Below are 52,620 nucleotides of genomic sequence, written 5' to 3'. Positions count from 1 at the left end.
TGTCCCTCGAGGTACTTGAGTAGACGGGCCATGTCCTTTCCCTGTGGGCATTGATACCTTATGTAGAAATTTGGACACTTCTTTGCAAACATAGCACACTTCAGAATGCGCATGGTCAGCGTTCTGGCATTTATAAACAAATGCTCCCAACCAATCTCCCTACCTCCAATGACAATCTTGGCATCAACACCGCAATGCAAGCGCAAGTGCCTGTAATGCAACCATTGCCCTTGCAAAACAACTGGCTTCTCCTTGATCCCAAAAAATAGCATTCAATGACAACGTCTCCGAGGCGATTCTCCTCTAGTAAGAAACTCGGGACATCATCCCCTGATACTCGAAACGTGCATGCAGAGCAAAGATTTGCATTGCACCCAACACGATATGCCAGACCTGCGAGCGTGCATAACTTTTTTTTGCAGACCACATGCAAAGCAGTGCCCCTGGGAGGCTTTATCCAGGCGGGGTTCAGATCGTCCAACATCACACTTGTCAGTTGGGTCAGGTTTTGCAGGTCGAGATGTTTTGCACACATGGGCTCGGAGCCACATGTATGGCATTCACTTTCCCACTCGTGCGCCAGTGCAAGAGTGCGCAGATTGCGCATCGTCTGCAGCGCAGGCATCATTTGAGCAAAGGCTTTCACATTACTTATCGTTGAAGGTGCAGCAAGTTCTGCAGTTTCGACGGCAGCAATCCCAGGAAATACACATCAAAGCTTAGAAAAAGGTAGGTTGCAAACTTGGCTGAGGAGCTTGACTAAAAACACACTGGAGCATACATCAGAATGCGAGGAGCTGTTGGAGATGCATATGTCCAGGCTTGAAAGCTTGCTGAAAACGCTTGGGTCCTCAAACACGATTCCCATAAAGTTTTCCATGGCGGCTTCGCTGAGACATGTCATGCGCAGTACCCGCAAATGCTGCATCCTCTTGACGAAGCACTCAACGCCTGCAGTGCGCCTCACTGAATTTATTGACCAAATCAAGCATATATGCGGCTGCGATTGGTAGAGCGTTGCTAATTTCATTCTCACCACTGCACCCAGTTCTCTGGTTAATGGGTCTTTGGTAAGAGTGCATCACCTCTGGCGCAAATCCCATTCCCAGTCGGAAAGCACATGGTAGACAGCTGCAGATTCCAGGTGGTTTCGCAGATCCCTGATACTTGGGTCCACTCTTTCTCGTTCAGATGCCGAGCAACATTCTGCCACACTTCGTCTGGAATGTACAGGCCAGATTGCACCTGCATACACCAGGCACAGACCGTTCCGGACTTCCGTTCTCGGTATAATGGACAGTAATTCAGCTAGAGCGTCCTGGGAGTACCTGAAGGTGATGCCCGTAATGGCACTGCAAAAGGACATAAGCATTGACCATATTAGGTGAATAATAATTTTATTAGGTTGTCCCTGTGACGAAGAGGTGGATTTCGTGCCATGGAGTTGTTGCTGTTTTCGAATGACGAGGATGATGCATCGATGCTCGAAGAAGCCGTCAGTACCGAAGAATCACGAAGTTTTTCTTGCCCTCAATTCTCAAAGACGAATTTCAGAAGTCCTTGTCGACAAAACTAAAAGGTCTGACTGACGACCGACCTCGTCCTGGGCGGCCCTCGCCTTGTTTATGGACGTGATGCAGATTTGCTTTGGCCTTCGTTCAATCTTAGGATTCCTCTAAGTAAAACACCACCAATGGCCACACAAATGCCCATGGGTGCGGATCAACCAAGGACTGCGTTGTAAGGCGACCTGACCATCAGGGGTCACGTGACTGCACATGCGCAACTTCAAAGGGATGCGGATTCAGGGACTAGTGTGAACCTGATGCGCTGAATTTCTTAATTAATTTATAAATTGCAAAGAATTGTGAGGTTACAACAAAGAACCACAGTGGAGCCCTCATCATCATCGCCACAGAGCGTAGCGCACTGAGAAGTGTCATGGGATTTCATCTTTAAGCATGCATGCAGGACCAAGCTTGATCTCAAGACAGAACCCACTGCTCGTTCCCTGCTCATTCTCGCACAATCACATAAGCAATTGAAGCCGGCTGTCAGTGCTCCTGCGGGGAGTCCCAGACGCGGCTGCCAAAGTACTGCAGCGCAGGAACGCCCCTGACCTCCAGGTCAAACAGGGGCGCCTCAATTATGTCCAGCTCACTGCACATGCACACAGGCACAGCTTGACTCATATATTTCAGTAAGCTAATCGTTTGCAGTTCTCGGATACAAATTTGCTGATGCTGCTCAGCCCCAACAAACCATGAGTTGTCTTCTTTCTGAAAGCACTGAAAGCAAGACCTAGCAGCCTTGTATTGACGGTGCTCAGCTTCAGGCACAAGTGCATCTGTGAAAAAGGAAGTCTCAAGCCTGCTCTTGCCAAAGACATGCACCCGCGTAACAAATACGCAATGGTGGCAGACATTTTTTATATTTTAAGAATGACTCACCCCAGGCCCGGATCTTCGCGCAGTTTCTGCAGCGCCCTCTGCTGCTCGCGCCTCCGCGTTGCCATGAACTGCTCCGTCGCGTTCTCATTCAGCACCTGCACACAGTCGACCCTCTCAGTCATGCCAACGTGACAAGGACCCTGCAACAAAAAATATTTGTGCAAATTGAAGCAAGCATCACACGCTAAGCTCTCCAAGACTTGCGGCAGCCTGTGACATGCAATCAGGTGTATTAGGCAGCTTTTTGCCTGCCTGCCAGGAATGTCATCAAGTCAATTGAGAAGTGCGCAAAATGACGAGTAGATGCTATTGATAAGCTTGTCTGGCCAGTTGGGCCTCTCACTGAAGCAGGAGAGCACCTGGTTGATGAGGATAGATTTGACTGGGACGGACTCTGAGCGCAGGGCTTTGGCGAGGCGGCCGCTCTCCGCAACGGCCATGACTGTCGGAATAGTCACGATGACAAACTCAGTTGTCTCCGGGTTGCGGAACAGAGCGCGCGCGTCCTCCATGCGCGCCTGAACAGGCGCACGCTTCTACTCATCTGCTGGGCTGCATTAATCATGTTATTGATTGATGTCTCGGCCAAGGAAGATGCACCGGTGCGGCCTAATGGCTGGATAGGACTTGCATGAGCCATACGCAACAGATCCCTTCTCCTGGTATGCTTGCTAGATCCTGGGAAGGCCAACTCAGAACCAAAAGGCTCCCAATGCAATGTAGTTGGCACCTTCGCAGCACAATTGAAGATACAGGGGCTGCCGGGACAAAGTGTGAAAGCCATGCTTCAGGCAGGCAACTCAAGTACAAAATGGGCTTGTAAAAAGGGGAGCAACAGTGAGCTGTGAGGGCAGTCAAGAAGGAGGCATTGCCTGGAGGCGCTCCATTTTTTCCACGGCGCTGTCCTGCTGCTTCTTGGCGCCAAAAAGGCCCTTGACCGAGTCGGCCATGTTCACCAGCTTCTGCCGAAGCCGCACTATCTTGCCTGCAATCAGGTGTACCCTTGTCATGCATGCAACTCACCTCTCTCAGAAAGCGCAGCACATCATGTGAATGCAAATTGATGTCGTGTGAACGATGTTGCAAGAGCACACGAGGGTTGGCAATAAGAAACACACATCTCCTTTACCAAGCACAGCAATCCATGCAGCTTCCTACCCGCAGCTCACAAAAGTCACCTTATAAGAGCAGGAACCTCTATTGCTGATATTCTTCTGTTGAAATCACCCACTCATCACACCCCCCAGTGAGCAGCTTCTAAGGATTACATGACTGGGGACATGCAAAGAATCCCGCGCACCGAGAGATGCGTCGAGGAAGTCTGGGAGGGTGAGCAGGCGGAGGGTGTGCCCCGTGGGGGCGGTGTCGAAGATGATGCGGCTGAAATGAGCGTAGTCGGGGCTCTTGGTGAATGCAACCACCTTGCTGATGGCCACCGCCTCATCCACCCCCGGAGGCAGCGTGTCCAGCAGCTCGCCTGCAGGGAAAATGATAATTTGTGAAAAGCAAGTACTTGCATTGAAACTGGCATGTTAATTTATACATGTAACCCCACGAAATGCGGAACGAATCTCTGACACTAGTTTGATTAGCCTCTGCTTCATGGGGTGCGTGCAACCACATCACAGAGAGCAATGGCGAAGCCAACTTATGGTGCTCGAAAAATCCACTCCAAGCCACGGAAGTACAGCATGATACTTTTGGACAGGATGATTTTCATCCAGTAATGCATTTGAGCTTTCTGCCCTACCTGCGCTACCTCACCAGTAGTCTGCAACGTGTCAGGCAATTAGGCGACAAAAGACGGAGCAATATCTGAAGAAAAGGAGGCAGGGGCGCACTGAGTCGCAGGTCCCTGAGCTGGTCTGCGACGGCGCCCAGGCCCAGGCCGCTCAGGAAGTCATCCACCTGTCAAGCCATCAAGGGTTGACAAACCATCAGGAGAGAGGGCGTACGCAGCTATCATTGTGTTTGTTTTCAAGCGCTTGGCAGCTGTGGAATGTAAGTGAAGTGAATAGCGCTTACAGCAAGACTCTGGTCTCAAGGAGGTGCCATCTTGTCTGATGTGGTAAATACCACGTAGAATCTTCAGCCCTGCTCTTAGTTGAAGCCTTCTCTTCAATGTTTGTATTGGAATGTCTGGAGTTACCTGCTTTGCGCCATCGCCCTCTTTGCCGATGGCGCGGATTTCCTCGGCAGCAGCCGCCACGTCGATCTCCATGCCCCACAGCGGGAGGTCCGTCCCCTCCACCACCACCGGTCGCCCCCCGCTCACATCCTGCCACATGCGCACAAGATTGTTTTAAATTGAAGGCATGCCTAGTTCTCATCTGGCATGAAACAACACAGTCACGGGGCCTAAGAATGGCCAGATTGCATTGTCTCAACAGGCGACATTCTGAATACTTGTCATCCTGGTTTCGGCATGTAAGGGAGCTTACAGACAGTGAGTGAACGGGGCTCCACTGAGTTCGGTGAGGATGGAAGGCCACTCTTGCGCACGCTTTGCCAGACAAGTGCTTTTGCAAGCAGGAAAGCATAGCCCCACAACCTCTCTCTTAGAGCCATTCTCTATGCATTCAAATCCTGCATGCATTGTTCAGGGTGCGCGAGAGATGGTCGCACCTGGTCGAGGGAGTCAGAGAGGGAGTGGGCGGGGTCAGTGGAGACTACTAGAGTGGGGTGGCCGGCGGCTGCCAGCTGGACTGCCAGGCTGGCGGCGCTGCTCGTCTTGCCCACGCCACCCTTGCCGCCCAGCATAAAGTACTTGCGCCCCTCCCCTGCATCCAGATTGGAAAAATTTGTTGAAAACCACCCGGTAAGTGCGATACACAAAGATAATTTACTCACGATCCTTTCCTGAATTCCAGACCATCGGAGATAAGAGTGAAAGTACGCCGTGATTGCGACACACGCAATTGTTGTGGGTCTGTCCACAGGGAGCCACACCGCAACGGGCTCTTGACAAGTGAAATAAAATTCAAACAGGCTTGCAGCAGACCCTTGAAGACCAGCAGTGGTCTTTTAAGGGTCTACTGCAAACCCACTGCCGGTCTTCGAGACGTACAGTACACACCTGTTTACTCAGACCGTGCATGTGGGCGATAATTCTTCAGACCAGAGCTTGAGAACACTGGCATTTTAAAGCCAAATATGGGCAAATACCTTGCATGCAGGCGTCAACGCGTATGGTGTAATACAGCAGAAAATAGACAGCAATGCAATGTTGGCGGTAGGGTCTCAACGCAATTTATAATCTTCCAGGCAATGCCGAACACAAGAAAGAGCCGATTCCCAATCCAGAATATAACGCAACAAGCCACATTTCTGGTAAATGCGACAGAATGCCGCCAGCAGACTGCGACTAAGCTCACCTTGAGCGTAGTCATCGATGGCGTCGCGCCACACCATGCCGCCAAAGTAGGTGAGGGCGGGCAGGCCCCGCACTTCATAATCCACCAGCGGCGCCCTGAGCTGGCGCAGGTCGCTGAGCTGGCTGTCATTAGTAATCATGTCCAGCGATTTGGCCTGGTCCTTCAGCCGCAGCCGCACAAACGCATCCCCCATGCCCTCCGACACAATCTGCACAAGGGTAATTGATTCAGTACTAGCATTCCATTGAACAAACACACAGTCAAGAAAAACATCTGTACTCCTTCCCCAAGCTTAGATTGCAGGGAGAGACTGAAGCAAGGGAATGAAGGAAACAGCTCAAGAGGAAAACTTGACATTCTCCACAGATCTTCTTTTGTGGTAAAGAACACGAATTTTTTTAGGAAGGCTTCGCATTAATGGACGATTCACAGCGTTTCTCATGCATTCAAGAATAGGGTTCAGCACAAAGTAATTTGGCAGAAGAGACCATATGATAGCTTACCACAGGATACCACCATAGTTATGACGAATAAAATGCTCATGTGCAATGTAAATCGCATGTGTGGCTGACCTGATTGACAACGATCTTGGAGCAGGGAATGCGCTCCTTCCGCAGCGCTTTTATCAGTCGCGCTGACTCATTAATCCCCAGCATGGTTGGGATGGTGGCGATGACAAACTCTGTCTGGCCCTCGTTCCTGAACAGGTCCCTCACCAGGATCACGCTGTCCTGCACAGAGACCCAGGCTTAAAAGTCAGATTAAGGGCCTCGCACCTGCATGCTGCAGGCCTGTGTACCTGCAAGTCACAGCAACTCGCCAGTTGCATGCTTATGTTTTGGTGATGCCAAATCAGGCAGCTTGCTCCTCCAATTTTTATGCGTGGACAGTGTATCTCCGGCCATTCTATTTGCAACCAGAGGCGTCTGTCCACTGCAAAGCTCCAAAGCTGCAAAGCCCCCTGGCTACCTCCAGGCAGATGCCCAGAAAATAAAGAAGACTAGATTTAAAAAATGTAGGATTGACAACTCACTCGGAGCGCCTCGAGCTTCTGGATGGCCACGTCCTGGTTGGTCACCCCAAAGATGCCGCGCACGGCGTCACCCGCGGCCGTCAGCTTCTTGCGCAGGCGGATCAGCTTCCCGAGCGCCGCCTCCACAAAATCCGGCACCGTGAGCAGCCGCAGCGTGTGCCCGGTCGGCGCCGTGTCAAAGACAATGCGGCTGAAGCGCGCATACTCCTCGCCTCTCACGAACTCCACCACCTAGCCAGGCGGAATGGCAAGCGATGTTTGATCAGTAGCTTGCTAAAAAAAGATTCGCAAATTTGCGATCTTGTCAAGCGCTGCAGGATGTGTGGGCTTTTGTTGGAAGGCCTTGCAATGCCTTGCAATATCTGTGATGGATTTGAGGATCACTGTGCATGTTGTGCCTGCGTGCTGCAGGCTTTGAGCCTGTGAAGGGCCCAGACAAGAGATGCACAAGCACAAGCGGACAGTTCCAGTAGCAGCTGCAAACACATCCAGATGCACTTGCACGAGGGTAACTATCCAGCCGTGTGAAAGCTCTAGCTGCATGCCATTACATTTTGGACAGCGCAGTTATTCTGACATCAGTCCTGATGCATAGGTGGAAATATGACCGAAAATTTGTACACCTTGGCGATGGCGACTGCTTCGTCCAGTCCAGGTGGCGGGGTGTCCAGCAGCTCGCCCAGTTTGAGGTCGGCCAGCTGCTCAGACAGCATCCCCAACCCCATGCCGCTCATGAAATCCTTCGTGCCCTGCAAATGCGATCCCCACCTCAACAAGGCAAAGACCCACGCTGCTGATTGCTACTATTGCAACTGTGGCAAAAACTACAGCATTACTATTACACGATGTTTTGGGCAAGAGACAAGGTGCATATGCACACAAGCTGCAGGTAAAGGTTGCCAAAATCACACCCCTTGACGAACTCATCAGATCCAAGCAAGACCCAATCAACCCTGGGCACGGTGCTTGCTATTTTGACCGGCCTCCCCTAAGTTGATACAGAGAAAAAGTCTCTTTGCAGGCTGTGCCGTGTCTGCGTGCATGCTCCAAACCTGACGGAAATGCTAAATTGAAAAATTGGGTCCTACCTTCCCATCGTCCCTGGCGTTGAAGGCCTTGAAGTCCTCCTTGGCTCGGTCTGGGTCTATTTCCAGCCCCCATAACGGCAGCGCTGTTCCCTCCACAGGCACTGGCTTGCCGCCGCTCACATCCTGCAAACCACAGAGCAGTGGTTCTCCATATCATCAGGTCAAGTCAGGGCAAGCTCTATGCATGGCTCTTTTCAGCAGCATTGGAGCCCCTGGTAAAAGCCATGTCAATTGCTGCTTTGGGCATACACATGATAAGACGAAGTTAGAAGGTCATTCTGCGCCTGACAACAGCCAGGGGCCAATGGCGGCCTTGTTCTGCCCAAATTTTCCCAGGCACAGAGATATCTGCCCATGTCCTCTCAGCTTGTGAGCACCCAAAGAAGCAGCATGGCCAGCAAAACACATTCCATTGGCCGTCGAGCACAGGCTAAGAAGGGCAGGGGATATCAGACCTGCGCAAGGGAGTCTGACAGGGAGTGTGCAGGGTCTGTCGACACGACGAGTGTGTTGTGGCCGTCAGCTGCAAACTGTACTGCCAGCGAGGCGGCCAGGCTGGTCTTGCCCACGCCGCCCTTGCCGCTGACCATTACATATTTGCGCTCCCTCCCTGCTGACATCTCCTGGAAGGGCGTCGATGTGGAGGCCTCCTGCGCTGAGGCCACCCTGGCCGCCTGCAGAGAGGAAAGGAGTTCATTCTGTCTGTAGCAGCTCTGGTTAGGCCCTCGGTGCTGTCCTTCTGCATTGTGGTCGTCCCATTGCATTTGAGAGCCACAAGCTCACATCGGCTGAGCAGAAATATTCCACTACTGAAGAAAAGTTCCTGGAAGTCGGCAGGCTCAGCGCATGACAGCATTCAAGCTTTGTGGCAGGTGCTCAGTGCAATCACAGGCCATTGGATGCCTTGGCAGGGCATTCCAGGTACACAAAGGTGATGCAGTGATCAAGGTGGCGAAGAGGCATACCATCGCCTGTGGGTCCTGCTGTCCCCATGAAGGTGAGGATGTTGCACTGCAGCTCGGTTTCTGAGCCCTGAGACGGTTTTGACATTTACCACCCTGCAGATGACGTCGCATTCGTGACCAATTGCTTTATGTATTGTTGAAGTTTCACTGTCAGCGGGACTCTCGCTGAGTTTTCAGTGCAGAAATACACTTGTAACCAGCACATGACGAATTCAATTAATAAGGGCAACAAAGATCTTCACCCGAGAAGCATTTGGTGTAGCAATGTCTAGCAAGGGCAGCCTCTGCAGGCGTCTTGGTGTTGATCGTGGGAAGCGATCGGCTTTTCGAAGTAAGCTGCTGCATGATCCCAGCGCATGGGAATAATCCAGCAGCTGAGCTCCGCCATAAGATCTCATATGTGACATATCACAAAGATCCATCTTCTCAATGCTTTCTTTGTCACAGGAGGCGTTTACTTACAATCTATTCAGACTAGTGGCACCAGCATTTGTCGTGGTACTCTACTCGACAGTGAATTTAGACGTGACAAAAATGCAACAAATAAAGATGAGAATTGAATCAATGGAAGAGTGCACGGATGGAAATGCACGCTGTCTGCCTGAGATGACGAGGATAATGATGACATCATCAGCACGTGTCACTTTCCCAGATTCTTGTTCAACCGTAACCAACATGCCCGCATTCTCATCCATGGGAAGAAAAGCTTATGCTAAACAGGTAGAAAAGCTTAGTCCTACTCATTGTATTTCAAGCGGACATGCCACACCCAGCGCATGCACATCACACATATCATATCATAGCATCACGCATCGTGATGATATCAGATGAAAAGAATCCTATTCATTTTCGAATATCTGTACATGCACCAGTCCTACAGCTGGTAGCTGGTCACAGGCTGGACCACAAAACGGCTGACGCTGTCCAGAAACCAGGTCAGGGGCAGTTGCTGCACCGCGCTCCCTCCACCTGCTGAGCCTTCCTGCAGCCGGTCCTTGTCCCACAGAACGACTGACTTGCATGCTGCGTCGCCAGAAGAGGCGCTCGGTAGCTTCCGGGCAGGCGGCCTTGTCAGCAGCTTCGCCCCGGCCGCGCGCAGCAGGGCTGTGACTTCCTCCTTGTTGGAGAAGGTGCCAGACAGGAACACCTGCGCCACGATCCCAGACTGTAAACCACAAGACAACCCATCCCATGCAAAGAGGGAAGCATTTGCATGCTATCACATCCCTCGCATTTTGGCATTGGCCTACAGCATGGCCAGTTGGTGGCAAAGCTTGACGATTTCAAATACCACCTTGGTTTAACTTCTGTGGAAAGCATTGAAATCTTATCAGGGTGCCGGTGGACATGTGATTTAACTGCTGCAAGGCAGATCAGGGGCCCTGTTCATGTTATTGGTAGGTGCTAACAGAGACTTAAATTGCATCGCACAGCAGCTTGAGGGAAAGGGGATCACCTCCCATCCGCGCAGTAGCTTCTCGCTCTTCTGCATGCGGCCCAGGATGGGGCCCTCCAGGTTGCCGTTGGAGTCACCCTTCACTTCATGTGAGTCCTCGGGCACGGGGTTGCCGGCTGCCGTGCAGGCCGCCACCCAGGAGTCGCCCACAATCCAGGTGCCGTGCAGGATGCCCATCATGTACTTGAGAGTGCGCCTGCTCGCATGCACAGCATCCTGTGAGCCTCATTAGGTCAAAGGAGTTTAACCGGGCTCTGGCATGCAGAGTCATGGTCTACAATTGTCTGATTTGCATGCCGATGATTGGAGCAGATAAATTTGGCAGTACAGCTATGGCACTCACCTCACAACGATTCCTACAGTCTGTCAAATGCGTAGCTACTCAGGAAAAAGCACGTGTAAACGTGTGACATGGGGTGCAGCATGTCCAGAGACGCACTTGGCGGTCTCCTTTTCGTCCAGGTGGCAGATGACGTGGGTGACGCCGGGCTGCCAGGTGGCGGCCACGCGCGCGCCGGAGGCGGCCGCGAAGTTGTGCAGCGCCTTTCGCTGCGGCCCCTCCAACCCCGACGGCAGCAGCACCCAGCTCTGCCGGCCGCCCCGCCACCGCGCCGACTCCTGTGCCGGCGCCGCTTTCCCGCCGCCTGCCGAGCCTGCTGTCAGACGATGGTTACTGAAAACGGCATGCAATCTATGATTAATTGTCTCTTGCACTGCTGTTTACGTACGAATCTACGCAAACAAAATTTCCTTCTGAAGGCCCATGCTTGTTAAAGACCTTGAAATGAGACCGGCGCTTGTTATTGTTCTTTGCACTGCCGCGTAGCGACAAGTAAACCCCTTGGGAGTAATATTTGAGGAAGCACCCTTTACCAGCCTCATTTCCATGCTGCCAGACCGCAGGCAGATGCTTCAGTGCAGGATTCAGATCTGTGAGATCTCTAGGTGGCATAAGCTTTGAGCAATTGTTGAAGCCCACGTTCAGCCTCCCAGAACTGTCATGCGTTATCTTCCCAGAGCTTACCTGGCCGCTGCCTGCCTACACTGACTGACCGCTGCTGCCCGCTGCCCGGCCTGGCGGGCTCTCTGGGTGCCAGCTCAGCATCGCCCTCAGCAGAACCTCCCGCGCCAGCCTCAGAAGCTGTGCCAGAAGCAGCGGCCAGCCGGGAGGCGCCAGGTTTGGCGCGCGCAGAGGAAACGCTGTCACTGCGTGGCCCTGGTGACTTGCTGCGCAGCCTGCTGACTGAGCCGCCAGCTGGCAGGGACCTGCATCAGCAATTTTCTTTGGCGCATGCTCTTGTTTGGTGTCAGTATTATTATTCCCGCTGCTGTTCCTGCCGGGAGGTAGAGTGCGTCTGCAGACAAGCTGCAGGTAGGTTGCCAATTGTCCTTACCTTGCTGGACATGCCGGAGTCAAGCATAATTCAACGAGCCCGGGGCACAGTGCTGAGAGTCTAATCTATCCCCCGCCGGCCAGGACTTGTTTTGGGGGACCGAACATTGCACATGATGTGAGAGAAGCTCGCACCTGCGAGGCGGCGCAGTCTTGTGGTGGGATCTGCGGCTGGGCTTCTGTGGCGGCGCCGATGCAGGAGTGCGCGCAGCAGCCGCTCTTCTGGGCTCTGGTTGCAATTGACCATCTCCAGCAGAGCAAGCTTCTGGCGAGCATAACGCCTCATATCAGCAGCCAGTAGAACTGTACATAGATCTTCTGATCATGTGGTGAACGTCATGCCAGAATCTACATGATCAATATGACAGAAAGCAGAGGCAGCATGCAGGATTGGTGCCAAAGAGTGATGTTCTCACCAGGAAGAGCGCTGCCATTGCTGCTGTCTCGTGCAGTGGGGGCCGGCCTGGCTTCGTCGCACATTTCACAGCATGGAGCAGCACTGGCGTTTTCAAAGGTGCACGCAGGGCAGGGCCACGGCTGCAGCCTGGAGGGTATCCTCCTGCGCTCGGCCGTGCCTGGCAGTGCAGAGCAGTCCTCCCTCCCAGATGACCTCGCCTCTGCTGCCATCCGTGGTCTTCCCTCGGTTGACGTGGGATTTTCTGCGTGGCGTGCTGCACTGTTCTGGCCCTTTGCCTGCCTGCTGTGTGCCGTCCTGGTCTGCTGAGGCGTCTCTGCAGCAGCTGCGCGCTGTGCGGTAGCCGCTCTGCTGCGACAGGGCTTTTCCTCAGGCCGTGATTCTTCTGCTGTGGCTTCCCCTGAGCACTTAGCAGCGCCCCGCAGCTTCCTGGAAGCCGGCAGCTTGCTGACACCGGCTTCCTTCAACGCCGCCGCTGCTGGGTGCCAACCTGCGGCCCTGTGCGAGGCTGCCTTGCCGGACTGCAGAGCTTTTGCTTCAACATCCGCTCCATGGGACGCTGTTTCCATGCTAATGTCAGCGTCCTCAGCAGCTGGCGCGGCGACAGGTGGCGCAGCGTCCTGTGGGAGGGAATTCGCTGCGATCTGCTGCCACGTGTCATCGCTGACAACACCGCTGACGTCAGCGCCGGCGGTGGCCGCCAGCTGCGGGTCGGAGGCCCGCCTCTTGCACCGCTCCGGAGCGGCCGTGCCACCACCGCGCGCTGATTCGGGAGTCTTCCGCTTCTGCCGTGTGAAGGTGTGCATTAGCTTGCCGCCCTCCGGGGTGGCCTCCTTCCTTCTTGCATCCTCCACTCCCCCCTCGGAAGCGCCGGTGCTGCGCAGGCCTCGTGCTAATAAATCTTGAGGGTCTGTAGCACCGGGCTTGGCGCGCAGAGCGTGAACGTGCGCAGCAGCTGCGGTGGAAGGTATCTCAGCCGTGACCCGCTCGGTGGGTTCGGCTGTTTGCGCGCGCATGCGGGAGCTTCTTGGCTGATACAGCTCCTCCGGCTCAGGGCACTGTGTCTCCGCCACAATCATGTCGAGGCTGTCGATGGGCTCCAGCTGCCCTGCATGTCAGCCAAGCAACACGATAATGTCACTTTGCTCAGGCTCTCTGCAAGCTTGGGATGGCAAGGTATGCCTCAGGCAAAACCGGAAGCCGCAAGGTCTGACACAGAACAATGAGCAGATCATGTGTGAAAGTCTAGACTTGTATTAATGGAAGAGGATGGGCCCACCTTGAGGGCGATCCACAGCATCATTTCCAGGCGTTTGGTCCTTTTGGTTGTCATCCTCGTCAGCTGCATCATCTGCTGCTGCGTCCTCCTCGTCCAGCATGGCTGCAGGCAGTTGGGTGCAGAACAACTGCTCTCCTGTGCAGCACAGACATCCAGGTTTTGAGTGCTTGAACAGCTTTGCAGGAGCAGAATACTGCAGGACATGATATTTACAAAAGCCAGCGATCAAGTACCAACCTGTGCAAGCCTCCAACTGCCGATACAGCTGCGCCAGTCTATCCATCCGCTCATCCCTGTGGAACAGACAAAAATAATGGGTGCATTAGGGGCCGAAACATTAAGAAGATCCGCTCTCGCTCATGCACGATCTTCAGAAACTGGCCATCAGTGAGTCGCTGAGCAGCATGTTGAAACGATGAAGACAGGCATATGTGGATCAACTCACGGGATAATGTCTCTGCGGCGAGCTGTTTTGTTGCAGATGGGGCACTGTGATCGGGTACACAACGTTTCTCGGATACAGCTCCTGCTCCAGCCAAGTAATAGTCAGATTGTGATAAATGAAAATTCTCAAGGCAACCTTCGTTATTCTGTGCAGGCAGCACTATCAATTATTGCGAAATATTGTCTGTTGCTGAGCGATAATTGACGTTCGGCAGGATCAGGCACGTACTGGCAGAAGTAGTGGCAGCACTGCAAGCGCGCAGTGGGAGGCTTCAACAAACTCAGGCTGCACCAGAATCATCATCAGATCAGATAATGGTCGTATGCATGAACTCTTGAACAATCAGACGCAAAGAAGGCTGTAGACTTGTGAAGCCACGTGTGTCAATGCCATAGGATGTTGTTTTCAGCAGGGATTAGCGGCGCACCAGACTGGGCACGTGAGTTCTTTTCCCAACGGAAACAAAATCTCTTTCGTGAGTCCAAGACTCATTGCGGCACACAAAACGCAGCCTTGCCTGAGACACCACCAGGTCAGACTTCCTAAAAGAAGCTGGTCACCAGCTGCTGGTGTGAAGCAACTCCAAATCATGTGATCTTAAAAGGAGGCAAATAACCCTCATCGCAGATTCAACAGTTATTAGCCTATGAAATCAAACGGGTGCCAATGCAATCCTGCAATTGAATTGTATTCCCAAGAGAAAGCTCTCTGGCTGTGTTTGGACAGTTCGAACGTGAAACGGTCCCCCCGGGAAATCGGGCCCGATCGGGCCCCCCAGCCAATTCTCTGGTGGGGCTTTGTGGAGCCTGGATAAAGTTGTTGTTTCACGGAGGAGCCGCAGTGTGCGATCTGAGGGTGTCCAGGCTGAAGTGATTGGGATATTACTGGCATCATGAGCAAAAGTCGTTGAGACAAAGTCTCAGAAGTCAAGCATTGATCTATTCATTAACTAGGCGATCCAAACAGAAGCTAGGCTGTTTACTCTGCGCCACTGATCGCCCGATCGCTGGCATATATTCAGGGTAATTTATACAAAGGGGTTTCAGTTTTGCGATCAGGGGGCAACATGGAAGCAAAGTTGTCCATTCAGCCTCATGGGTCTAGTGGGAGTACTATCTGTCGTCCTTTCAGAGCAAAACTTGTACGCCATAGCTGCTTTGCCAAACGGGAAAAGTATTCTACTATAATCAGCGCTTCATCTTCCGGAAAGTGCGGACCAGCGGCAACCCACAAAGCCTTGGCAACAACGCTGGTGGCCACCTGTCTGGTGAGTTGTGCTTGTTGCTGCTTGCATAGCCTTATTCTCCCCCTTTCTGTGAGGTACCCTCACACTTGCTTGCATATGTCTTGGCAACCTTCTTGAGTCCGCATTTATGTTGATTTGGCTGCATTGACAGCTGCATTCCTGCTGCCTGAGGCTCTCTTTTCGTCGAGGGTGCCATTTGCGTTTTAGCCATGCCAGCGTTTCTACATAAATAACTTTAAAGGAGCATTTTCAGCTTGTGACTTGGCTTGCGCAATACTGGCCCTGCATGTCTTGGCTGCTGCGCGCAGGCATGGAATGCTGGGCATGCCTGGGCAGTGACCAGCGTGACAGGGGAGCAGTCGCAGCGCTACCGCGAGGAGCTGGAGCAGCTCATCAAGGCGCGAATGAAGCCTGGCGAGCGCGCTCTGCCATCCCTCACATCCTCCCCCAAGGTATTGCATCCCCATTCCTGCATGCAACCCCACCCAATCCTTCTGTGCCGTGTAGCAAGGATTTAGTAGAGTTTTGGGAGAATCTACTCTTCAACCTTCATGTACACGAACGCTGGAAAGATTTACTTCTGCTTACTTTTGTTTGATCCTCCGGTTCCACAGGTTACTAGGTCTTTTACAGCCCACACAGTGAGTCACATTTACAGAGTGATTACTGTGATACCAGTGAGTGCCACACCATACCCCGCATGCACGCGCAGGTGCAGGAGCTGCGGTCAAAGCTGGTGCAGGCTGAGTCAGCTGCGGTGGGAGGGAACGCACGCAGCGAGGCGGAGGCGGCAGAGATCGCGCAGCTGCGGCGGCAGCTGGAGGAGTCGGTGCGCAGCGAGGAACGCCTGCGCAGACAGCTCCTCGAGGTACATCGCCGTGCCCTGTGCTACTGCCGTGTCTCTTAGCAGGTCTACCAGCTCTTATGATGGGCAAATTTGCATTACCAAAGTGTGATGTGAGCATCACACCTGTCATTCGGAGCCTACTGAAAGTCCGCCTCAGAAGTTCCATACCAGAATTTGTTATTCCCCAGAGCAGGTTTGCTAATCTAATTCCAGGACAGATGCCCGACTTGTTTGTTACCAAAATATATTTGTGTAATACCACTTGCGTGGCTGATGCAGGAAAGCGCGCGGCAGGCCCCAGAGACAGCAACACCGCCGCCAAAGGCAGCCGCAGCAGTGCCCTCGGCCGCGCCAGCGCCCAGCACAACACAAGGCAGCACCGCACCAGTCAACCATGCAGCTCCAATGACTAAGAAGGCCGAGCCTGCCGCGGCAGGACTGTCGACTAAAGGCGCATCGCCCGCTCCCAAAGAGGAGGCATCCGGCTTCTCGCTGCTGGTGCGATCTTAAGGAAACATGAGCAATGCAAGCCAAAACAGGGGCAAGGGGGAGGAGGGACCATATTGGCATGAAATTCGAAGGGAGGCCGGTGTTCAGGTCTCTCGCATGCCAGCAGATTTGGAGTTTGGCCGGCTAGACACACCGCAGCTCAAGTTGCTAGTGTCTATTGTGGCTCCGGAACACTGGAGAAAACTTTCCCTGGCCGTTCCTCCAGTCATACAATACGGGACATTAAATATACTACACGTTTACGTCATGGCAGCACAGTGTGCACCGATGATTACGCTGAGATGTACCATTTAATCTTGTGCGCAGAATGGGGTGGGGATAGTAGCTGCGGGGGGACTGGGAGGACTGCTGTACCTGCAGAAAGGTGAGCAGGGGCGGCTGGAGGCCGAGCAGGAGGCGCAGCGAGCCCAGCAGCGCGCAGAAGTGGACGGCCTCAGCTCCCAGGTACATCCCTATTTTCCCTTGAAGTGGTTTATGTATTTTACTCTTTGAGCTACAAAATCTAGCTCTTAAGCTGCCGCGCATCTTCCTTGGTGCTGAGCGACTTTCCAACCACAGGCGGCTCTCTGCCACTGCCTTTTTTTAGGCGCAGCTGGAAAGTGCATGATGTGGTTTGAGAGGCAGCTTAGAAGTGCAACAAATTGTGAAGCAGCTGTTGATTGGTTGGAGCTGGTTCACAGGTGAGCCAGGCGAGGGAGGCCGTGTCGCGTGAGCAGCGGCTGAAGGAGCAGCTGCGGGAGCAATTGGCCGCTGCCGCCATCGACTCCAAGCGCCAGGTGGGACATCACACATCTCTCAAACTTGCAGATGATGGAGTACTTGCCAATTTTAACAACCCTTAACATTGCCTATGACATCCCACGTGTTACCATCTTTTAGTCAATCCTTGCAGCGGTGCTCTGTGAAGTCCATGTGACAATAGCGACAATTGTAATGCCTTCAACTCGCCTGCAAGGTGCACTCACCGATACGAATGAAGTGAGTGCGGAAATGTTACCCCAAGCAGACCTAGTCAGGGGTTGAGGGGCTCTTCAACCCATGCAGAAGTGACCTCCATTCTCTTATGACGCTCTGGGTATCCATTCACTGCAGAGGTGGAGGTGTTAGCAGTTGTAATGGCATCGAGACGAACACAACCTGCAAACAAATGATGTGACGCTGTTGATCGCCCCGAGCAGGTCCAGCTGGAGGCTGAGGCGCGTACAGCGGTGGAGGCGGAGAGGGCGCTGGTGCAGAGGGCGCTAGAGGCCGAGCGGCGAACGGCCGAGGCCGCGCGCGCCGAGGCGGCGGCTGCGGCGGAGGCGGCCGCAGCCGAGCGCGCCGCCAAATTTGCGGCAGACTCCGAGGCGCGCGAGCTGGCCCGGGAACTCGCCGAGCTGGAGACCGCTCTCGAGCGCCAGCGGTGCGCTTCACACCAATCGGTTGATTTTGTGTGTGTAGGGTGCAACATTGGAGACATTCTGTTGTAGAGTGGGTGAACATTCTGTTGTTGTGTGATTCAAAATGTAACCATACAACAAGAGGTGCTTGCTCAGCCTGCAACAGATTGCACTCGCCATGACGATGTTCAGTGAATCTCAAGAACTTTCAGATAATCGGCCTAACATGTCCAGAGCTTGCGATGGCGTTCTGCTCCTTTCGTCACCTGAGGGAGGCCACTTGCTGCCCTGTGGTTTGAGATGCAACTGTGCAATATCGAGTTGCTTGCTCAGCTGGCAACAGAGCGTGATCACCTGTGGGTTTTGAAATTTAATTCTATGTTGCGTGCACTGTATTTATGCCTCCCCTCTTATGGGTTTGATGACCGGCTTTTGTTGTCCACTCAGAGCAAGCCTTCTGCTGCTGTGTGGTTCACAATGCAACCACGCAGCACGAGTTGCTTGCTCAGCGTGCAACAGACAACGGCCATCAGCGCCATCTTAAGACAAGGTCCTGCGGATATGGTCACACTGTGATACCCACTCTGTACTACCCAGTCGGATTACTGCTCGTGCTATCCTGCTGCGACATTGCTTTCAAAAAGGTACAAAAAGGCTCGCATAGTGGGCGGTGTATGAATAGTGTGTGCTGGGGAATTGCGCACAGGGAATTTGCGGCACGCGTGGGGGCTGACGCGCACAAGGCGCAGGCAGACCTGCAGGCGGCGCAGCAGCAGAAGGGCAAGATGGTCATCACCAACACCAAGCTCTCCCAGGCAAGTTCTTGAAGTGCACAGTCAACATTACTGCTGGCTTACGAGACGCACAAATACAAACAGCAGATACACTCAAATCCAGCCCTCGAGCACAGCACCGCCTATGCTGGTTGTGCCCACTATGTTGTCAGCAGGCTGGGCAATGCTGGTCTCAGGAACATGCTGACAATTCACAATACTTGCACAGGTGTTGCTCAACATACCCGATTTTTTCAGACTGGAGGTCATGGAATGGATAGTAATGATAACGGTGACTGATTTACTGTCTGCGCAGGCATTGGAGAAGGAGGAGGCTGAGCGCAAGGCAGCACTGGCTGAGGTGGCCCGGCTGGAGGCGCAGGTGGCCGCCGCCAGCAAGGAGAGCGCCGACGCCTCCAGGACCCTGGAATCGGTGGGCACTCATTGTGAATTATAAAACTTCATAGCAGAATTCTACTAAGCTCCTTTTGAGCGACGAAAAGTCTGTGCATACTCAGTGCAGGACGTCACTGCAGAAAGTTGCATCTTGAGACGTAGGCCTCAGGATGCTGGATGATGCTGAAAGGAATGGCACATTCATTGACTTCCACCCTTTGGGAAGTTCTCTGAGGTTGTTTTGTCCTCCTCAGTCTCACGTTTCTCATTCCAGCAAGCACACAAGAACGATGCGGCTTGCCGGGAGTGCACCGACTTGCATGCAGAATGCCTGGTATATAGGCCTGATACTCAAGCCCTCTAAATGAAGCAAATTGATTGCAGGTGGGCAAGCAGAACCTGGACATGCGACGTGCGATGACGATAATGAAGGAGCAGGCGGCCGAGATGGCGCTCAAGGCGCAGGCGGCCGCAACGGCGGCGGCTGCCGTGCGCGCTGAAGCCGACGAGAAGCTGTCGGCGGCCAACGACGCGCTGGCGAACGAGCGCGCCAAGATCGTGGCGCTGCAGGTTTTCAGCAAGTTCCACATCGGCTAGGGCTGCCGCGAGTTGGTGTGTCTTGGCTGTAGGTCGATGTCAACACATGCTGGCACATGTAGGGGCAGGTGTCAGGGTGGCAGATCTTCTGCGTCGACGTGAGTGTGAGTTCCCCAAGATGGATCACGGCCTGACCTTCAGCTGCTTTGCAAAGCAGCTTTGTCCTTTTATTAGTGTTGGAATGCAGAGGCTGCACCCAAAGGAGGTGGCTGCTCGCTGAGATCTTTGAGGTTGGTCCTAGAGATCTGGGGCCCTAATGTCACCAACTTTTGCTGATGTAAGCGATTGTACCGCAGGGCGAGCTGGCGACGACGAGCGCTGAGCTGGCGCGCGCGTCCGGCGAGGCGGAGAAGCTGCGCGGGCAGCTGACCGCCAGCGTGGCGGAGACGCAGCAGCTGCGCTCAAACCTGGCCAAGCTGTCCGAGGAGACCGCCGTCGTCGAACGCAAGCTGGCAGCCGAGGTGCATACTCCCTTAATATACAGAAGGATCTAGAGACTGCGATGCGTAGCGCAATTGACTTCAGCATCGACTGTCCTGCTTCTGGCAGGCGCTGTCATTTGCGAACGGCGGCTTTGTCTGTCCACTTGTACTCTTAAAACCCTTAGGCTACTGACATTCTGAAAGACATCAATCCACGTCACCTGCCATGCATGGCCGGCAAAAGGTGCCTTTGAGCAAGGTGCCGTGATGTCTGCAGCTGTTCAGTGCTGAGAAGATTTGATCCTGAGTTATGGTGATCAGAAGCTACAACTTGGGCTGCAGGTGTCAAACAACAAGGTGTCCCAGGCTGAGAATGCCAGCCTCCGCAGCGAGCTGGGAGGACTACGCAGCCAGCTCAGCGAAGCATCCAAGCAGCTCGAGGCCGAGCGCAAATCCAGTGCGAGCCTGCACCTCCGTTGCTTCACCTGTGCTGCCATAAGCATTGCTCCTTCTTGGTCCAATCTGTGCTGTAGGATATGCAGTAACTAGGGTGTTTTGACTTTAGACATGCAGGCAGGCTGGAACTGTATACTGCATCTTCTTCCTTCGTGGTTAGAGGAGTTCCTATGATTTGAGGGGTAACTAGACGTCTGTTGAAAAATGATATTACCCTGATAGCGTGTGTTTGAAGATATTGTGAATGGCGAAGTGAGGTGTTGGTTGCGCGAGCAGGCGGTGAGCTGGAGGCGCAGGTTGCGCAGCTGAAGCGCGAGTATTCCCTCGTGGGCGACCAGCTGGAAAGCGAGCAGACGCGCATCATGCAGGCACGGCCCCTAACACAGCCCCTAACTTCCCTGCTCTCCCCAGCTGACTTCATCTTATATTTATAGAAGACCTCCGAAAGGGAGATTAAATGCGCATTTTTTAACAATCACAGGACTGAGGCACAGCAGCGTATCACGCTTCAGCCTCCTCAAATTGCGATCCATGTGACAGAAATGCATAAGGCTGGCCTGTTCAGTTGACGGGACCTGCTCATGCCTTGCCCTCCTGCGTTACTCTTCGGCACCAGCATGCTAGCGCTGCTGTGGGTGCCAGGTTGCTCGGTTCAACATTGGACTGCATATCTGGACCTTGTGCCCCTCGTCCCCATGTGTGTTCCTGTGTTAAAGTGCATACTTGGAGCCTACAGGTCTGGTGCCGAGGCTACATTTTCTCTGAGCTGTGACCAACGTCTTGCTGGGAGATAGCAGTATGGTGCCGATACTCTCTGAGCTGCACCTGTGACGTTGGATTATGGGGTAAACCCCGGCGAGGAAATACCAAGAGGCTGAGAAAGTCGCAATGCTGATTGGCCGCAAGATTCAATCGGTGCATGTCGCAGGTGGAGGGAGAGGCAAAAAGCCTGAAGAAGATGACAGAGGCGTTGGAGGGGCGCACCCAGACGCTGACGGACCAGCTGGCCAAGCAGCGCGCAGATTACGCGCAGAAGCTGTTCGAGGCGCAGCAAGAGGTCAACCAGGTGCGCTTGAACAAGTTGCTATTTGTTGTGCTGTGGTCCCTTCACACCCTGTGTTGAGTGCATTGCTTGATAGGAATGCCGGGCATATCCCAGGAAAAGCATGCATTTCTTTGGAGATCCATGCCTCAGTCAGTGAGCAGCTGCTCCGCTTCCAAGGCACCTTGTGTCCATGTCAAAAGCTGTGTCCCTCCTTGATCTACCAGACAAGTAGCATAGCTGTAGGTGGTGCCACTTTTTTACCACAGTGCAATGGTGAGCCAGGTGGCTCAGGGGTGCCATAAGGTGCTTATGTTGGTGACTGCAGCCCTCACATGCAGGCTTGAAATTGGGCACATGACAAGCATCAAGTGTGATCAATGTGCATTGAGAACCGCCACACCCGTGCTTTCATAAGCCCCTGAAGTCAGGTGTAAGATACTTGGCATGCAGGGGAATAAGATGATCGATCGTCAATAGAAACTACTGGAAATACGTTGGTTGCACGTCAATTACAGTTGTTCAAAAGCCTCTCAAGTCAGGTGCAACATGGTGAATGGAGGGACAGGATGCATGAATCGATCATTTTTGGGGGTGGCTTTAATGTATTGGTGATATCCGCAGGTGAAGAATGAGGCAAGTGAGGAGCGTGCGGGGCGTGAGGACGCCACGTCAGCGGTGATGAAGATGCAGACCATCATACAGGCCGTACGCGACGAAATGGTTGAGGCACAGCTGGCCGCCGACGAGTGAGCGCCCTATTTTCTGTTCGTAAAATTTGGAAATGTATTCAAACACAGGGCTGGGATTGCAGGGTTGATTAACACACAGTGTGAGCGGCCCCTTGCTTCTAGAGCCACAATCAAAGTCTGGGCTGGAGTTGCAGGGTTCTTTTGGCACATGGATGTGCGATCACCCTGTCCCACTGGGAAATGCATTCCAATTCGCGTCTGGAACTACAAGATAATGTGGCATGCTGTGTGTCCCCCAGTGGGCTTTTGGCTGAAGGCATTTGGCTGGGATTTTGAAATAGCTTTCTTTGTGCTATGCTGGGGAAATTGGCACCCCTCGTTCCAATGCCTGAGCGTGAGCCCCCAGTGAGACGAGGTTGCTCATCTCCCTGGCGACTTGAATCTAGGCAGTGCGACGAGGACGCTCGTTTGCCCAGCATATGGACAGCCTTTAGAACATACTTCAGAGGTGCAAAAGTATTACATGTTCAATACGGTGGACCCGTGAGACTGCTAGGAGAAGCGTTTGACTTAAAGCGCACACTGCATTTGTGCGCTTGCTCCTTGCTGCTTGTCTGAACAAAGCCTTAAACGCTGCAGCTTCTGAGCTCTACATAAAGGGTGTGAGGTTGGAAACATCCATAGGCTTCACAAGGAACACAGAAGACTTGCAGCAGCAATTGCAACACAATATGTAAATCTGCTCATGTGTTTTTGTGTCGTGGCACGCAGGGCGCAGGAAGCATTAGAAGAGGAGCGGACGGCGCGCGTTGAGGCTGAGGCGTTGGCTGCGCGGCTGCGGTCGCAGCTGAGTGGGCTGCGGGAGGCGCAAAGCTCGCAGCAGGCCTCCGCGCAGCAGCGACTGGCCACACTGCAGGCGCACCTGGCTTCCCTCGCCTCACGCGTGGTGAGCGCTCGTGTTTGAATTTGAAAACAATAGCAATTTTTGGAGGGAAAATATACCCTTTTTAGATCCTGCAGGCCTTCCATCTGGTTAGCAGTTACCGTGTTGTCTCGCCATTAATGTATGTCTGCGTTGCACGACAATCAGTCTCCTGTGTCGGAAGAGCAACGGAGCTGATGGGATCTGGAGGTGGACGTTCTGTAAGGAGCAACATGTTGCTATTGGAATCTACTGTTTGTGACTTGGGAGACTGGTGGCATAGGATGGCGCCCGCCTTGTTCGAGGAAGTGTCTCTCTGTTTTTTTGTGTTGTCTTTAGCAAGGAATTGAGCGAGAGAGCAACTTTTGAATTGTAGCAATGAGTCTACTTAGTGCTGCGGGTCTTGTCCAATCAGCACATGGCTGTTCTGTTGCAGGACCCCACCACGGGAGCAGTGAGGCCGTCAGCCTTGGCAGAGATTGAAAGTCTGGAGGCGGCAGAAGATGATGCTGCAGAGGCGGATGCGGAGAGTGCTGCAGAGGAATCAAGTGTTGATGAAGAAGTTCTGCAAGGGACTGTTGTGAACTGAGAGGATTGTCAGATGAGAGTGAGGAGACTTTTATTATAAGCTGAGGCAAGTTGAGATGCTGCATCAATTGCATACATCCTGTGCAAGTACTATCACAATTTTTGTTCTTGAACCGCGTGATTTTTTTTTGCAGTGCAAACAGAAGTGCTGGAAGGTCTACATTGATTAATTTGGCAGTCAGTTAACTGACATGGATGTCTTGGAAATCAAAAGAATCTTGTGGGTAATTACATATTCTAGCTGTGCTTGCCCTATTCTCGACAGTTTTGTGAACAGCATAACTTGCAGCTCTCTGCAAGCCTCTTAGGGCGATGTCAGGAGCCCCGCCAGTCATGTCATAGATGACCTAGTGACATTCAGGGATTGACAAGAGTCAGAAATGAAACTTCTGCATCCAAATTCAAATACATGCGGTGTGTGGGAACTATCTCTGAACTCCTTCAGAAGACCTGTTGTCCCCATTAGCGCGTGTCCGTGTACAGGGCCTTCACAGGAAACTCATAGTACGCCTGCAAACAGCAGAGGGCTCAGTGCAACATTTGCAGTCCTGGAATTCACAGCACTCTCATCATTTCATAAATTAAATCACAAGCCATCTGCCCATGGTCAATCATGATAGGCTATGCTGCAACAGCAGGACCCTTGCTTGCGCCAGCTGTGTGGCATGCCACACCTGCAGTGAAACATAATAGCAGAAACTTCCAAGGTGAAAAGTCTTTGCCATTTGATTTCAGGACTGCGCGCACCCTGACAAACTCGAGCTTGGCCTTGTCGGGCTTGGTGCCCTTGACGGCGGCCCAGGCGTCCCACTTGGCCCGCCCTTCAAAGTCCAATCCACCCTTCTCCGTCCACATGGGACGCTCCGCTGTGTTCTCCCCATTCACGGCCACCATGTGCAGCCTGCATGTCAATGTATATGTAGTCACCTACGATGCTGTTGCGTTGCTGGCAGGCCAGAGGCCCCGGATATAGATTGGTAGTCATCCGGGGCAAGGAGTGCATGCATGTATATGATGAGTGAGTGATGGGCTGCAGACTTATGAAGGCCCCGCGGATGTGGCTGCAGACGCCCTGCGTGTATGCCCTCTGGCCTCTGGCTTTGGGTTTGCCGATCTGTAATAATAATAATGATAATAATAATATGTGAGCCAGGCCTTGCATGCCTCATATTTTACAGGCAGTAGGATTCCCCGCCTAAGGGTCAGACTGGCCTTAGGTTCCAGAGGGTTACATGTCAGCAATTTAAACTCTGGTTGGGGACATGGGCTGTCCTGCTCAAAGCTGCACAGACTTCTCAGACCCTTTCTAGCTGGGATGTAGAACAGTGCAGCAAAATGCCAGAGAGTGGCTTTGATGTTGCATGCATTGCAGATAAGATCGTGCGGCTGCCTTTTCGCTCACATGGTGCTCGCACTGCCTCGTGTGTCTTGCATTCCCCCTTGACGTGCTACCGTGATTTGAAAAGAACAACTTAACACAGTGCGCAGTGGGTCTGCAGCCACCATCACATGCAGAAATGCCATTGTGACGAGAGGTGGCTCACCCATAGAGGGTGTAGAAGTCGTCTGGCTTCACGGTGGCTCCTCCAGGCTTGGAGATGATCTTCCAGTTGAGCTTCTCGTACTTCTCAACCAGAGCTGCAAACTCACTGACATCGTAGGACTGCGCAACACACCGTGTTCAGCAAAATCCTTGTTCTTTGATGATGTTGCAAAATTTGCAATAGGAGAAGCTGTTGAGCATGGGCATGCGGGGAGGGTCTGACAACCCAGGGATTGCCCCTGGGATTGGGCTTATTTTTCTGACTTCAGGAACGTGCTTCTGGTTTGCCAAAGTTAAAGCGAGGTTTATGGGACAGATCATCAATCTCTGGGATTGCCCCGACAATTTGTGAAGCTGTTGAACACAGGCATGCAGGTGCGGACCTCCTTAGCGTGAGGTGACCTGTCAGCTGCGGACTTTGCAACAGCCGCTGCCTTCTTCGCCTCCTCATCTTTCAGCATCTTCTTCAGCTTTGTCCTTGCAGCTGCAGGGCACGAGATTGTTGCTGACAAGCGGCTATTGCTCTTCAAGGCCATATTAATATGTAATATTCCAATGGAGACTCCTTAGCTTCACAGTGCTTCAGCTAATATGAGATTGGAACTGCGGCGCTGCAGCATGCAGGGATGAGCTCTGTGAGTGTTAGTAAATGTTGGTCTACATTCAGAATTTGCGTGAAGCAGCCAAAGAATTTGCATCCCTTACCACGCAGTTTCTGGCGGTCCTCGCCAGGTGTGGCATCAAGAAAGGAAGCCTGTTCAATTGCTTCAGCGAGCGCTTCTGGGTCATTGCCAGCAGCGGCAATGCCTGCCAGAGCTGAATCTGCGTGCGGCATTGGAGCACAAGTATCTGGCGTTCCTGTCGTAGCAAACTTTTCGTTGAGGTCAGCGAAAGCATGCTGTCTCAGAGTTGCCTCCTGTCAGCAAGGTTAGTGTCAGAACACAGCTTCACCTCAACGCGAAGGGGTGGTCACTAAACTACTTGTTGGAAATTCCTCTGTAAGTAAAATGCATAAAATAAAACAATCTCGATGTCGTACAGCTGCGAGCACCACAACTGACACTGTGGACGAGTAGCAAGCGTTTCGACGGTTCACACCGTAAAACCATTTTGGATTTCTTGTTCACTGGGATAAGAGTGTGCAACCCCTTTTGAACATCCAATAAAAATTTCTACTAACGAATTGGACATATTTTCCTGCCCATCGCGGAGTTTTCTTCGTTTCAAGGGAACTTATGTACTGGCGATGGGCGATGTTTTTAGCAGATGTGTGTCACGGACGCTACTTACCTTGTCTAATCCGTGCAAATGACAGTTTCTGTAGGATATTTCTTCCTCAGAAGTGTGCACTTCGTCCTGACATGACACCACTCAACATTTTCTTTCGATGTCGAGGAGGCGTTCCATGGCAGGACACAATTTAATGAGCTTCCGCAAAATCGGTGTTCCCGAAGAAATCCATTTGAAGAAGACTCTCGTTTTCACTGGTTTGTATCACATCGACGTGTGGAGTGGAAATCTAACTGGCATTTTTTTCCATACCGCATTCAAAATTATGGCGATATCATTGTTTGCCTAACTTCGAGACAGAGTCCTCGTTGTTTACACCTCTCTTCTCGCAGCATTCAGACAAAAAGTCAGGAAAGATTCCAATGATATATTATCATTTAATTGAAAAGGTTCGGTCAGCCAAGCTTGCAGTCGCCATCACCTTTGAGTAGATCCATGGCGATGGAAGGCACAACAGGCTCCGCAGAGGATGTGTTTGCGGAGAAGCAGGATACGCTAGACGCTTTGATTGTAAGTAATGTACATGAGAAATATTACACACGAGATCATGCCACTGAACGCACTCATCAGGTCTGCAAAGGTGACTCCAGCCTTCGAGATGCTCCTGACCATAGTCTGTCTGCCTTGCAGGGGAAACTGCGTTCGGGAGAGTGGGAACTGGCTGTAAGCCTGCTAAAGAAATACTCATCATCAAGCGGATCGTTCAGCGTCTCCAGCCTTTCAATGGGAAGCCTACCCTCGTCCTTGGACACCTCCACTTCAATCACCCTGGAGCATGTTCTCCGCGAGTTTGAGAGCGTGCAGCGCAGCTCAAGTACAGACAGACTGCACGAGCTGCTGTCCCAGGGCAAGTTGCAGGCATGTTACTTCATCGCCTCATATTTCTTAGCAAGGTGTGGTATTGCTGTAGCACGGCAGCGGCCACCTGAAATCGCACATCTCTCAGTCAATGATTGCAATAGAAGCAATGCAGCAAGCCCATAAACTTTTGCCAGAGCTGTACATGTTAATATGCCTCAATGATGACAGCTGTGGCTGCAGCTGATCAAACCTTTGTGCCAAGCCATTCAAGATGATTTGGTTGACAACCCCGAGTGACTGCAGGTACCAGGGGATGAGGGACACAGCATTCAGTGCGGCATATCAAATGGGCAGAATGGGAGCAATTCAAGCCTCGGCAGCCTGGTGTCCTCCCTACGCAGCCTGCTGAGCAGCACCAGCTCAACAGGATGGCTCGCAACTGCCGGCCTGCTGTCAGACACCTCCCTGCCCATGCCAGATACAGAACAGCCACCCATCGTAGCGCCGCACACCACTGTTCAAACCCTGCAGGGCTGGCCGAGTGGCCTGCAGATACCAGGAGATGGCGATTTCCAGGAGGCGCCAGAAGAGCCCCAGGAGATGCCGAATGAGCCGCTGGCGGTGGAGTCGCGAAGGAGCCCGAGCAGGCGCGGCGCTAAACGGCCGCTGCCGGAGGATGGCGGCCGGCCAACCGTTGCAGGCACGGAACCCTTTTATGGCTTCATCAAAGCAACTTAATGTGGCTCTTAACGGCCCATGCTTGGCCCATACTCGCGGCGTGCTAGCCTGATTCAATGGATACTTGGAGGCCACCAGTTGGCTTCCCGAAAATCTTTCGGAGATGCACGAAGCCCCTCCCTTTTCAGAGCTCAGCGACCCTCATAGGCATGACTTCAAATGGACTGCATCACAAGAATCACACTTCTATCCCTTTTGTGGCTTGAGTCAAGATGCCGAGCATCAAAAGAAAGCACAATGGCTTCAAGATGACATTCTACATCAGGGAGTTATGAATTCAGGGCTAAGGATTCACACTGACTGCAGGCAAGGCACCACGGCTGTTCAGCACGCCCTCACCAGCCCCCTCGGCAGTCGAAGGCCCTCATACACTGGCGGCAGCAGCGCCGCGTGAAATGGAAGATGATGTGGTTGAGACAGCTGCTGCGGCTGAAACCGAGGCATCGCCAGTGCGCCAGAGGGGGGCCGCAAGGAAGGAGGCTCCTCCGCCGCGGCCGTTCCCGCAGCGAGATGCGCAGCAGGGTTTGCCACATGTCCCCAAGAGCAGCTTCAAGGGCGTCTCCTGCCACAAGTGCGTTGCTTCTGAGCAGGACATTTTCCCTTGTTTTTAGACGGAGTGTATGTTCTACAGATTGCGCGGGAACCAGGGTTGGAAGGGCCTCAGAATACTTTCAGTGTGCACACGTGGTCTAGCCTCTGTGCCTCTGTGGCGCCCCTGGGAATTCCCAGAGCGCAGCCTGCCTAGCACCTTTGGACATTTATAGCCTGCTCTGGGCAAACCAGAATTTTCATCCATGACCCGGAAGACCCGGCGTGGATCCCAGGATAATTACCCCTGGATGTCAAGTTTCCTAGGAGATTGATGATTGCTGCGGCAATGCTCCAGGAGATCAGGATTGTGGTTTTGTTGTGTGCTGCAGGCAGACATATAGGTGGGAGGCATCGCTGTGGCTGAACGCTCGCCAGATCTATCTGGGGGGCTTTGCCACAGAGGAGGAGGCAGCGCATGCGTACGACCTGGCCGCTCTCGGCTGCAAGGGCTACAACGCTGAGACAAACTTTCCTCTGGCCACCTATTCTGCCGAGCTGTCCACCGAGCTCAAGGACCTGTCACAGGTACCTTACAATCATTGACATGTGGATCATGAAGATCAAGCAGGACACAGAGCATCTTAGAATCCAGTGTTGAGTAGAGGATGCCTTTGCTGCAACAAAAGTGACCGATGGTTCTCAGGAATGTGAGGCCGTTGGTCATGTGCTTGTCACTTGCTGTTAACAAATAGCACAAGTGCACGTCTAGTGCTGCGGATCTCCTGTCCTGAATTGGCAGCTTGGCATGCAGGATGAGGTGATCTCTTGGGTTCGCCGCCGCAGCAATGCATTTGCGCGAGGCAAGTCCAAGTTCCGGGGAGTGTCCGGGCGCGTGGGCCGCTGGGAGACGCGCATCGGCTCATTCGGCGGCATGAAGAATGTGAGCACTCCCAGCCTAATAAAAGATATTAACATAAACGATTGTCACCTCTGTCCAAAATGTGAATTGGCCCCAGCTGGCGGGGCTGATAAGGAAGTGAGCACTGTCACCACATTTACTTGGATCTGACGAGTTTTTCAATGGGTAGGCTATGCAGCAGCCGTCTCCTGAATCTCTTCAGCAGACGCACCTTGCATCTCTTAGCAGGAACTCCATGAAATGATAATAAAATAATGGAGAAAGTGTGAGGTGGATTTTTTGATGGGTGGCAGGTGTCCTTTGGGATTCATGATGAGGAGGAGAGGGCTGCGCAGATGTACGATCGCGCCATAGTGCTGGAGAAGGGCCGCGCTGCCAAGACTAATTTCCCCATCACTGAGTACGACAAAGAGATCGCTGCCTGCCAGTTATTCTGCACTCAGAGGTGCGCATGTCCTGTGGTGCAATTCTTTTGCATCCAAGCAGAGGGAAGCACTCTGTTCCTTGGTCAGGGATTTTATTTATACGCTTTATTTATATTGCCAGGCTAATGTGCTGTCCGGCGCAAGCCACTCTAAGTTATTGTATCTGTTTAGTTCATGGAAGTGATGCCGTAAGAATGGTATGCTCTGGCGACTGTGTGTTGTAGAGCTGGTGATGTGTCATCCTCATTGCAACTCTGAAGTCTTGTCATGCGTGTGCAGCTATGGGTACCTGAGTGCGGCAGCTGCCGAGGAGCAGCGCAGGGCAATCACTCTGCCGCTGGACGAGTACCTTGCATCTAAGCAGCCCGCAGCGAAGGGCGAGAAGACCAAGAGGAAAGCGCGGCCGCGCACAGTAAATGCCATATATGCATTTGCCCTGGAGAAGGCCCTGAAGTACAAGTGAGGCTGAATTAGAGGAACCAGAAAAACGCCAAGATGTATACAGTCAACATGCTGTGCTGTGAACCTATGCCATTCTAAGAGGGCAATGCATACAGTGAATTTTTAGAAGAAACATCGTGACCAAACGCATCCAAGCCCTTAATACATAGTATTAATACAATTTATTTGTGAACGATGGCTTGATTACCAGGCAGTACTCCAGTGTATCGTTATATGAGAGTTATTGTGCGAGGTTACAAGCTGCTAGCATTCATTTTTCCGCTTTGGAACTTCAAGATTGTCACCAAAGTGAAAACGAAGGCCCTTGAAAGCACTTACAGCAGGAGCGAATCTCTATTCAAAATGCTACCTGGTGCACACGCTTAGCACTGACAGTCATATTGCACACACAAGGTGGATCTCATGCTATCCTATAGCTCTGACATGCATTGCAATTACATTCCTGTGATCGGCCACATCTGCCGCATGTGTTCACTTGCGCATCTGCCACATGTCACTGTTGCCCGGGGCTGCTGCCGGAGAGGATGCTGCACCGCCAAGAGCGCCAAAGCCGGACCCCCCGCCAAAGCCACCAAAGCCACCTCCCTGCTGCGCAGCTGCCCCGAAGCCGCCGCCCGCCTGGGCAGCTGCATTGAATGCGCTGGGCTGCCCGGCCATGGAAGCAAACGGTGCAAACCCACCTGTGCAGAAACGGTATTCAACGACAGCCTCAGAAAATATCAGCAAGTCTTTTGAAGTTTTGGGGCTCGTGTACATTTCATGCCGCCATGAAGCGAGATAAAACAGTGCTCTGCTTTGCAAATAAATCAAGTGTTGTATGCAATGCAAGGATCTTTTCAAAAATTAAAATTTCCATCATGATCAAAACAAAAAACAGTGTAAGTTCCATAAACTTGGTTCGGCTTGAGGGATATGGTGCGCACTTCCTTGGGCGGCCGCCGCGCCAAAGGCGTTGCTGCCAGTGGCGCTGCCGAAGGGCGGGGAAGGCGCTGCAGGCGACCCGAAGCCTGGTGTTGCCGGAGCCCCAAACCCGGGCATCGCTGGTGCGCCAAATGCCGGAGATGCCGCCGCCGCTTGTCCGAAACCTGCATTGTTGCCAGGCTTGTCAGAGAGAACTTTGCTGAACAGACCCGGCAACAATTCTTGTCTGCAAGATAGCATTAAGGGCGGCAGCATCTCAAAATTTGGCAATGAAAGCATCAGGTTGCGACGCTCATGTGATCTTTTCAAGTGGACGCGGCAGTGTGAAAAAGAAGGAGAAACTTTGGCTGTGATTACAATTCAAGTGGGGAGTTTAAAGCAGACCTGGCTTGGTAAGCTGCCCAAAAGCGCCGCCCAGGGGAGAGGGCTGCCCAAAGCCGCCGCCCGCCGCCTGCCCAAAGCCCGAGCTCTGCCCAAAGCCGCCTGAGAAGGCGCCGCTGCTGGGCGCGGCCGAGCTAATGGGACTCTGCGGCTGGCCGAAGGCAGGCGACGACTGACTAAATCCGGCAAATCCCGTTGCTGCTCCGCCGCTAGAGGGCTGCCCAAAGCTGCCGAAGGGGCTTGGGGCTGACGACGCAACTGGTGTGCCAAATGAGATCCCTTTGCCAAAGGGGGAGGCGGCCGGTGTGCTGGCTGGTGTCGGCTGGCCTAGGCCGCCAAAGGCGCTGAAACCTGCAGCAGGCAAACAAACAAATTATTGGAAGAAAATCACAAAGTCATGCTCACACCCGAAATGTTGAATGCTCTCTAATGTAGCTTGCACATGGTGTGGATAAAGATGCAGACACGATGCTGCATTTGAAAGGTGGAGAATGAATGGACCTGAAGTCAGTGCTGCCGGGGAGGATGCTGGCTGGGAAGCTGCCGTCCCAAAGGACAGCGTGCCAAAAGCTGACGTGGACGGTGATGGCGCCTGGCTCCCTGCTCACATGGCACAAGGCAAATCAATGCAAACCATCTGAATGGTGCCCTACACATTTACTGTAGCGAGACCCATTCATACATGTCTGAGAAAGACTGTTGATTATCACTAGGAACAGAGGAGCAAGTGGGGCGTACCAAAGGTGGATGTCAAAGGGCTGCTGGGTGTGGCAGCCTGCTGACCAAAGCCCCCAAAGGTAGAGGAAGGTGCTGCGGAAGCTGCCGTGGATCCAAAGTTGGCTGCTGATGGAGCTCCAAAGCTGATGCTCGGTGCTGGCGCTGAGGCGAGAGGCTGTGAAAACGATGTCACAGGGGACGGCACGCCAGATGAGCCTGCAAACATTTCAGGCACGTCAGCAACAAACACATGGCAGATTGCAGTGCAACAAGGAGTATCCGCATGACATTGTTCATGAGCCCAAGTTGATCTGCCAGCACATGAGTCCTTGCACTTCTGTATGACAGACACCAAGGAGCTGGATCCTCACCAAACAGTGGCTGGGATGCTGCTGGGCTGGACCCTGCAGGTTGGGATGACGCCTGCATGGAGCCAAAGAGTGAGGTAGTCTGGCCGGCAGCTGTGGTTGTGCCTGTCGCACCCATGGATGCTGACATGGCGGACGCAAAGGAGAAGGCAACTGACGGCTGTGCGGTGGAGACAACAGGCTGGCTCACTGCAGGGGAGGCTGCATCGCCGGTGGTCAGCTTGGCAAAGTTGAACACCGGCTGCGCTGGGCTCGCGGCAGGCGCTGCCGACGCGGAGGGAGGTGCGAATGGGCTTGATATTGACGCCTGCAAAGAAGGAAGTGGCCATATAATTATGGAGACACACCAAGCTGCCCAAGATCAGGTGTCCATCGATTATTGAGACTATCCTGTGCATTGCTGCTTGTTAACATGCGCAGAGCATATATGTAGGACATCCGCGCACCGTGGCTGCGCTTGTCTTGGCGCTCGGTGCGGCAGGGGTGGGCTTCTGCAGCGCCGCCTGTGCCTGCGCATGCGCGGCGGCCATCGCGGCTTTGCTGGGCACGGGAGGCATTTTTGCCGCGGGTGCGGCCGCCGCTGTCTTCTTCTGCAGAGCCGCTTGCCCCTGCGCCTGAGCAGCCGCCACCGCAGCCTTGCTCGGCACGGGGGGAACTTTGGCAGCGGGTGGCGCTGGTGCACTCTGCTGCAGAGCCGCCTGCCCCTTTGCTTGCGCCGCGGCCACAGTAGCCCTGTCGGGGACCGGAGGCGTCTTGGCGACAGGTGTTGCGCCACTTGCGCGCAGTGCAGCCTGTCCCTGGGCCTGTGCAGCTGCCACCGCTGCTCTGCTGGGCACGGGCGGCATTCTTGCGGCCGGCGAAGGGGCCGCCTTTTGCAGCGCAGCTTGCCCATGCGCGTGAGCGGCTGCCAGCGCGGCCTTGGTCGGTACTGGCGGCATCTTGGCTGCCGAGGGGGTTGGCACAGCATCTTCTGGTATGGAGGCCTGCAGATGGCAAGCACCTAGCCTGGTCATTTGCCTCTTCATCTCAGCCCCGTTCTTCTTATATTGGCCACCAATTTAGCCACAATTTGGCCACATGGTGGGGAAAGGAAGCTGTGGGAAATGCAAGACTGTGCCAAGTGGGTCACCTGCATAGAGGGCGGTGGTGCGCTTCGGAGAGTCGGGCCTCTGTTTGTGGACCCTGCGGCACTGTCCGACGAGTCAGCTGGCTCTGCAGGCCCCAGCGCAGCAGATCCTGCCCTCGCAAGGCCCATACCCGAGGCTTGCCTCTGGAACGGCCTCCCGTTGCCCTTTGAAGGCCCCTACGCAGCAATGACACAACAGTCACACGCCATCGCATGGTAGCCGGCTATTGGATTTACAGAGAGAGTGGTGGCCAGATTTCCAGAACCACAAATATGCTTCTACAAGCCATCTCTATTTTAAGGGTAATGTAAAATTCCTGGACAAGGATACCAGGGAGCTTGGCCTTCACAGCAGTTTGATCCAAATTGATCGGGCTATGCACCTGAGCAAAGTCTGGCGTGCTACTGGGCCGCGCATGCTTTGTGCGCAGCAGTGCATTGGACGTGCTTCCTGATGAGTCAGCGCTTGCTGTCGACTCCTTCCTGGCCAGCTGCCCCCTTGCTTCCGCAGCATTGCCCGCCTGATCCAGCGAGCTCTAGCATCAACTGCCACCCACTCACAGACGGTGTCTTCTAGGGTGTGGTGTCTTGAACATGATTGTCAATGATCAGCAAGCAGGTTGAACAGTCACCGGAGAGATGGATGGCTGCCGCGCTCGGTGGCCCGGGTTCCACTGGTGCATTGGAGCTGCCTGCGGCTGGATCCTGTCCAGCACAGCGGCAGATGACCCAGCTCTTGTCAAGCCTGCACGCAGACAGAACACATTACATTTAGAGGGTGGATTTGATTATAGCTGGTTGGTAATTCACGCAAGAAACTAAAATAAAAAGGGATTGAAGCACTACCGAGAGTCGAACTCGGGTTGTTGGATTCAAAGTACAATGTGTTAAGCACTACACTACAGCGCCTTGCTGTAGGCATTGCCAGCAGCCAGGTGGCACTGAGAACATTCCGCAGGACATAAGACCTACTTTGGCAGGTGTGGCGCTGCCACTACCCTACTTCCCTTCTATCTGATATGCAAATTTGCACAGGGCAAAAGAGAGAAGGTCAAATAGCTTCCCAAAGACAATTCTTACATTGCTGAAAGTTTCCACTAGCGATACCCCTAGTTCCTGTCGTCGTTAAAAAGTTTATAGCAAAAGATTAATATGCGTGCGTTGGGTGCTCACCTGCACTTTGCCCAAAGCTCGGTAGAGTCGGCGCTTTGAATGTGACTGCTCCGACATCAGGCTGTATAGAGGACGTAAACGGAGATGCCAACGGTGCGGGCTTGGCAGGCTCGACAGCAGGCGGTTGCTGGCTGGTAAACACGTCCTTTGTTGGGGTGCTCCATTCAGTGGCATCCTGACCGTTGGCCCGTGGTGGCCGCAAGAAGTCTGTGCCGCTCATCCTGGTGAGCCGCACACCGCCGCCTTCAATTGATACCTGCCATTATAATACCACATCTCAGTATACTTGTATGTGCCGGGTCCTGTGGATAATGCAGAAACTGGAATGTTTGCTGACACAGCTCGTAATGATTTGCAATTCCTCCAAATACTTCTCACGTCAAAAACAATATCAATCAGCAGGAAAATTTCATTTATAGCGTGGACAGGTCACACCTTCTCAAGGAGCAGGCGGCGCAGGGAGCCGGCAGAGGTGCTCGCCCAGGGCGACTCTGCAGGTGCTGCAAGGCTGCTCAGGGGCGACAAGAGTGCTGGCCTACGCGGCTTTGGCCTGCCCAGCGGACTCTTGCGCACCTGCTGCCACGTCGGCCTGCACCCACACAGCGCATAAGATGCACTTATATCCAGCTGAGTGCTGATGACGCCCCTCAGCCTCTGTGCGACCAGGCGAGTCATGCCTTCCTCGGCATGACTGGCGCTCTTCAGAGGAGGGTCCCTCGGACTGTGGCTGCTGATACATGGACAGGGCTTGTGCAGTTCAAAGAGATGAGAATTCATCAGGTGCAGCAGGAGCAGGCATGCATGCCTGGAAGAGTCTCCAGGGCTGTCAACAGCGCTGGACGAGGGCCGGCTTGCACTGATCGCGCTGATGTAGGGGAATGATGGTGGGCCCCCACTGCCGCCCTCCTCGCCATCGTCCTCCCCGCTGATGCCCATGTCATGCAGCTTCTGCCACAGCATCTCCAGCCTTTCCAGCTGCACAGCAAGCTTGACACGCATGTAAATATGCATTAAATCTTATCTGCAGCAAGGATTGCACAGAATGTCTCTGCCGATGTAAGCAGCACTGCTACAACTGTTTACAAACACACCCAAGCAATTACTGCAGCGACAGAATTTGATGCACACCTGTGCACTGGCAACAGCCGTCTGGGCATTCACTGCATTGTAGAGCTGTTGTGCCGATGCGCGTGGGGCACTGCCAGCGCCTGACTGCCGCAGGCTCAACCTCTCCTCCAGGGCCTGGCCAAGAGCACTAATCCTTATGACTCTATTCAAGAAACTCTACAGAAATGTGACTTATGCACAATAGTCCTGTAATGTCTGCCATTGATTAATTCTGTCAAGCTTGCAGGCATTCAAGAGAAATCACAGACCCACCTTGAGGCAGTCGTTGAGCTGGCAGGATGGCTTCTGCAGCGCCTGCAGCTGGGTGTCAATGGAGGTTGCCAGGTCTTGCAGGGCAGGGTCCAACGCATCGTCGTCATCTACGTCGCCATTTGCTGATGCGCGCTCGCTGTGCTTGCCATTGAAATACAGCAGCGCCTCTGCCCGCGCCCTGTCTTCCTGCACATGCACAAACAGGCATCAACACAATGGCACTATTCGTGCAGCTTTTGATGCATGCTTGCAACACGTGCATTTGGATTTGCTTGCAGGACTTTGAGGGCCTTTCATTTATTGGATGAATATCATCGTACCCTCCAGCCATTGTGCAGCTCGCCAAAGCGCCGCCTCTCAGTGGCCAGGCTGTCAAGGATGTCTGCCACAGAGCGCTTGAGAGCGTCCGTCCTCTCCTGCAGGCTGTGGAAGCCCAGGCGTGTGCCAGGGCCGCTGGCCTTATCCCCCTCCGACCTGGCCATTGCCTCGGAGAATGCGTGCTCCATCTCCCTGGATTCCGCCAGGGTCTTCAGGAAATCCCCCTCCATGGCCGCCAACTCCTTGCTCTCTCCTGCAGCAAGATGTGTCGGCACCAACAAGTCACCCGCGGCGCACGATACCACTCACATTTGGGTGTTGAGGGCCTCATCTTGCCAATACGATTGACAAGACGCTTCAGGCACCTAACCTAACCAACGCATGTTGTATGCTCCAGTGGACTGCTATCATGCCCAACAGCGTTTTGACACCTGCATTCACACCTGACCCATGTATACAGGAAAGACGTCGAATGGCACCTTTCAGCCTGGCCACGGGTGCTGGCGGCTTTTGGCGGACAGGAATCACTGCGCGCTGCTGCTGCGAGCTGCGCGGTGCTGATGCTGTGGCAGCAGGTGCCGTGAAAGCGCTGCGCTCCGGCGCTGCTGGCTGCAAGGAAGGCTGCGGCGTTGCACTGGGAAGTGCAGGTGGGGGAAAGGGTGTTGCCTCAGCTTTCGAGAGTGCGGCTGCCTCGCTGGCCTCCCTCGCCTTGGCTATCGCCTTCTGAGCTGCAGACTGCGGCGGCTGAGGGGGCAGAGCTTGGGAGCCCTGAAAAACACCACGATTGCATTTGTTTTATATAAACACCTACACTCCCTTTTTTGTCTTCATTGCTACAGGGGAGGATGGAAGGATGTCAAGCATTGATTCCAGATTAATCAACTGAGCCTACCTGCATTTTCGGCATTGTCCCAGAGGCAGCTCCAAATGCTGAGCTGGATGTTCCACCAAATGGAGACGTAGATGTCCCAAAGATGCCCAGGTTTGATGGGGTTTCTGCTCTCGGCGCACTCACAATGGCTGTCCCGTCCAAAGCTGTCTCAAACGAGGCAGCCCCTGTGGTCGCCGTCTGTTTTCCAAGGCCGAAGGCGCCAGCTGAGGCGGATGAGAATGCTGGCAGGCTGCCAAAGCTGAAGCTGTTGGGGATGCTGGCAATGGGCACAGCAGAGGTGGAAGGCGCCGAAGTTGAGGGCGGCGCTGAGGGTGCTCCAAAGAGCGACGGCGTTGCCTGACTCTGGCCAAAAATGCTCGGAGCTAGCGGCTGCTGCGTCTTTTGGGGGGCCTCAGCTTCTCCGCCAAAGTCAAGCTTGCGGCCAGTCATGGGTCCCAGTGGGGCCCTGCTCTCCGCGCCATCGTCCTCGTCTGACTGCTGCGCTAGGTCCAGGCGGCTGATGCTGGGCCGCTCCCCGCCGTCAAAGCTGGCGCCTTGGGAGGCCAGGCTGTCAGCGTCATCTTCCAGGTCTGAGTCGTTGGACAGCAGCGCTGCTCTAGCCGCCCTGGCCGCAGGGGCCGAGCTGCTGCTGCTGGTCTCCGGGCCCCTCTCTGATGAGGAGCTGTCGTCCTCGTCGCTGCTGAGTGGGAGTGCGGTGGCTGCGGCTTTAGCCTCCTGTGCCTTCACTGGCCTGCTGCTGGGGGCGGCTGCTGCCGGCTCTGTCTCTCCTGCCTGCCTGGCACTGACCGATTCTACCTCCTCCTCCTCTTCATCTTCTTCTTCTTCTTCATTGTCAGATGGCAGCGGGGCAGCTGCTGCGGTGTCCTGTGTCTGCTCTTGCGTCATCTCTGACTGCTCTGCCTGCAAATGTGAAATTGGAGCCACTCAGCATTTTGGCGCACCACAAACACATTGATGCCCTCCACCCTTCTTGTACCCAAAAAGCGTAAAGTTTCCCGGTCCTGTATATTGAGCAGAGGATACCGTAAATGATGTATGAAACTGCAGTTCCGTACCTGCTCCTCGGATGCCATGGGAGGGAGGGTGTCAGAGTAGGGGCGCGCGGGTGCCACGATTCCCTCAGTGGGCTTGGTCATGTGGGCAAAGGTGAACAGACGAAGGGCGCCATCGGATGTGGCCACCAGGAGCACTGGGGAAGGCGCCAGCGCTGAGGCCTCCGGATCAGGTGGCATCACCTCTACTTCTGTGCTTGTGAAATCTATACCCAAGCCTGCATGCGCACAGTAATTGTCATGATACTGTCCTTTGTAAAAGACATTTCACGAGGACTCGCATCCAGTATCATTGCCAGTGCCATCACTTCAACAACAGTTAGGAGCAGAAATGGTACCCGTGACATAATTGTCATTGTAGTCCATTGCTGTGGGAATCCTGATTGCGCTCCAGTCCTCCGTCACATCTACACCCTTGGCTTCCCCGCCGGGAACATGTTCTGCGCACCATGCACCGTCAGCATTCATGCTTGATATGAAGCTCAACAGCCCTCTCGTGACCTGCAGTGGGCATCAACAGCTTTCAAAGCAATCTGCCTATGCTTTCAACAATGCACATGCCCCACAGGATGACACTTTCATGCTACATGCAAGAAATTGGACCTGGGCTGCTGCCATCTTTCATCACATCTGCATCCTTTGGTTGAAAAAGCAGCGCACCAAACAGCCTGATGTGGTCGTCGCTTGCTTTGCTGTGGGCGACCACAATGGCGCCCCAGGCAGGAACCAGGGCGATGCGGGCGTATGGGCCAGAGTCACGCGCAGCTGCATCTGGATTGATGGGCGGCGGGATGAACTCTGTGAGCTGCAGCTCCTCTGGGTCTGCCCCTGCATGGACATCCCACGCCGCCCAGCGCACCAACGCTAGAGGTGCAATGTCCTGCAACAACCACCGACTATCAGATGTAGATACATTGGGTACCAGCAGCTCAATGACCCTGTGAAAGAGAAGGTCAGAAGCGAACTTGTATGGAGAGCACACGGGCTCACCATTTCAGCCTCCAGGTCTTCATTGGGGTGCAGATTGGCTGACACAAGCAGGGAATTAGGCCCAGACCAGGCCAGCGTGTCCACAGTCACACTGCCATCGGCATCTTTGGCCTCCTGCCCACAACATGACAGGCGAACATCTTGTCAGATTGCACCGTGTGTGCTCGCCTGCAAAGATAATTGATTCCTGCTCTTGACCGAAACCAGGCAGACACACAGTATGAGGCCTGGCAAACAAAGGTTAGTCGGGCTTTCAAGTCCATTACCTTCGAGTCAAACTCTGTGCGGAAGTGCCGGCCTGACTCCACATGCTGCACCGTGATGCAGTTTGCTGATGCGAGCGCCAGCAGCTGACCATCGGCCGACCAGGCGACGCAGGACACCACGCCTGCAGCAACGTCTGGCAGCGCCTGCAGTCGTCCTCCCAGGCTGCCCCTTAGAAGCTTGCCCCTCATCGTCACCACTGCAGCTTCTGGCACTGCATCAGGCGCCTGAAGCGGCCTCCAAGCGAGCTGCACACGGGAAGCACACTTTGGCACATGTCTGATTGGGGGTTTTCTGGTGAATGGCACTGCCCAAAGTGAATTTCACTCAATACATGCCAAAGGTCAAAGAATGAGGATTGAACCCCCACCTGCTTCACTGGGGTTCCATCGGGAACCAGCCATTCTGTGAGCGGCATCGTGTCTCGTTTGTTGATCAGCATGCTAAGGGACCAGACATAGATCATTTTGCTGTCCCAGGCCGCAAGGAGCTCCTCATCTGACGACAGGGCAACGGATGCAGCTGCCACGGGCAGGGTGCAGGCGCACACTTCCTCAGCGTTTGCTGGAGGCAGCTCCCTGCAGCCACATCAATCATGTACATCCATCCATTTTCACCCTTCGCAATACAAGCAGAGCATGAAGGGTGTAGAGCAATTAGCCAATGAACTGATTTGAAGACAGTGGCACTCACTGGTCCTCTTCTCCCTTTGTGGCTGCAGTGAGGAGATCGTGCACCTTGGCAACATACACTTCTGCAGCAGTGTCACATACTTGGTGTTACTATGAGCTTGGTTCCATCAGGCAATGTAAAAGTGACAACGCAGGTTGAGGAAGAGAGCAGTTAATTGTGTTGGCAACCAGTGTTGGCAACCAGTCACATCAAGTACAGAGTGCAGTATGTCATCATGATATCAACACAATCTTGACAGACACAACGGTTCGAATTTCCTATTGCGTTCAAATCTGAACCTCACCCTTCTGGTCAGCAAAGACTGCAACACCATGTCTTGATGCCACCGCCAGACGTTGTCCTTGACCTTGCTGGCTTCCGTCGGATGGATCTGGAGTAAATCTGAGTTCGCCAAGGCGCTGATAGAAATAACCACTATCTTCCTCAACTCCAGCCTCAATTTCTTGGGCCTGTAACACTCTGGCCATCACTGCTGATGGACTTTCTTATGAAAAGCTAATCATCCCGCCCAATGCACACTCAAAGATCGTGCAGCTACCCATCTTGCAATGGAGTTCATTTATGAATGTATCGGAATCTCAAACAGCTTGGACAAGCATGTCCAGTATGAGTCAACATCACGTGCCGTTCTCCCGGGATGTCAGAGGCAAATGCACTCACCAGTGAACTTCAACACACGCGAAGATTATTATATAGGTTTAGTTTCACTGCATTGGGTTTGCAAACAGGGATTGGGCGACCATCTGTTCAGGACGTGATCTCGATCATGCTTTGTGGACTTGAACGTGTACCCAACACTTAGGACGCCGAGGCCTAAATTATGCAGTATTATCCTCTTTTAGGATCTTAACAAGTTTTTGCTTTGAGTCTGCTGACAGTTCCGAGGAGAGCACACCAGGATGGCCGCAGGTGAGCAGCAGACGGGTAGGTGATTTGGTTTCTGGTTCTTCTGATAACATCCATTCAGCTAGAATAATTAAAAGTGATGTTTAAGCTCCGATCTGATCTGCGCTGGGGGATAATAGAGTCCAGACTTTCTCACAACTGCACAGGCCCAAGCGCTGCAAGGGGCGGGACCTGCTCTACCAGGAGGCGCCTAGCTACTCTTGCGACCTGCAATCTCAATCAGTGGGCTTTGGACTTTGGTGGGAACCTTCAGCGGGTCATTGACTCAATCAATGAGGCAAAGCGGCTGGGCGCACGCTACCGTGGAGGTGATTGCTTTGTCATCAAGAATGCAGAGGCGATGTATCTTCCCGTGCAGTATCCTCAAGGAAGTCACGCTGTGTGTGTTCCCCGAAGGCTCCAGGGGGCCTTCAAAGTATCTTAAAAGCTATTTTTGATGCTTTGTTGAAGGGCCTGAGCTGGAGCTGCCAGCATATGGATGCGAGGACCACTTCCAGGAGTTGGACACAGTCGAGCACAGCTGGGAGTGTGTGGCTGAGCTGCTGAGGGGCGGCCACACCCAGGACATCCTCTGTGATGTGGGCCTGCCCATCATCCATCGAGGTCAGCCCACACAGATCAGCCATTGTTTTGGCACATTCAGAATGGACAGCCATAAGCAGTGTGGTGCTGAGTATGCTGATGTTTTCCAGGCGTGCGTTACAACTGCCGAATCTTCCTCCTGGACGGCAAGGTCCTGTTCATTCGCCCAAAGCTGGCCATGGCAGATGACGGCAACTACAGGTGAACCCCAGTTCTCTAAAATGATCCGACATGTGTCATGTGTCCTTGTGGCTGGTATGCCTGCTCTACAGTGGGTCACCATCTTGTGGTCATACAGTGTAAGCTAATCTGACTCGAAAGACCTTCGAAGAAATGTGCTGTGGTTGGCGCGTGGGGCCCCTGGTGAGATGACAACATAAAAGATGCGTTGCTCCCGCTCTTTGCAGGGAGTCCAGGTATTTCAAGAGCTGGAAGCGGGCGCGAGAGGTGGAGGATCATGGCCTGCCGCCAGAGATCCGAGAGGTCACTGGGCAGCGCACCTGCCCATTCGGCGACGCAGCGCTGGCCCTCAACGATGCGGTGCTGGCTGCTGAGACATGCGAGGAGCTGTTCACCCCTGCCGCGCCGCACATCGCCCTCGCCCTGTCCGGCGTTGAGATCATCACGAATGGCAGCGGAAGCCACCACCAGGCAGGATACCAGATCTTCACTAGCCCCGTCCTGGAATGGCACTTAACTTGAAGTGGATTCACGGGTCTCAGATTGGCCCTGGCTGGCGGAGGGCGGTACAAATGCCCAGCATCGTGCCCAAGCTTGATTGTGTGTTGCTTGAATTTTGCGAGTTCAAACGGATGTACAATTTTGGCAGCCTTCAATGCAGCATGAAAGGGCTGCTTCTGTTGCATACCTTCAAAGAAACATGAAGACAAGTATCGATTGCTTGCCTGTGCTGAGCAGCTGAGGAAGCTGCACCAGCGGCTGGACCTGATAAAGAGCGGCACAGCCAAGGCGGGCGGCGTCTATCTCTACGCCAACCAGCAGGGCTGCGATGGCAACCGCCTCTACTACGACGGCTGTGCCTGCATCGCCATCAATGGCCAACTCGTTGCGCAGGTATTGTTTTCACTGGCGGTCCCTCAAAAGCCAATTAAGTGTTACGACAGTCTTATGCTGCCTTTGTATGCACCTTAGCATGGGTGGCAGTGCCTTCGTCATGCATCTCTCTGTGATGTACACAACTCTCCTGGCGGCTTCTTGCGAATATAAGGAGAAGCTACATTAGGATTGAGGTTGGCAACGGTTGGGTGGGTGCAGGGGTCGCAGTTTGCAGTGGGAGATGTGGAGGTGGTGACGGCGACAGTGGATTTGGACGAGGTGGTCTCCTACAGGGGGGCTGTCAGTAGCCTGCAGGAACAGGCCAGCTCAGCGCCACATGTGCCCACCATCCCCGTGGACTTCGACCTGTGCTGCCCCGATGAGGCCGGCGTCGTTCCAAATGGCCCCATTGAGCCCCGCTACCATGTTCCCGAAGAGGAGATAGCCCTGGGTGAGGCTTCCTTAACAGCCAGCTGACCCATGCAACATCTCACATGTGATATGCCATGAGGGTGTGATAAAGTGTGGGAAGGTGTGTGCAGGTCCAGCATGTTGGCTGTGGGACTATTTGAGGCGCTCTGGCGCGTCTGGGTTCCTGCTGCCGCTGAGCGGCGGCGCAGACAGCTCGGCAGTGGCGGCCATTGTTGGAAGCATGTGCCAACAGGTCGTGGCGGCCGTCAAGGTACAGCCGCTTCGTCATCAAGCATGGCATGCACACCCTTCCCATGAGCACATGCTTGTTGTCGGGCGATGCGTGGAATAACGTTTTCAGGGCCTGGCTAGATCGAGCATAATGAGAAATGCAGGCAGGGGACAAGAAGGTGGAGGAGGATGCGCGGCGGGTGGGGCAGTATAGTGCATCAGAGAGCGTGAGCACAGGAGAAGACTTAGCAGGGCGGCTGCTCACTACTGTCTTTATGGGCACGGTGAACAGCAGCAAGGAGACTCAGGACCGCGCAACGCTTCTGGCGCAGCAGGTGTGTTGCTGTGGTGTGTTCTGTTGTCCTCGCTGAGTGGGAAATGCCATTTAAAACTCTTTCTTGCGCTTGTAGTGGAATGAGATGGGACATGTGGGTGTGTGACAGGTTGGTGCTGATCACCTGGATGTGAAGATTGACACGGTGGTGGACGCAATGGCGAAGCTGCTGTCAGTCATTGTCGGCCGGACCCCCCGCTTCCGGGTACTGCACAATTTCCCATGACCAGCGCACTCTGTTCGGTAGCAGATGCTGCATCTGAAACATCACCCTCCCTAGGTAGATTGAGGTGGTCTTGATGTTCAACAAAGAGTACTTTGGGAGAGGGCCTAGCAGCTGTACCATCAGGGAGAGTACACGCTGTGTTGAGATGGTATATTGTGATGGCCAGGCGGACGGAGGCACTACTGCAGAGAACTTGGCGCTGCAGAACATACAGGCGCGGCTGCGCATGGTGCTGGCGTTCTTTCTGGCGCAGCTGCGGCCCTGGTCTCGTGGCCGCTCAGGCTTCCTGCTGGTGCTGGGCACAGCCAATGTTGACGAGTGCCTGCGCGGCTACCTCACCAAGTGCGCTGCCTCATGCTGCCCCTACATAATTGACTCACTGTTTACTGATAGGCCACCCGTGCATGTTGCAAGGATCAATGACTTGACAAGTGATGTTGGTATAAGATGGGTTTTTCTTTGTGCAGGTATGACTGTTCATCGGCTGACCTGAACCCCATTGGGGCGATCAGCAAGAACGACCTGCGCAAGTTTCTGGTCTGGGCGGCAGAGAATCTTGGCTACAGCGAGCTCATGCGCGTGCAGGCTGCCCCCCCCACTGCAGAGCTGGAGCCTGTTCGAGAGAATGTGGCGGCTCAGGTGATCTTATCACAGCTTGGGACCCTGCAGTCTTCAGCAACGCTGACGCAGCTTGCCCTTCCAGTTTGTCTAGTTGTTCGGTTGGGTTGCAAAAACCTGCTGCTTCTCCTCATGTGATGCTTGATGCTCGTCTGATCACAATTCAATTCTTCTTGTGACAGCTGGATGAGGTGGACATGGGGATGACCTACGACGAGCTGGGAATTTATGGCCGCCTTAGAAAGATTGGCCGCTGTGGGCCAGTCTCAATGTTCCGACGGCTCCTTGTGGAATGGGAGGGCAGGTGATCTCCTGGCAACAACCTCTGCAATTTACACGAGCCCCTGAAAGATTGCAGAGCAATTTGAGCCAGAGTTGATGTTTTGCTTGTCTGCAGGTACCCTCCCAAGTTGATTGCAGAGCGTGTGAAAAATTTCTTCAAGTACTACTCCCTGAACCGCCACAAAACTACAACATTGACGCCATCGTACCATGCAGAAAGCTATTCTCCAGATGACAACAGATTCGACCACCGTCCCTTCCTGTACAACGTGAGGTGGCCTTGGCAATTTCAAAGCATAGACTGCATAGCTGAGAGATGCAAGTCAAGGTCATGAGCGACGTGAATTTATTGTTATTTCGCAAGATACAATTCAGGGAATTGTGTTTGAAAGCATATACGTAACAATAGTGATTTATGACAAGCTCGCATGCAATGTGGCACGAAGATGTGGGCGTGGGAGAGCTGTTATAGTGAAATGTTTGCACCGAGCATATGCTAGTTCCCAGCTGACTGTGACATGCGAGTAAGCAAATGACTCCATATGTATGACAGACTGTTGCAACTTTCAGTGACCATCAGATCAAGACTACCACCCCCTGTTCTTCTTACAGGCTATAGGCTGTAAGCTTTGTCAGCCCGCGCCCACGTTGGATACATTATTTGCGCTTTGCGCAAGATCAAACTCAGATATAAGCACTGTCGCAGAGCCCGACAGGCTGTGAAGCATAGCTGAATCTGGGGGCAGCTGCCCAGCAATGGAGCAGCAGACTAATGCAGATGGCACAGAAATATTGACACTTTCTCCTAAGTTCAGCATTCTGAGCACGCTGTGCCTCAGCTTCAAGCTCTAGACGGTTTCACTCCATTCACTTGCTGGCCTGTGACACTTCCCTGGAAGCCTGCGCACAGCACGAAAACACATCAGGAAAAGATTCAATCATGTCCCTTGAGATGTTGACAGAAAACACAGAGGCATGACTTGTCATCGAACAACATCCACTGAGAACAACATCCTAGCATGCCCATATGCAGCCTTCTGCACCCTGCAGCATTTGGAACTGGACAAAGCAGTAGCTTGTCAGGGCTGAGTGGCTTACCTGCGAGGCCTGGCGGATGGCGCGCTTCTTGGCGAGCGATTCTGACCGCCTCTCGCGCTGCTCCTTCAGCCGCGACACCAGCAGCTTGTGGTACGCCTGCGCCTCAGCCTTGCTCTGCAGCAGCACAGCAGACACGCCGTCAGCACAGCGGCAGGAAGAGGACGAGTACACACTAGGAGACTCTCAAACCAGCTGCAGACACTATTGACACGGTCCCATCCCCGGCATGCCCTTTCAATACCAGATACACATTTCTGGCAAGTGAATTTGGTGCTGAAGGGAGGGCTGGGCTGTTGAAAAAGACTAGGCACATCCCCAATTGACAGCGTCCCTCCTAGTGCACGCGCTGCCCAGAATTACATAAGAAAACACAGAAAGCCAGCTTGGCATTGACAGAAGGCTCACGTATTCCCTCATAAATATGGCCGGTCATGCAGCTCCTGAGCCCAGGTGGACACTCCAAAGCAGGGATAGCGAGAGGCCGCAGCTGACCTTGGTGATGCGCTCGCGCTTGATGGCGCGGCGGTGGCGCTTGCGCTGCATGGTGAGGGGGGTGACCAGCCGCTGGATCTTGGGCGCCTTGCTGTGCTTCTTGCCGTCCTTCTCCTTCACTGTGCGGTAGGTGTTGACGTACTTGCGCACGTCGTCGTCGCCGCTCAGGTTAAACAGCTTGCGGATCTTGCTCGCACGCTTCGGGCCACGCATGCGCGGCTTCTCCTCATCCGTCAGCCCTGCAATCTCCGACTCCCCTGTTCGCGCAGGGCAACCCATGTCAGCTCTTTGTTTAGTGCATTCCTTGCGGAGCAAAAGGGATGCGATGATAAAAGGAGGACCAGCAAGGCGGTTCCACTACAGACACTCTCTGCACTGGGGAGCGTGCCCTCCCAGCGAGACACAGCCAAGACACTTGCCAGGACACCCTAGCGTTCACTGCATTGTCAGAGGGGTGACAGGCAGGTCAGCCGTCGGCGGCGCACCCTTCTTGACGATGACCAGGTTAAGGACAGACAGGTCCGGGGAGACGATGCAGCCGCGCACAGACTTGCGGCGGCGCTCGCCCTTGCGTCGACCGAAGCCGCGGAAGCAGGAGTCGCCGGGGGCCATCAGCAGCTGCACGCGGCCTGGCACCAGCACTCCCTGCTTCATGCCGAAGCCCTGCTTGTCCTGGCCGCCCATAATCTTGAAGATGTACCCCTTGTACTCCTGCAAACAGAAAGAATCACACGCAATGGGGCCCATCCTCTGCAGCTTGGTTCTGGCAATCATGGTCTGCTCCTGGCATAGTGCGTCTGCTGATTAAGCTAGTCAAGACACGTGCTGACAAAGAGGAGCTGGATCTCACGTCTCCAAGGGCCTCCCCATCGACCTCCTGCGCCAGCCTCTTGTCATAGAAGGCGCGTCTGCATTACACAACAGTGGTAACGTCAAGAGACAAAGTCACTCTAGACAGAGCCTGCAGCTTGCAAGCGCCATGGGATGGTATCGAACATGTCGACTGCCATAGCATCCGAATCCACTGCCATACATTTCCACCAGCACGAGCAGTGGGCTTACAGCTTGCTGTCTTCATCGATCTCGAGTTTCTTCTGGGCGCCTGTAGGTGGGTAGGCTATGTTCAACTGCGATCACAACATCAAGGTTTAATAATCTTATAGCACGAGTGCTGAGAGCTCCGTGCAGTCACAACTTGGAAACTGTTCTAGTGCCAAGAAAGCTGCCCATCGTTCCAATACAGTGGCAGCTACCACACCAGTCCCATGCATTCACAGACGCTAGTGTGGACGTAATTCACAGTCTCACTGGTAACCAGGCTTTAGCAAGCAAGGATCTGAATTGCCATTCTCCTGAATAGTGTTTGCATCGATTGCACGAGCTGTCACCTTCATGATTGCCGGCGGCTATGCTGCAACGCTTTCCGCCTGCTCCGTGCACAGCAGAAAGCGTTCAACGCAGCTGTGCTAACTTTAACTTGATTTCTTAAGCTCTGCACCTTGATGTCCTAGCAGCCGCCTTGGGGCAGAGTAGGGTCTGGCCAATTCCCTAGATCTCGAGCCACGTGGACCTCGCCAGATTAGGCGCAAGGGAAACGGCGAGACTGCTAAACTAAGACTTGAGTCCTCGAACAAAGAGCGACGGGCTGACGCAGATGCAGATTTCAGGCAAAACGAAGAAGACTTCACAGTTAAAAAAGCGTTCTGGAAGTTTGTGATACCCTTAGCAGGTACGTTCTTGCAGGCTGTTGTTGAATGTGCCGCTAAGTCACTGGCCACATGGCTTCGGCCTTTCGTTGTTCAGGATCGGTCAAGCTGGAGAAATCTGTAAAGAAAAATCAGCTAGTTTTGAAGGACCTTTGTTGGCTCCAAACAGGGTGGTGACCTGCTGATCGCGCAAGATGGATCCTGTGATCCAGCGGCTGGATCCAGAGCTGCTGGACAAGGAGATTGCCAATGCCACTGCAGAGTCCAAAGGTGCCCAGGAGGCATGGTTGAGCGCCACAGATCCTCAGCAAGAACCCAAGTTGGAGAAGGTATGGCAGCAGCTGGTGAAGGACAAGAAGCTCCTCCTCGCAGGCAGGAAGGCACTCACCGATCAGCTTACGGGCCCAGGTGTGCACACTCTCCTGCTAGCTCACAACTGCTCAATGTCAGTTGCAGAGCCCATGGTAACAGTCTCGCAATGCGTAAACCTCTTTGCCTCTTGCCCCTTGTAGAATCAGGTGTGCGGCATGTCCCCAAGCCGCACTCGTTGTTACATGAGGGTTGCTGCAGGTTACTGCCCTCGGACTGTCTTCCAGCTACCAGCTGGCAAGGAAAGGAGGGCAGAGCATGAGCTTGTGAGCTCTTAAGATATCAACGCATACCTTGCTTGTAGACGCGCTAGTGAGTTGCAGCCTGCTGGTCTTATGAAAGATTGGATTGTGTCTCAGTTATAGTGGATGAGTGCGAGAAGTGCGAGTTGACAGGACGTGAGCTCAGCGCAGCTTGAGCGTTGCCGCTTCTGGCTGTAGCATGGTCATGTATTGATTACAGCTAGCAGGCTTACATAGCCGAGTGTGCAACTTCAGTGCACTTGTGCTGCTATGGCTGTTTTGATTGTTGCAGCCTACAGAGCTTTGTGGGTGCTCAGTGGTGTTCAGACCAGGGCGCAAGGTCTTGGCGGTGAGGCATTTCTCAGCGGGTATGTTGCCTTGTTATGATGCAGATCAAAACAAGGAAGAGTATAATACAAGCGCCCCCTTCTACTCCCGCACCTTAGCTAAGCGATTTAATGCACGGGCACCATATGAGCAGTATGGGATCTACATTGTCAGTGCCGCTGTGCTTGGCACAACTTGTTGAACGCTGAACGCTGTGCAAGACTTGGGATGGTTGGCGCGCTTTGCGGCGGGCCAAGGAGCTAGGCACGGCAGCCTTCCTCAAAGCCCAGAAGGCGCCACCCGAGGAGATGCTGGACCACTCGGCTTTGGCGGATGCCACGGAGCTGCAGTTGCGCAAGGCGGAAATCTTCATACGCCGACACCAGAACCACGCCAGGGTTAGCTTTGTTGCTGCAATTGCTTCGCCTTTGTTATGGGCCGGGACTGCTTATTTGCGATACCGCAGCCTTGGCTCATCCACCCTGCAGCCGCACCAGTCAACCCGAAAAACCTGACTGTGTTTGCAATCAACAGAATTTATAAAGCAACTTGCGGGTTTGCAGCAGTGACGGTAGGTGGCGATAACCCGCAGTGATGGTCAGTGTTCGCAAATTACTGACCGGTTTGAAATTGATTTGAAATTGATGCCATGTGCAATGCCCTGTGTGCAGGCTATAGGAAAAATATACAGCCTTACACACATTCGGGGAGTCACAAATCCAATTTCAGAGTCTGTGCATTTAAATGCCAGGCCGCCACTGAGTGCAGAGCCAGCAGCTGCGTAGGATATCGTTTATAATCTATAGATTGACAACGGTAAATTTAGCTACAAGTGAGATTCAGTCTCTGAACCCTTCCTCATGATTGATTTGTGCTAATGCTAAGTGCAGCAACTTGCATATTGAATACAATCATCACGATGATCGACATTCCTCAAAATCTGGGATTTCTGCACACCCCATTCATATTTTGAAGACCAGAAATTCTATCATTGCCCATGCTGGCATTTCAAGAAGCTTGCAAAGCCTCCTAAACATCCAAGCACTACATACACAATGCTTCTGTCATGCTTCCTGAGGATCTTGTCATACTTAGCCGTCGGAGATATATGTGGTTGTGTAGCAGGCAAAACACAAGCTGTGAGTCTTGTGGTGAGAGGTTAAGTGTTCCATAATGGAAAACACAAGGGAGGCTTCTTGTTCCACAAAAGCTTAAGGAACAGTCAGTCAGTCAGTCGCTTACATCTATTCCAGCCACCTCAGGCTGATCAGATGTCTGACGCTGATCGTCAGAGTCAGCGCCCAGCATCGCATCCAAACATTCTGACATAAATTTGGTAACCCCAATCAAGTCAGCCTACCAGAAGAATTCCAACATAGTAGGACACTGAAAAAGTGAAGAATACTTGTCCCTAATAGGTGGCAGGTGTGGGCACTCAAACACTAAATGTTTCTCATCCCCTAGACTGCCGGGTCCACACAATGTACAAGCACGGTCAGCTCGGGGAATCCTGGCCCAAGAGCCAGTGTCCCTGGGCAAGACATGACAACCCATTCTAAAACGCAGCATTTGTGTGACACACCGAGCAGGCAATGGCAAGGACAAATAAGATTTCCTAGCAGAGCCAACAGGGCGAGCAAACCACGCATGATAAGTGCAAAGGCGAGATTTATGAGACAGGCAGGTCCTAGGGCAGAAATCAAGGTCTGCCCAAACAGAGGCAGCACGAGAACACAAGTGGATTGCACACAGTAACACAAGTGTCTGTGGAACACAAGGTCCCACAAGCTCTGGAACATAAATACAGGCGATTGGTGGAACATAAATGTAGATGTCATGTTCCATAAGGCCGCCAATACGTTGTATTACACAAGGCTATGTAACATAACATGTGTTTCTAATATAACATTAAAGAAATGACATGTTACATATACTGTCAAAGTCCTGTTCCATTCTATTGTGTGCTTCAAAAAAGGTGGGCTTTTGGGGTGCCTGTATTATCTGGATTAGTGAATCTGCTTCGAATAGCTTGCAGCCTTCGAGGTTTCCGCAAGTGTTATAACATGAGTTTAACTTGAAGTCGTAGGTCGCCCCGCCGCCCCACCGGGGCGCCGCTGGCCGGCCGCCCGGCCGTCGGCCCCCGGGCCCTGGGCCCGGGGCAACTTGGAGGCCCGGCTGCCTTGGGCCACCCACATTGAGGGGCCACTGGCAGCCTGAGCCTGAGTCTCAGCTGAGCCTCAGGCAGAGCTGAGCCTCAGAACTCTGCCTCAGGCTGCCAGCAATACGCAGAGTAAGTAGGCTACTAGAATTCATTCAAAGTTCAGCCTAAGTTTCGAAACATGAGGCTTCAAAGTCAACACACAAACGTTTTGGCTCAACTTGGAACTCCTTCGAGTAGTCGGGTAATGAGTCACAGCACCGCAATCATTACTGGCAGTTTGATTCCGTATTAGAGAGTCTACTTAGTGGGCCCACTGGGCACTGGTGGCATTGGTTGCAGACTGGCAGACTAATTGCAGGCTGCTCTGCGGAATCTAGCTTGCTTGCTTATTTTTTAGGGTTTAGGGTTTAGGGTTAGGGTTAGGGTTTAGGGTTTAGGGTTTAGGGTTTAGGTTTAGGGTGTAGGGTTTAGGGTTTAGGGTTTAGGGTTTAGGGTTTATATTTAGGGTTTATATTTAGGGTTTAGGGGTTAGGGTTTAGGGTTTAGGGTTTAGGGTTTAGGGTTCAGGGTTTAGGGTTCAGGGTTTAGGGTTTAGGGTTTAGGGTTTAGGGTTTAGGGTTTAGGGTTTAGGGTTTAGGGTTTAGGGTTTAGGGTTTAGGGTTTAGGGTTTAGGGTTTAGGGTTTAGGGTTTAGGGTTTAGGGTTTAGGGTTTAGGGTTTAGGGTTTAGGGTTTAGGGTTTAGGGTTTAGGGTTTAGGGTTTAGGGTTTAGGGTTTAGGGTTTAGGGTTTAGGGTTTAGGGTTTAGGGTTTAGGGTTTAGGGTTTAGG

General features: G+C 53.3%; 9 protein-coding genes and 1 non-coding gene across 10 annotated transcripts; 5 read left to right on the top strand and 5 right to left on the bottom strand.

Annotated features, from left to right (window-relative positions):
- Window positions 1–1,857: 1,857 nt before the first annotated feature.
- COCSUDRAFT_29034 (ArsAB family transporter: arsenite) lies at window positions 1,858–8,565 on the bottom strand (the record flags this gene model as incomplete). Its single annotated transcript, XM_005647434.1, has 7 exons — window positions 1,858–2,160; window positions 2,451–2,545; window positions 2,810–2,968; window positions 6,858–7,088; window positions 7,481–7,606; window positions 7,946–8,068; window positions 8,401–8,565. 7 exons carry the CDS (start codon window positions 8,563–8,565, stop codon window positions 2,055–2,057), a joined length of 1,005 nt encoding a protein of 334 aa, XP_005647491.1. The 3' UTR covers window positions 1,858–2,054.
- A 6,399-nt stretch (window positions 8,566–14,964) lies between these two features.
- COCSUDRAFT_41958 (hypothetical protein) lies at window positions 14,965–23,222 on the top strand (the record flags this gene model as incomplete). The annotated part of the gene is made up of 16 exons (XM_005647433.1): window positions 14,965–15,165; window positions 15,453–15,596; window positions 15,857–15,973; window positions 16,271–16,489; window positions 16,862–16,945; window positions 17,182–17,277; window positions 17,680–17,903; window positions 18,587–18,668; window positions 18,970–19,086; window positions 19,434–19,619; window positions 19,943–20,107; window positions 20,411–20,525; window positions 20,801–20,850; window positions 21,453–21,590; window positions 22,191–22,315; window positions 23,030–23,222. The coding sequence occupies 16 exons, from the start codon at window positions 14,965–14,967 to the stop codon at window positions 23,220–23,222; spliced, it is 2,256 nt and encodes a 751-aa protein (XP_005647490.1).
- Window positions 23,223–24,230: 1,008 nt separating this feature from the next.
- COCSUDRAFT_63342 (hypothetical protein) lies at window positions 24,231–26,146 on the bottom strand (the record flags this gene model as incomplete). Its single annotated transcript, XM_005647432.1, has 5 exons — window positions 24,231–24,278; window positions 24,516–24,669; window positions 25,313–25,431; window positions 25,695–25,795; window positions 26,017–26,146. 5 exons carry the CDS (start codon window positions 26,144–26,146, stop codon window positions 24,231–24,233), a joined length of 552 nt encoding a protein of 183 aa, XP_005647489.1.
- Window positions 26,147–27,036: 890 nt separating this feature from the next.
- COCSUDRAFT_63341 (hypothetical protein) lies at window positions 27,037–28,140 on the top strand (the record flags this gene model as incomplete). Its single annotated transcript, XM_005647431.1, has 2 exons — window positions 27,037–27,111; window positions 27,757–28,140. The coding sequence occupies 2 exons, from the start codon at window positions 27,037–27,039 to the stop codon at window positions 28,138–28,140; spliced, it is 459 nt and encodes a 152-aa protein (XP_005647488.1).
- A 960-nt stretch (window positions 28,141–29,100) lies between these two features.
- COCSUDRAFT_15728 (hypothetical protein) lies at window positions 29,101–30,141 on the top strand (the record flags this gene model as incomplete). The annotated part of the gene is made up of 3 exons (XM_005647430.1): window positions 29,101–29,256; window positions 29,483–29,611; window positions 29,884–30,141. Coding segments are annotated over 3 exons (543 nt in total), but the record flags the coding sequence as incomplete, so codon positions are not given.
- Window positions 30,142–30,948: 807 nt separating this feature from the next.
- On the bottom strand, window positions 30,949–40,807 carry COCSUDRAFT_63339 (hypothetical protein; the record flags this gene model as incomplete). The annotated part of the gene is made up of 25 exons (XM_005647429.1): window positions 30,949–31,157; window positions 31,401–31,562; window positions 31,783–32,130; window positions 32,281–32,379; window positions 32,518–32,712; window positions 32,868–33,171; window positions 33,311–33,847; window positions 33,994–34,167; window positions 34,374–34,511; window positions 34,623–34,735; window positions 35,164–35,419; window positions 35,599–35,752; window positions 36,005–36,138; window positions 36,292–36,405; window positions 36,544–36,729; window positions 36,864–37,114; window positions 37,341–37,629; window positions 37,754–38,653; window positions 38,809–39,023; window positions 39,144–39,245; window positions 39,466–39,685; window positions 39,796–39,909; window positions 40,062–40,307; window positions 40,430–40,637; window positions 40,797–40,807. The coding sequence occupies 25 exons, from the start codon at window positions 40,805–40,807 to the stop codon at window positions 30,949–30,951; spliced, it is 5,679 nt and encodes a 1,892-aa protein (XP_005647486.1).
- COCSUDRAFT_t40 lies at window positions 34,828–34,899 on the bottom strand. The gene has a single exon. It is a non-coding gene; the product is annotated as a tRNA-Gln (tRNA).
- Window positions 40,808–41,737: 930 nt separating the features above from the next.
- COCSUDRAFT_15714 (glutamine-dependent NAD(+) synthetase with GAT domain-containing protein) lies at window positions 41,738–45,733 on the top strand (the record flags this gene model as incomplete). Its single annotated transcript, XM_005647428.1, has 13 exons — window positions 41,738–41,966; window positions 42,109–42,261; window positions 42,351–42,441; window positions 42,648–42,918; window positions 43,156–43,314; window positions 43,516–43,747; window positions 43,839–43,978; window positions 44,103–44,273; window positions 44,382–44,477; window positions 44,665–44,840; window positions 44,966–45,137; window positions 45,299–45,420; window positions 45,514–45,733. 13 exons carry the CDS (start codon window positions 41,738–41,740, stop codon window positions 45,731–45,733), a joined length of 2,232 nt encoding a protein of 743 aa, XP_005647485.1.
- A 252-nt stretch (window positions 45,734–45,985) lies between these two features.
- On the bottom strand, window positions 45,986–48,472 carry COCSUDRAFT_23673 (ribosomal protein S6e). Its single transcript, XM_005647427.1, has 7 exons — window positions 48,377–48,472; window positions 48,051–48,115; window positions 47,839–47,896; window positions 47,474–47,699; window positions 46,989–47,245; window positions 46,497–46,610; window positions 45,986–46,298 (listed from the first exon to the last, which is right to left on the bottom strand). The coding sequence occupies exons 1-7, from the start codon at window positions 48,380–48,382 to the stop codon at window positions 46,266–46,268; spliced, it is 759 nt and encodes a 252-aa protein (XP_005647484.1). The 5' UTR covers window positions 48,383–48,472; the 3' UTR covers window positions 45,986–46,265.
- Window positions 48,473–48,888: 416 nt separating this feature from the next.
- Window positions 48,889–51,883, top strand: COCSUDRAFT_63336 (hypothetical protein; the record flags this gene model as incomplete). Its single annotated transcript, XM_005647426.1, has 4 exons — window positions 48,889–49,102; window positions 49,265–49,329; window positions 49,890–50,030; window positions 51,719–51,883. 4 exons carry the CDS (start codon window positions 48,889–48,891, stop codon window positions 51,881–51,883), a joined length of 585 nt encoding a protein of 194 aa, XP_005647483.1.
- Between the last annotated feature and the right edge of the window lie 737 nt (window positions 51,884–52,620).

Source organism: Coccomyxa subellipsoidea (genome assembly GCF_000258705.1).
Source record: "Coccomyxa subellipsoidea C-169, whole genome shotgun sequence".
NCBI classification, from domain to species: domain Eukaryota; kingdom Viridiplantae; phylum Chlorophyta; class Trebouxiophyceae; family Coccomyxaceae; genus Coccomyxa; species Coccomyxa subellipsoidea.
This window is presented reverse-complemented; position numbering and strand designations above follow the sequence as displayed.

Excerpts from the sequence above, each read along its gene's own strand:
- COCSUDRAFT_23673 (XM_005647427.1), bottom strand. Across the intron at positions 47,700-47,838 it reads ATGGGGAGGCCCTTGGAGAC|GAGTACAAGGGGTACATCTT; the intron begins GTGAGATCCAGC and ends TTCTGTTTGCAG. Across the intron at positions 47,246-47,473 it reads CCTGGTCATCGTCAAGAAGG|GGGAGTCGGAGATTGCAGGG; the intron begins GTGCGCCGCCGA and ends CTGCGCGAACAG.